The 71472-nt window shown below is 46.1% G+C and overlaps 2 protein-coding genes across 6 annotated transcripts in view; both read right to left on the reverse strand.

Moving 5' to 3' along the window:
- Positions 1–8937: 8937 nt before the first annotated feature.
- On the reverse strand, positions 8938–56216 carry TMEM44 (transmembrane protein 44). 5 transcript variants are annotated; one of them, XM_061166854.1, is made up of 13 exons: positions 55826–56216; positions 53248–53374; positions 51342–51435; positions 50081–50247; positions 49788–49874; positions 46211–46381; positions 43239–43379; positions 41510–41614; positions 30017–30175; positions 17813–17845; positions 15234–15296; positions 10646–10825; positions 8938–10495 (listed from the first exon to the last, which is right to left on the reverse strand). In XM_061166854.1, exons 1-12 carry the CDS (start codon positions 55978–55980, stop codon positions 10817–10819), a joined length of 1311 nt encoding a protein of 436 aa, XP_061022837.1. In that variant the 5' UTR covers positions 55981–56216; the 3' UTR covers positions 8938–10495; positions 10646–10816. The 5 variants fall into 5 exon arrangements, with proteins under 5 accessions (XP_061022837.1, XP_061022836.1, XP_061022835.1 ...); XM_061166853.1 differs by having other exon boundaries at positions 10704–10825; positions 14481–15296; XM_061166852.1 differs by having other exon boundaries at positions 14481–15296.
- Positions 56217–63645: 7429 nt separating this feature from the next.
- The window catches only part of LSG1 (large 60S subunit nuclear export GTPase 1), a 26188-nt gene continuing 18361 nt past the window's right edge, over positions 63646–71472 (reverse strand). The window contains exons 8-14 of the mRNA XM_061166856.1: positions 71407–71472; positions 70906–71007; positions 70620–70763; positions 70060–70183; positions 67743–67822; positions 65609–65782; positions 63646–64105 (exon numbers count right to left, since the gene is read on the reverse strand). The exon at positions 71407–71472 is cut by the window's right edge and continues 324 nt beyond it. Coding sequence (XP_061022839.1) covers positions 63926–64105; positions 65609–65782; positions 67743–67822; positions 70060–70183; positions 70620–70763; positions 70906–71007; positions 71407–71472 — 870 coding nt within the window. The 3' untranslated portion in view covers positions 63646–63925. The remainder of the gene's footprint in view (positions 64106–65608; positions 65783–67742; positions 67823–70059; positions 70184–70619; positions 70764–70905; positions 71008–71406) is intronic.

Raw genomic sequence — 71472 nt, forward strand, 5'->3', positions numbered from 1 at the left:
TGTAGTCCATGAGGTTGCAAAGAGTCAGACACTACTGAAGCGACTAAGTGTGCACGCACACACACACACACACACACACACACACACACACACACACCGGGTGTTAGTTGCAGCACTCGGGATCTTTGATCTTTTGTTGCAGCACATGGAATCTTAGCATGTGAGCTATTAGTTTTGGAATGTGGAATCTAGTTTCCTGTAGGCTCCCTACACTGGGAGCATGGGGTTTTAGACACTGGACCACCAGCAAGTTCTTGAGGTAGGTATTTTTATTCCCATTCTACACATGAAGAAACTGGAGACCAGATGATCACAAAATGGCAGGAACAATGACACCCCCATCTCCCAAGTCTTTGCTCTTATGGATTCCAGCATGGATGGAATTAGCTGCTCATAGGATGATACAATGGGAGAAAAGATAGAATGAAGACAAATCATGGAACATCTTGTTTGTGGATTCTGAGGTGTTTTATTTAACATAGAGATGGAGGGGCACAGAAGTTTTCAGGAAGGGGAGGAACATGACGAGAAATGTGCTTTGAGAGAGAGGACATATGTATATGTAGAACTGAATCACTTTGCTGTACATCTGAAACAAACACAACATTGTTAAGCAACTATCCTTCAATAAAAGTTAAAAAAAAAACAACAATAATGTGCATCAAGGTCACCCCTGTGGCCAGTGGGAGGGTGGACAGGAGATCACTTAGGAGGCGGCAACCATGACCCAGTCTTGGAAGGAGAATGACGGCTTGCCCCCAAGCTCTGCTGACCAGAAAGTGTGGCTCCAAGACCAGTAGCCTTCGCATCACCTAGAGCTTGTCAACAATGCAGACTCTTGAGTCCCACCCAGACCTAAGGAATTTGAATTTACATGTTAACTTGATATCCAGGTCATTCTTTTTTTTTTTTTTTTCCTTTATTTATTTATTTTTTCAGTGGGTTTTGTCATACATTGATATGAATCAGCCATAGATTTACACGTATTCCCCATCCCGATCCCCCCTCCCACCTCCCTCTCCACCCGATTCCTCTGGGTCTTCCCAGCGCACCAGGCCCGAGCACTTGTCTCATGCATCCCACCTGGGCTGGTGATCTGTTTCACCATAGATAATATACATGCTGTTCTTTTGAAACATCCCACCCTCACCTTCTCCCACAGAGTCCAAAAGTCTGTTCTGTACTTCTGTGTCTCTTTTTCTGTTTTGCATATAGGGTTGTCGTTACCATCTTTCTAAATTCCATATATATGTGTTAGTATGCTGTAATGTTCCTTACCTTTCTGGCTTACTTCACTCTGTATAATGGGCTCCAGTTTCATCCATCTCATTAGAACTGGTTCAAATGAATTCTTTTTAACGGCCGAGTAATATTCCATGGTGTATATGTACCACAGCTTCCTTATCCATTCATCTGCTGATGGGCATCTAGGTTGCTTCCATGTCCTGGCTATTATAAACAGTGCTGCGATGAACATTGGGGTATACTTGTCTCTTTCAGATCTGGTTTCCTCGGTGTGTATGCCCAGCAGTGGGATTGCTGGGTCATATGGCAGTTCTATTTCCAGTTTTTCAAGAAATCTCCACACTGTTTTCCATAGCGGCTGTACACAGTTTGCATTCCCACCAACAGTGTAAGAGGGTTCCCTTTTCTCCACACCCTCTCCAGCATTTATTGCTTGTAGACTTTTGGATATCCAGGTCATTCTAATGCTCATGGAAATTTGACCAGCACTGTCAAAGAACTGGAGTTCTGCCTGGGGGTGGAGTAGGAGAAGGGGGAATGCTCTGCCAAGAAGGATACGCCATTTTGGGACAGCAGATCCCTCTGAGAATCAGAGGAAGGTCAAGGGTCCTTGTCCCAGGAAAAAGCGCCCATGATGACCAATGTTCACCTGCAACTTTAGGGCTTTCACAGAGCCCTGAAGAGCCTGAAGACCACGGGCTGAGTCTGTAAGGAATTCCCAAGTCTTAATTCATGAATAATTTAGTGGAGGAAGAGTAGCAAGGGGTTTATAATTTTAAAAAATATCCAAGTCTGAAGCCATGGGCTGCCATTCTAGAGGCCTCTTCAGAGCCTGGACAAGGCTTTGGTCACGGTGGCCAGGGCCAGGTCTCAGTTTCCATCCCACCCACCCGCCTTGCATTGTTCTCCAAATTCCCTGGTGACCTAAGCAGACACCCTGGAGCAGGCAACAAGGAGCAGCTTCCTCGAGCTGAACCAGGCCTGCTTGCCTGTCTGCCTGCTTTTCTTTAGTCCCAGAAAAGCCAAAATTAGTCTCACTTTTGTTTCTTTTCTCAGGAGCCTCTACATTGTATCTCAGGAAAGGATTATTGTGCTCTGGGGACCCTATCTTATCGTGGGGGAGGTGATGAGTGAAAGGAAAATGGTCTTTGACAAATTGGTTGAATTCGGGCAATCACATGACTTTCCAGTAATTGCCCACCACTGCTTCAGTGAGGCTATTGTTTCAGCTCCCAAATATTTAGCCAAGTAGGAGGCTGGGGAGGGCTGGGGAGCCATCAGAGAGGTTTAAGAGCTTGATAATGTGGGGAAAGGACTTTTTGGGGGGAGATCCTCTGATATTTTGATGGAAATAGTGATACCCAGGAGACTCTGGCCCCCTGACTTCTTTATTACTGAGTTCTTTGGGGTTAAGCTGACACCTTAGGATCACTTAGAGAATTTGGAGAGAGAGGGAAAGATTCCTTTGGAGGGGTGGAATCCAGAGGCCATGAGCATGTGAGCCTTGTATGATTGGGCAATCACTTACCTCATGGCTGGACAGGCTGCCTCTCTGATGCCTCTGGAGCAATTTTACTTCTCACAATGAGCACTGCTCTGAAAAACAAAATCAGGCAGAGTGAGCCAGGGGGCAAAAGTGACTTGAACTGTCAGAGCTAAAGTTTTCACAGGAAAAATTCAAGGCACAATCAGGCATTTGCCCTCAGACAACTTTTCAAAAATTCCTGCATCTCTGGGGAGAGAGAGAGCTCCTGTTGACCTCAGCCAGGCTTGCTCAGCTTGACATCAAGGGACATTTGGGAGATGAGGCCAGTGGCGGCGGCAGCATGTGAGAATGTTGTGTTATCGACGGGGAACACTTTTCCCCTGGGCTCATGCGGTCATCTGTCTGATATGCTTGTGGGTGGAGGTGGGCAGAGGGGAAGGGTGTGTCCAGTCACCGGCGACAGAAAACAGCCATGAGGTCATCGGAGTCCAAGGCTTTCCTCACTGACCGGTGGCAGCAATTGTCTTCCCAGCTTGCGTTCCCAGGGGTTCACCTCCGCTCCCATGGAGGGTTCTGATACTGGGATTTCTGCTTTGGACATATATTTTCTTCTATCCGATAGCCAGATAGGGGTTATATTATTTGGCAAGAGATTTGAGTTTTAATGCTGAGAAGTGCACAGATGACAACTCCTTCCTGTCTCAGCCTTCCTGAGAAGCCCCCTTGCCTCGCATAAGCCCCTGCTTAGGCACCACTGTGTGGGCAGCCCTCTACCCTCTTTGCACACACCCTCCCCATGGGTCCCTTTCTTGGCATCTCATGAGGATTTGAGATTCCTCCCCTCTCTCCCACCCCCAGATCTCCTGAATTTTAAAACTTGAGGATCTGTGTGATGGGCAGGCCCTGGTGATTCTGCTGCATTGAGTTTGGGAATCATTCAGCCAGCTGATCTCGGGGACAGATTTAGCTCTGGCATTCTTGGATTGAAATGTTCTGCGGGATAGCAGGCTCCAGGGAGTAAGCCCCAGCCTCCCACTGGCACAGTTGAGTTCTAATAATCATTAGCTCTCTGTCTTCTTACTTTAGTGATTCTTAACCCTGGCAGCATATCAGAATCATGTGTGGAATTTAAAAAAAATTACATATGATTTCTAAGCAGAGGGTAGATGTGGGGCGGGGGGGGGGGGGGGGCAGTTCTCCTCTCTTCTCTAAAAAGCAGAAAAAAGGGCTTTATAAACCCCAGCAGTGGTTTCATCAGAAAGTTACCTGTTTGCACCTGCTAATCTCTTTGGGAATCTCCCTAATGAGGACCAGGCATTTGGGGCCACAGAGGACAGACAGCCTTCTGAGCAAAGAGGGGCATGGGAACCCCATGATTTGCCCAAATGACTTCTTTTCAAAGAGTAGCCTTCTTAGGGAAAGGGATGTGCTCAGATGCTTTAGGTTCCAAGAAGATCAAAGAAACCTCGGACCCTTGGGTAGATAGTTGCAGGGAAGGAGGTAGGAAAGGCAATTCTGGCTCTGCCAGCTGGTGGGGCTGGAACCGGGTCTGACTCAGCATTGTGGAGCCAGCTGGTGTCCTGGGAGGAGGCTGTGGAGGCGAACTGCTGTATTAGGAGACCACAGTTAGCAAAGGGGAAGGCAGTGGTTCCCTCTCCAAGGGCTAGGGCTGGGCCTGAAAAGCTGCTGGGAGCATCGGGGCACCAGTTGAGGCGGCGGCAGGACCAGCGTCCAATAGTGACACCATGAGGCAGCTAGCAGACACAGCACAAGTCGTGATATATGCTAATATTTCTTTGGTGTGGTTAAATCAGCACCGATCTAAGTGCCAAGCCCTTATTCATTCCTTTAATAACAGCTCTGTGAGGGAGTTATTATCACCCTTTTGTAAAGAAAAGGAAATTGAGGCACGGAGGTTATAAGAGAGTAGCCAGCAGGCTGTGAACTGGGCAGTCTGGCTCCAGAGCCCACATCCTTAACTGCCAGACAGGCCTCGCTGCCTCCATAACATTAGCCACTGTTTCCTGAGTGCTTACTACATGCTATTAGTTCTCTGTGCTCACCACTATCTTATGAGGTAGGAGCTGGTTTTCTTCCCATTTCACAGATAAGGAAAGTGAGGTTCACAGAAGATTTATTAGTGGACTGCTCATCATTATTCTCTCCCATTCTGGGAATGAAGGCCAGCCTAATCCCACCTAATCTCACCATGGTTCCTCTGTTTTTGGGAACTTCTAAGCCTTTAGGATTCTTAGAAAACTGCAGTTAAGTGAGACTCTCGACTAGGGGATCCTAGGTCTCTTGCAATAAAACAAGTGCGGTCTTTAAAGGGGAACTGGAAAAACAAAAGTGAGACAATATTTTTACCTCCAAGCAGATCACACCAATTTCAGGAGTCCTGCCCCAGATTTACTGAATGAGACTGCATGAAGGATGGGGCCAGGAAATGTGAGTTGAAAACAAAACCAAAAACAAACCACAGGTGATGCTGGTGCGCAGTCAGGGCTGAGAATTACTGCCTTTATTTCACAGTAGTATTTTACATCCTCAATGACCCAGCAGCAGTGGTTTCAGGAACTGTTTCTAGTTTCCAAATCCTCCTGCTTAGAAGGAAGCTGCGGGTGGGAGCTGACTAGAGGGAAGGAGCTGGCTAAAGACTGGGGGCAGAGAAGCCAAGCCCAGGAGGCCCAACACTCACAACCACGTGCTCTGTGTTCATGCCCTCTGCTGTCCTTCTGTACTTGGAAACCAGTCTGTTGAAAGACAGTCTCAAATGTCTTATCCTTGGTGAACACTTCTCCTGTCCAGCTGGCCCTCCTGGCCTTGCTGCCACGAAGGCTTGCACCCTGGGAGACCCAGCACAACACTCCTTCTGTGTTCTCCCCGCACCAGGCAAGACATGCTGGCAGGACTGGGTAATTTTTCACCTGCTCCCTGGCCCAGCAGGGTGTTTGAGACATAGTCCATTCTCAGAAGTGCTAGCTGACTGAGCAGAAGAGAAAGGAGGAAGGGAAGGGTGAAGACAGAGGGATGGGGAAGCCAGAAAGGGCCAAGTGCTGAGCAAGGATGGAGGATGGCCAGCGAAATTGTATTTAGGGCTGACCCCTTGAGCATTTGTGATCTCTGTTTGGACCCATGGCATACGCCAGTCTAGGCTATCTCCTGGCCACCCAGGAACTGTGGGCAGAGGACCGACAGAGTTAGGAAAAATTTTATGACTTCACCAAGAAGCATGACTTACTTGTGTGGATGCTTCTACTAACCCTAGGAGATAAGTAGGGTAGATGTTAATAACCTCATTTTATATCTGAGGAAATGAAGGATCAGGAAGCTAAAAAACAGGGATTTTCCTGGAGGTCCAGTGGTTAGGATTTTGCACTTTCACTGCAGGGGACCAGAGTTCAGTCCCTGGTTGGGGAACTGAGATCCTGCATGCTACATGCAAAAAAAAAAAAGGAAAAGAAAGTTAACTAATATGTTCAAGGTCACATGACCAATAAGCAGAGGATGGGATAATCCAAATTCCTTGCTAGTTCAAAAGTAGCTTAGATTCTTAAAATTGGAAGAGCCCTGGAATATCATCTGACCCATCTCTAGTCAGTAATGCCCCTTCCCCAAAACACTTCAGAGGAGGGGTGATGGAGCTGTGTGGGATAACTTTTAGTACCAGGGAACTCCTTGCCTCCACTGCAGCTGGGACAGAACCATAGGCAAGTTCTTTTTGCACCAGCTCAATCCTCTCCTCCTGAAGATCAGCCAAAGGCATGGCTCCCTTTCCACTCTGTCCACTCTGCTCTACTGCCCCTGAGATGCCAAGGCTGACATCCAGGACTGAGTGGGGGCCCTCCTGTGTGGCGCGCTGACAGAGGGCCACCCATGCTCACTCAGCCAGGACAGCGACTCAGCCGGAACAATGTGGATGAGTCACGACTTGCCTATGGGGATCTATTTCCCAGTTACAGTATATCAAAGAGGCAACATTCTCAGCCACTCTCTGCCTGTTCAGGAGAAGTTAGAGCATCTCAAAGCATCTCCATCCTGCCTCCTCAGAAGTTGGAAAGGTTTTACTCATACAACCTCATAATAAAAATGTACTCAAGGTGGGAGAGAGGCTCAGGAGGGAGGGGATATATGAATATGGCTGATTCACATTGTTGTATGGCGGAATCCAACACAACATTGTAAAGCAATCATCTTCTAATTAAACATAAAATTTTAAAAAATGTACTCAGGGTCTAAAAGACATCCAGGTGAGTTTGGCCTGAAGAGGAGGGAAAGCTACAAAAGAAATTGCTTCATGCTTAGGGAGTCATGATAATGACTGACAGTTCGATGGCCTTTGGGAGTTGAAAAACCCTTTCATGGTTTGTTTTTGGGTTTTGCAACCTATCAGTAAGGCAGATGGGAGAAAAGGAAATAATTTTGTGTCTGTGTGTGCAAACAAGAATAAGAGAATCGGTCCCTGAGCTGGCGAGTGGTGGTATCAGGACTTGCCCCCAGGCCTTCTGGGTCTGAGGTCACTGACTTTGGCCAGAGTAAGCCCTTGAGGGACCACCCAGGTGCTGACAGTACCAGGCTCACATGTGCTGCCGCTCAGGCTCAGCGCCAGCCACTCCCACTGGGACTGGTGGCAGCACTTCTGAGTCTGGCGCTTTATTGCATACTATCTTATCTCAATAGGAAAAGGCAATTCAGGGGAAGAATTTCCTTGTCACCGTGCTCCCAGCTTTCCATTGTTCAGCTTTCTCAGCCCTGGTTCATCCCCTGGATCTGACAATTACTCATATCCATGGAGGTGCCTTATCAGGGCTGTCTAAGATACAGGGCCTATTTTTCTCTCAGTACCAGATAAACTGGAATCTGTTCACCCTTTATGGCCTGATATCATCCCACAATCAGCCAGCTCAGAAGCCAGTTTGCACAGGGAAGCTGCTTGAACAGCAGTCTCTAGTAATCCAGTAGTTTCCTTCACAAAGCCCTAGAATTTCAGGGTCCTCTACAGGCCAGGGTGATGGAGAGCCACCTCTTGGTGAAGCTGACTGTGAGAGTCTTCACTCCTGTACTTCCGCCCTCAAATTTTACTCTGAAAAACTTCCAACCTACAGAAAAGTTGCAAGAATGACATGATGCACATGCTTATACTATTCACCTGGATTCATCAGTTGACCCCATCTCATCACGTTTGTTTTACCTTTCATATATAGCTGAACAATACATACTTTTTCTTGTCTGACCATTTCAAAGTGGCCAAATCATGATGCTTCTCTCCTAAATAGCTGGCATGTCTATCTGAAGAATAGGGGGTTCTTCTACACAACCATAATACTATTACCACTCTGAAGAAAATGAAATAATAATGTTAGCTAATATGCAGCACACGCTCCAATGTCCTCGATCTTGGTAATATGAACTTCATATCCTGGTTAAGGTGATATCCTCACATCGCCCCCACAGTAATATGCAGATTTCATCATTGTACAGGGATCCATTTCCATTTGTAATTAATAGAGTAATTAGCAGGGTGTGATGAAATAAAATCTCTTTTAAGACAGGACAAGAAAACTTAAACATAAAATCCTCTCTCTGCATCCAGTTGCAACTCCTCCCTCTCCTTAATGTGCAGTGAGTATCTGCAATACACATACACCAGAACTTCCCAATGATGGGAGTGCCTCTTAACTGTAAAGTTCACTTTTACCCTTGTTTCCAACACTAGTTATGTAAATTCCTTGAAGATCTGCATTTTTTGCCAAATTTCCCAAATTTCTGTAGTGGGTCGTGCTAACTTTAAGCCCACTTTGCACAAGTTTACCTGGACTACGTAAACTTGGTGAACTTTATGTAAAACATTAGTATGTCATTTTGATGTATTTACTGTCCTTTGTTTTAAGAATGACTTCTAACAGAAGAACAGCTCTCAGAGCTTTCTGAGAGTCTGTTTCCTGGGTTATAATCTTCAGTTTGGTTCAAATAAAATTCCCTTATTTTCTTCTTAGGTCGATTGTTAACTGAATTTTCATACACAAGAGGTACTTTGTAACCCTGTGAATATCTTCTCATGAGTTTTTAGCAATTATTGAGGTCCTTGCCTGTCAAATATTATTATGATGGATCACTTTGTTTTTAACCCCCCCAAAAATATTCATTATGAAAAAGGTATAAAATACTGAAAAGTATAATGAAAGTATAATTTCTACATCCACACAGAGAGCAAGATGAAAATACATGCACAACGCATAGTTACTTATAAGCTTCCTCTTCTAATATTTACTTCCTCTTCTAATATTTACATGAATGTTATTTGGGGGAGCATATAGGTATTTATAACTTTCTTCAGTTTATTTTGTATAATTATATGATAAACAATACTAATTTTAAAAGTTTATAATATTCTGTAACAACCTATGGGGAAAGAATCTGAAAAGGAATCTGAAAGTAAATCTGATTTACTTTATTGTACAACTGAAACTAACACAACATTGTAAATCAACTATACTCCGATAAAAAATTTTCTAAATGTTAATGAAGCACCAAAAAGTATTAAAAAGCATAACATTTACAAATATATCCATGACAGTTACTTATGTATATTAAAATATATATTTTTTCATATGCCTCTTTTCTTATTCATACTAAAGAAAGTGAAAGTGTTAGTCGCTCAGTCGTGTCTGACTCTTTGCAACCCCATATACTGTGGCCCACCAGGCTCCTCTGTCCATGGAATTCTCCAGGCAAGAATACTGGAGTGGGTTGCCATTTTCTTCTCCAGGGGATCTTCCTGACCCAGGGATCGAACCCACATCTCCTGCATTGTAGGTGGATTCTTTACCATCTGAGCCACCAGGGGGCTCAAACTACAGAACTCTCAAAAAAAAAAAAAAAAAAAAAAAAAATCTGTCCTTTTAGTCTTCCCGCCTTGCTTTTAAACAACAACTAGGCTTTCATATTTTCTCAGGGGCTCTCTCCTGTCTGTTTTCCCTGGTTTGAGAATCATTGCTATCTGGTCTCCCTTTATTGTTCTTTGGTCTTGAGGGATGTGATGATCAGCAACGAGCTGGAACTACAGCAGCTGCTTGAGCCAAGGGATTTCTCTTGAAACCAAAGGTTTATGCTGCAAACTTGAAAGGGAAGAGAATTTAGGGGGAAATATTTTTAAACTGGGGAATGTATTCAACTGCTTCTACAGTAAAGAAACCACTACTACAAGAATCCACATAGTCCCCTTACTATAGAAAGTCTCATAAAAAGACTCTTTTGATATTGTCAGTGAACAATGTTTTAAAAATAACTGCTAATAATGGCACACTCTCTTGGATTCTCCTTTTGTTGCCTGACATTGTCTTCTGCAGATTTTTCTTTTCATGTTAGAACTGGGAATTCAAGTTGTGAGAATGAGCAAGCCACTCAGGCACTGAACTAGGTGATTTCAAGGTAATTCAGATCTGTTCCTCTGTGGTCTTCTAGGTCTAATACCCAAATAGTGTTTGTTCATCAAAGTATAATGTTTAATCTTTCCAAACAAGTGGGGTTTTGAGGCTTTATCACTTTTGCGCCTGTTTTAAATACATTTATGAAAACATCTCACACAAATAGAAAGGCTTTAAAAGTAATTTCCTTAGGGCAATGTTCTCAAAGGATCACTTGAGGAGCTTGTTAAAGATTCCCAGACCCTGGGACTTCCCTGGTGGTCCAGTGGTTAAGACTCTGCACTTCCAAGCAGGGGGCTCCATGTCTGGTGGAACTAAGATCCTGCATAACTCAGTGCTGCAAAAAACAAACAAACAAAAACAAATGAACAAAAAACAAACCCCCAAAGATTCCCAGGCCCTGCCCAGATCTAGGAAATCACTGGGGTGGAGCCTAAGAGCCTATTATTTGAACAAATATCACACACCCCAGAGCTTTAGGACATACATATTCCACAGTGCACTTGCTGATCAGAAAGAAAGGCCTATGGGATAGCTCTTCTCACATGAGATCAGGCTGTCCTTGGGAAAGACAGTGGCAGCTGCAGTGCAGGAGAGCCCTTTTTCCGGTTGTGGGTTTAGAAAATCTCTGAGACTTGCATTGGAGATGCTCCAAGTACTAGGACACCTGCAGGAGAGATAAAAGGATGAGGGTCAAGGTCAAGTCCAGAGCCCAGGCAGGACTAGCTAGGCTGCTCTGAGAGCAGATGCGACCTGTTGCAGGCAGGACTTAGAAGCTGGAGGCTAGATCAAGAAAAACAGCAAGAGGAAAGGGCCCTGGCACAAAAGATTCCACAGTACAAGCAGGATGTAAAGACAGTTTTGACAAACAGTTGTCAACATCCCATGGTGTCTCATTAGCTTGTACTTAATGGAAGTTGGAGATAATCTAGCCAAGAAAAACAAAACAAAAACAGTATAACCTTGGACGCTTACAGCTGGAAAGCACATTTGAAATCAAACCCAAAGGAGAAAACTGCTAGAACAAACAAAGCAGTCTTTAAAAAAAAAAAAAAAAAGAGTGGGTGGGTGGACCATTGCGGGCAGAAGGGAGGAGCAGGGCACGATGTTTTCCTTTACAAGCTTTTTGTTACAATCTGATTCTCTTTTTAAAAACCGTGTACCTGTACTATTTAAAAAAAACACCGTATCTTAAATATATTTAAAAACAGAATCTGCTCTGCAGTACACCCTAAAGGATGCTGAACGACCTCAAATACTTTGAGAATGGTAATCTCGTGATTATCCCCTTACAAAACAAGCGGTGTGAAATGTACCCCAGGAGCCGTCCTCTGCAGTTCCCCCAAGGCCCGGGCGCGGCGGCGGAGAGGTAGGAAGCCGCATACAGCCGGGACTGCGGGGCCGGCACATGCAGGATTCGCGACTAGCGTCGGGCGGTGGCTGCACAGTGCGCACGCGCCGAGGCGCACAGGCCCTCTCTTCCCGGAAGTTGGCGGGCGGTGGTTTGAATGGATCGCAGGCTGCCGGGGTCTGGCAGAATCCCAGAGGGAAAGGTAGCAAGTAGGAGCTGGGATTCACTTCTCATGGTGCCACTAGGGGCCTCCCTCCCCGTCACAACTTGTGGAAGCCACTTACTGCCCCACTAAGGCAGTGTGGAGGGTGAGAAGGGGGCGAGCGCCCCTGACCCAGGATAGGGACTTAGCTCTGCTGCAATCACATAAGAAAAGCCTTTCTTTTTCTTAATGATTGATGAGTTCTTTTTCTGTCACTGTGGAAAATATTATTCATATATCATATTTAAGACTTTTCAGTACTGGAAGGAAACTGCAGACATTTTTAATGTCATATACTGTGATCTCTTGTTACAGCAAAACTTGGACTCTTCATAAAAGGGGGATTTTATCTTAAACGGATAGTAAAATCCAAACAGAAGTACATATGATATAATGAAACCTATTTTTAAAGTGTATCTAAAATTTCTCTTGATAGTGCCTCTTTCTTAAGAGTTTATGAACATGTCAGTCTTCTGTAGGAAAGAATTCACTGGCATATTCATAAAAGGGAAAAAAGGACAGAAATTTGTCCTTTCATTTTACAGATGAGGAAATTGTGACCAGAAAAGGAAATGACTTGACAAGGATCTCACTGAAGCAGACCTAGGAACTGGAGCCCAGCCATGCTTCTTGCCTCTCCTGGCTCTGAGGGAACTCATACCCCATTGTAACAATCACATGAGTGTGGCATCAGGAGATTGTTCATACATCTCTTCATCATACTGAAGTACTGGGGGAGATAAGGGGATTGGTTCTTCAGGGTCTAGACAGATTTTAAGAAAATTTTACTGATAACAGTTCCCCCTAAATCCCAAAGAAAGATTTCTTTTTTGGGGAGATTAAAATGGGTGAAAAAAAAATTTTTTTTTAAGTAGCTTAAGCAGGGGCCGGAAAACCACTCAATCACTTATTGGGGTTGTTGTCAGGCTCTTCACTCTTCTGAAGTTTCTTCCATCTGACGGTGTGATTCTTTGGTTACCAACTGGCTTTTCGGACATATGTAGCCAGGAATTATAGGGAGGAAGGAAACAAATCCTTCTTCAATGTCTACTTTGAGTCATGAGTGTTAGTAGTGTTATGCATTCCATACATATTACTTACTCTTCACAACATGCTTTCTAGATAGCTATTATTCTCAGTCTACCCCAAGAGTTCACCAAGTTTAAGTAACAAGCTCCAAGCCATGCAGATAAGAGGCAGCACAACTACTATTATACCATCTCTTGTGTTCAGATAAATGGGTAGGAGAGGAGGGTTACACAATTGGTTCCCACCTTCTCCCTAGTGTAGGTAACCTCTTTGCACTGCTCTGTGAGTCTTCAGGGCAATTAACTCCCATTATCATCCTGGTCTGACTGACAGTTAGGGATGGAGGTGCAACAGAGGCCCAGGGCAAGAATCCTCTTACTAGGAGGAAGGCATTTTGGCTGGCACTTCTTCGCAAAGGCTCCAGAGTTACAGAACTTCAAATAACAGGCAGGTTCTCATTAAACAATGAGGCCAAACTTTGCTTCCAAAATTCTCAGTTTAAAGGTTCACTCTGGATGAAGAGACTTGGGAGTCTGTTTTGAGACAAGCTCGGACAATGATAATAAAAAATGGTTTGTGAAGGAAGAGGCTGGGACAATGGGTTCTAAAGAGATGGTCAACATCTAGAGCTCAAGCAATTTGTGCTGGTCAAAGCCGGCAAGATCACTTGATGTTCTTGAATGAATGGACATTCCCATCAGGATCCAACCAATTTCTGGGAGCATAAGCCAGTCTCCCCTTGGGGGGAGGGGACTTGCTAAAGGCAAACTCCAAGGATGTCATCCTATTCCCATGCCTTTTACCTTTCCAAAGATAAAAGCTTTTTCTTCCCTGCTGTCACCAATCAGATTAAACACACTCCCCAAGTTCGTACTGTATCCATGACTGTACATTTCTGCTTCCTGAAAAGTTGTGGCTGTAGGGATGTAAAACTGACCAATCAGCTGTGGCTGATCTGAGGCATGCCAGCCAGCTTCCTACTCTATCTTCCAGTAGCTACCAGTCAGCTATAGAATTAAGTACCAACTCCCAGTTCCTCTCCAGCCTCTTCCCCTCTCTCTACTCCCATTCTGGCTACATCAGAGTCTTCTTTCCTTGGCTAGATTCCCCCCTTCCCTGCTTCCAATTCTCTGTGTGGTTTCATCTTCTGGAATGTTCTCCTAACTCCCTAACCCTGCCCCCAACTCAAAGTTTCATCTTCCATCAAAGTACAGCTTCAGTGATTAAGATCACAAAGCAAGACCAACTTTAGCAAACTCCGTTACAAGACAACCAGGAAGAAAGAAAAGAAAAAAAAAAAAGACAACCAGGGTCCAAAGCAACTGGATAAATAGGGTGGCTTTAGGTTCACTTCTAGTTCACAGGTCACCCAGGGAATTGATTAGAATCTATGCAGAGACCTGTAGAATCAAACTGCTTCCCTGAGGCACCCCCTCTTTCATGCTGGTGGGACTTGCACTACCCCTTTGGAGCAACTGGGCAGCTGCAGCTGAATCACACAGGCTGCCAGGGGCCAGCCGAGAGCAGAGCTGTGTTTCTTGGCATTTCTCCCAGATCCCCTCGTGGCCGACTTTGAAGGCTGTGCTGGGATTCAGATGTATCCCTGAGCTCCATGGTGAAATACTGTAGTTCTCTCAATCAGGATTTATTCATTCCAGTGTTCCTCCCACCTTAGCTCCAAAATAAACCTGCAAGAGGATTTTGGTGCTTGAATTTAACACTTCCGGCCATGCCTCTTACCCTTTGCGTGCTTTCAGCTACCTTCTAAGGCAGACAGTCCCATCACCTGCAGACCCTGCTCCAGCACACACTTTGCCAGATTGGAGCAAGTCCTCGCACCTAGAGCAATTCGCTTTGCTTGCCTTTGCAATACCAGTGATCTTGTAAACACTTGGCTGATCAAACAGTCCTCTCTCAACTTTCAGCAGGAAACTCTACTGGGTTACTGGAGGGCAGTAGCCAGGTCCCATCAGAACTTGTCATTGTGTCCTAGACACCCAGACTATGGGCCCACTGCTCGCTAGGCTTAGCCAGGTCTTGCAGAATGGGGCTTTACTGAGATCCAAACATATTAGCTGCTTGTTAGATGAACTCATTCACAGCAGATATTCAGAGTATGGCTGACTCCAAAGGGAAAGGGAAAAGAGGGCCCAAAGTCCTTTAGATTATATGTCAAAGCACGAGTGGTTTGTGACAAACTGCAGATCCTTAGAACAAACTTTGGGCATATTCAAGTCTGTCCAGTGGGCCCAAAGTCTTAGCTCCATTCTGAGCCATAGTGCAGACCATTCAAGCTCCATGACAGCTCCTGGTTCCTCACTTTCATGGGCAGCCTTGGCAGAAGCTTAATTCCTACCACGGCTGTCCCTGCAGGTTGATCCCTGCTCAGCTCCTGACAAATGCTTGACCTTGGTCTCTGGGTTGCTGAGTTGGCTCCAGAAAGTGTTATTCATCAGAGGGCAAGTCCACTGGCTTCACAGACCACCTGTGTACCTGTGATCTGAGTGTCTCCATGCTGTCTTTGTTCCCTCCAAGGTTTACATCTTCAGGATCCCACTGTGGAAAGAAGACACAAGAGGTACCTTGGTGGACTAGACCCTTCCTATCTCTTACGGTTCCCCCGACAGCTCCAGTCCTGGTTCTCAAGGCCCAGGCACAGATAAGAATAAACAGATAAGGACAGGTTAACCAGGCCTGTGATTCTAGGACCTAACAGGGCAAGTGTAACTTTAAATCAAGGAATTAACAGACAGCTACCCTGAATAGATCAGTCCTACTTCCCCTCCCATTCTCTATTCCCCCTGTCTTCACCAAGTCCTTCTCTAGTGAGCCTGAAGCATGTTCCCTTTATCCTAAGAATTTCCATCTCTATGCCAGACTTATTCCTAGAAAAGACCAGGAAAACTCAACCTATTCTTTATGGCCCAGGTAAGTTCCTTCTTTTCCAAGAAGCCTATCCTGATACCCACTGAGCTCTTACCCTCTTCTCTGTACTGCTTGTATCACTAGTTTGCGGCTGATCATGGGAAGTCCTACCCTTTGCCTGAGTGTCTACTTTGTCCTGAGGTAGATAACAGAGCCCCTTACGAGTAGGGCACTAGTCTACCCTTGTCCCCCACCCCCCATATGGTGCTTCTTCTGAACTTGAGGTCAGCCAACTCGTCAAAAACACTTAAAACCTAATCCAGAGTGGTGGTCACTGCCAGTGAATATTTCATCACTCTGACTCAGACAAGTATGGGAAACCGAAATTTGCAGGAGTAGGAGTAAAAGGTTAAAAAAAAAATAGGTGAGCACACAAGTACTGATGAAGCTATATGCAAAGTCTTCCTATTGTTCTAATAGGATGGATAAGAGAGAAAGCTCTGTATGGGGGCCAAGAGCAAGGGAATCCTTAGTGATTCCAGCCACAGAGGTATGTGGGGGTCAGGCTCAATTCTCTTCTGTGGGTCTTAATTTCTCCATGTGTGCTCTGGGAGTCTGAACCAGGAACTAGATAATATGAGCTCTCATTTCTGAGTTTCTATGACTGGTCATTCTGAGTCACAAGGTTGCATTTGAAGGTATCAAAAGACCCAGGAAACAACAAGCAAAGGCCACATAGGATGTGTCAGCCCAGGCCAGACAATCTATTTGGGCAAGAAAATAGAGCCAGGCATCGATATGCACTCAAGAAAAATGCTCCTCCAGCTGCTCAAACATGAATCAAATGATCCAGTCCTTAGAAGGTCAGGACAAGGTCCTCAAGGCTCCTTGACAGACAACGCCTGCAGCCTGCCAGTTATAAAACACAAATTGTAGCTCTGAACAGAAAGAGTCCAGTTTAATTCGTGATTTACTGATAATAACTGAATTGATTCTACTACTTGGTCAGGAGAAACAGCATCGCGTTAAAATGACCACCTCACCTTCCAGTCACCCTGCTGGTGAGGGCCCGAGCTGATCTGTGGGTGTCTGGGGCTGTGTCAGGCCCTGCCGGTTTCTCATCTACCTGTGGTTGCAGACTTGGGGGGATACCTCTAGGCAAATCCCTTCCAGATGTTATCAGAGATGCCAAGTAAAAGAGCTCCCTGGCCCCTCGGTCTCCAAGACCCAGTCGCCTAGCAGCGGAAGCAGGGGCCTGGTCCATTCTCTGAGAATGGACGGTGTGCTCCTGGGTGAATTCTATGTTCAAGCGGAGACCCACGTGCTAGATCTTGTTTTGGACCAGCCTTACCAGGAGGGCCCAGGGTGCTTATCAAAAAGGCTCCCTTGACCCCATCTGTAGTTTGGGATCTAAGACTTGGCACTTGAACAAGCTCCTAGGGTGATTCTTAGCCACCCTGATGTATCAGAACCACTGTTCCAGCTCCTAAAATGTCTTCTTAAGAGTTATCCTTGCTACTCCTGACCAGTTCAGCTGCCGGGAAACAGAAACTCTGATGAGGTGCACTCTTTAAACTGGAATGAAACCTTCAAAAACATTTTAAATCTCTTCCTTCTGAATTCCCAGAATAATGTGTTTTTAAATGTCTTTTTAAGTAATAAAAACATCACTGGAATCCAGGCATTCAGAGAATTGAGCAAAAGATAATCTACTCTCTTATCATAAAAACAAAAAACATCCTGGGAGGTGACAGGCACAGGTGGCTGTCATGAATCATGTGCTCATTTGTCACTTGGAGGCGAGGATGGAAGGGAGACAGGAGCCAGCTGCCCAAGGTCTCCAAGTGACAACAGAGGGGAATGTTGATCTCTGCTCTCGCAGCCACTCCCAGCACCATTACCGTTAGGGAGCTGCCGGGCTTCCTCCTGTTCAGAGACTTTTGTTCCAAGCACATTTCTTCCTTGGGTCATGCATCTTCTCTGAGTCCCCACTAGATGGTTCAGACAAAGCAGAAAGAACTCTGAACTGAAAGAGCCTGGAAAGAACCTCAGCTTTCAGACTCTCCTCTTATTTTCAGATATTTTTTTTTCCCCTAGAGGAATTTGGCATGGGCCCAGCCATCTAAGAGGGGCTCACAAAAACAGGAACTGAAATCAAGCCACAGGAAGTCCCTTCTGGAATAAAGAGAGAGCACAATTGTCCATACCTGCTCCGAGATTAGGGCTTCCCAATACTTCTGCTGCAGAATAAAAAGAGATAAAGAAAAAAAGTGTTGAATAGAGTTTGCCACCATCCCTGAGCAGAGCAGAGATCAGCGCCAGCCTGTCAGCTCCGTGAGCCAGGAGCCTGGCCTTCCACTGGGCTGGAGGCAAAGGAGCAGCTGACTTCAGCAAGCAAGAAGGCAGCAGCTACTAGCGGCTCCAATTTAGTTAAATGGTCACTAGGATAATTGTGATAATTATGAAGGGCTTGAAAAAGATTATCATCTATACAGATTTTTTAATTACTATTATTAGGACATTATTATTAGACATAACAATGAAAATTCCATTTATTAACCACATGGCTGAGATGAGTCAACTCGAAACCATAAAACTAAGAAAGAAAGATGTAAATAAAATCTTCACCTTGAAACTACGGGGTATTTGCTACCACCCAAGATTCATTTTTAATCAGCCTTTACTGTACAGTTGGTTCCACCCCAAGCCTCAAATATATCTGCTTCAGGTTCTTAAGAACCTGTCATCTGCTCTCATTCCTCCGGCACCTCCTGCAGTGCCCGGGACATGTGGTGTGTGTGTGTGTGTGTGTGTGTGTGTGTGTGTGTGTGTGTAGCTGTGTTATCTGAATTAAGTTTATAAAAACTTTATTGAACACCTCTATTTGTCTGCTGATAACTGCTAGCCCAGAGATGGGGCTCTGCCATATGTGTGTGTGTTGGGGGGGGGGGGGGGCGGGGAGGCGGGGTGGAGTTCCACTCCGGGCCAGGGCTGGAGGAAGGGGTGGAGCAGGCAGAGAGGTGTCCCAGGCTGTGCTGGCAGAGCTCTGCCCCAGGCTCACACCCAGGGCACCTGGAAGGCCCGGGGCAAAGGGCAGAGACCCCACCTTGACTCTGAGGAGGGCAGAGAAGGGGCACCAAGGCTGGGTTCTTGGTCAGTGCCCCCACACAGGCTCCCTACCCCTCACTGGGCAGGATGTGGTGGCCCCAGCAGGAGAGAGGGCAGCATATGCGGGGTGGGCGAGGCAGAAATGAAGCCTGACAGTCTTCTCCCCAGTTCTTCCCTCTTCCCCTGCCTTCCCTCCCCCCACCTCCCCACCCCGTGAAGTCCTTCCCCCTTTTTGCAGGAGGACAGAATGTACTTCAAAAACCTGAGTCACCACTGACTTCAGCTGTACCACACCTTTTTCTTTTGAACAGCTTTTAAATTATAAGGTTTTCAATCATACACAAAAGTAAAACAATAACACCCATGGACACATCCTCCTTCATTTGTTCTAGCTCCCCCAAGTTTTCATTTGCTGAAGTATTTTAAAGTAAATAATGTCATCTGTAAATACTTCAGTATGTATCTTATAGATCAGGACTTAAAAAAAAATCCTAAGCACAATGTCATTATTATACCTAACAAAATTGTTATAATTCTACAGCATTCTTTTTTAATGACATCCTGCTGGAGGGAACATAAACTGAAAAACAAAAGATTAATTGGAGAAGATACAAAATTACTAAAAATGATGGTTCCCCATACACTGCAAAAGACGGAATGTTGATGACAACATAGGGATTGAAAAAGTTACATAACTTCTGCAAATGTAATGGAAATAAAACAAGAGGTGAAAGAAAGAATGGTAACCTTCATCTTTCTTTAGAAAATACAGATGTTCATGTAAAATATAATTGGTGATGTGTGATTACCACAGTGAGTTTTGTTGTTTGTTTTAAAAAAATTACTAAATTCAGTGTGATATACTGGATTATATTCTGGAACAGAATAAGAATTTTAATGGAGAAGCTGGTGTAATTCAACTAAAGTCTGTACTTTAGTTAACAGTAATGTACTACCGGAATAATGTTAATTTCTCAGTTCTGACACATGCAGCATGGTGGTGCAATGTGTTGATCTTAGGGGGAATGGAGTGAAGGTAAACAAGAACTCTCTGCACTACCTTTGCAACTTTTCTGTAAATCTAAAATTATTCCCAAATAAAAAATGTATTTAAAGACAAGCAAACAAATAAAGAAGCTGGAGTCCTCCAACTAGGGTTGAAATGAAACCTTGAAACCTCCCTTCCAAAATCTTCAGCAACCTAAAATTTCAGAAGAGTGCCCTCTAGTGGAAGTAGTAGCCAGGATTTCTTTTTCAAGTTCCTTTCTAAACCAATGAGAATGTCCCTAAGGAGTACAATTAATCCAAATCTTTGTAACTGAGGTCTTTCTCCACCCCTTACGAAAAAAAGTGAAAATAACTAACATTTTTGTAGTCTTTTCCCTGTTTCAGGAGCAAAATTTGTTCATTTTTGTATAGAAACTTTTTAAGAAACCAAACTGAAGACTGCTCATAATTCTATCCCTGAAAGAGAGCCCTTATGATTTAACTCTCTGAAACACACACACACAAATTAAATTATGCAAATTGCTTTTCTCTCTTAACACAGAATAAGCATTTCTATATACCCTTAAATTGTCTCTAGGACCACAATTCCATCACTTTCACGAACCACAGCACACAGTATTTCAATTCAGCTCATTGCTAAAAGTATACATTTTTGTGTTCTGAAATCTGCCCCCAGGTCATCTGCTAACTTCTTTGTTCCTGAAGACTCTGAGGTGTATCTCAGCCACTGAGGAGAGTCACTTTCCAGATTGGCAGCTGAATGAGCCCCCAGAGACCATCTGTCCAACTCCCTCCTTATATTTAAGGAGAAGAGACTTCCCCAAGCCTGGGGTGGTGAAATGTTGCTGGACTCAGGACCTGTTATAAAGGGTTTTTTTTTGTTTTTTTCTGATCATAAAGTTTTGAGACTGGCCAGATACACACCAGCTACAGTTCGGTCTTAGATTTCATTAAGTAGATTTCCTTTTTTATTTTCCTCACACCTCTCAGGCTTTTAAACCTTCCACTGTACACTTCAATATTTCATCCTATTTCTTTAGTTAATTAAGCAGTTCTGTAGCACTTAACTTGGGATCAAACATGGCTTCACCTCTCATACATTCTTTCCACCTCTCTACCAGCTCTCTACCTCTCTACCTTATGATTATACAGTGGAAGTGACAAATAGATTCAAGGGATTAGATCTGATAAACAGAATGCCTGAAGAACTATGGTCAGAGGTTCATGACACTGTACAGAGATCAAGACCATCCCCAGAAAAAGAAATGCAAAAAAGCAAAATGGTTGTCTGAGGAGGCCTTACAAATAGCTGAGAAAAGTAGAGAAACTAAAGATAAAGGAGAAAAGGAAAGATATACCCATTTGAATGCAGAGTTCCAAAGAATAGCAAGGAGAGATAAGAAAGCCTTCCTCAGTGATCAATGCAAAGAAATACAGGAAAACAATAGAATGGGAAAAACTAGAGATCTCTTCAAGAAAATTAGCAATACCAAGGGAACATTTCATGCAAACATGGGCACAAAAAAGGACAGATGGACCTAACAGAAGCAGAAGATATTAAGAAGAGGTGGCAAGAATACACAGAACTATACAAAAAAACCTTCATGACCCACATAACCACAATGGTGTGACCACTCACCTAGAGCCAGACATCCTGGAATGCAACGCCAAGTGGGCCTTAGGAAGCATCACTATGAACAAAGCTGGTGGAGGTGATGGAATTCCAGTTGAGCTATTTCAAATCCTAAAACTTGATGCTGTGAAAGTGCTGCACTCAGCTTGCCAGCAAATTTGGAAAACTCAGCAGAGGCCACAGGACTGGGAAAGATCTGTTTTCATTTCAATCCCAAAGAAAGGCAACACCAAAGAATACTCAAACTACCACACAATTGCACTCATCTCACAAGCTAGCAAAGTAATGCTCAGAATTCTCCAAGCGAGGCTTCAACAGTACATGAACTGTGAACTTCCAGATGTTCAAGCTGGATTTAGAAAAGGCAGAGGAACCAGAGATCAAATTGACAACATCTGTTGGATCATTGAAAAAGCAAGAGAGTTCCAGAGAAACATCTACTTCTGTTTTCTTGACTATGCCAAAGACTTTGACTGTGTGGATCACAACAAACTGTGGAAAATTCTTCAAGAGATGGGAATACCAGACCACCTGACCTGCCTCCTGAGAAATCTGTATGCAGGTCAGGAAGCAACAGTTAGAACTGGACATGGAACAACAGATGGGTTCCAAATTGGGGAAGGAGTACGTCAAGACTGTGTATTGTCACCCTGCTTATTTAACTTATATGCAGAGTACATCATGAGAAACGCTGGGCTGGATGAAGCACAAGCTGGAATCAAGATTGCCAGGAGAAGTATCAATAACCTCAGATATGCAGATGACACCACCCTTATGGCAGAAAGAAAATAAGAACTAAAGAATCTCTTGATGAAAGTGAAAGAGGAGAGTGAAAAAGTTGGCTTAAAACTCAACATTCAGAAAACTAAGATTATGGCATCTGGTCCCATCACTTCATGGCAAATAGATGGGGAAACAATGGAAACAGTGACAGACTTTCTTTTCTTGGGCTCCCAAATCACTGCAGATGGTGAATGCAACCATGAAATTAAATGACATTTGCTCCTTGGAAGAAAAGTTATGACCAACCTAGACAGCATATTAAAAAGCAGAGACATTACTTTGCCAACAAAGATCCATCTAGTCAAAGCTATGGTTTTTCCAGTAGTCATGTATGGATGTGAGAGTTGGACTGTAAAGAAAGCTGAGCACCGAAAAATTGATGCTTTTGAACTGTGGTATTGGAAAAGACTCTTGAAAGTCTCTTGGAGAGCAAGGAGATCCAACCAGTCCATCCTAAAGGAAATCAGTCTTGAATATTCATTGGAAGGACTGATGCTGAAGCTGAAACTCCAATACTTTGGCCATCTGATGCAAAGAACTGACTCACTGGAAAAGACCCTGATGCTGGGAAAGATTGAAGGTGGGAGGAGAAGGGGACGGCAGAGGATCGGATGGTTGGACAGTATCACCGACTTGATGGTCATGAGTTTGAGCAAGCTCCGGGAGTTGGTGATGGGCAGGGAAGCCTGGCGCTGCAGTCCACGGAGTTGGAAAGAGTCGGACATGACTGAGCAACTGAACTGACCAGCTCAAACTTCCTACTCAGCTCTTCCTTCCTGGTCTGTAGCGAGTAAAATGGGATGTGAGATAGCAAAATGGGTCACAAGCCATGGAGTGCTATGTGCAAGGCCCCTGGTGACCTGGATCAGTGAGAGAGAAGTTCTGACCCATGGTGGGCCGGTTTCCTTGATAAAGATGACAGTTTCACTGCAGGGACATGCCAAGGTTGGCATGAAGGGTCGAGATGGGGAAGCCATGTGTATCACAACGGTGGGCAGCAGGGGTTGGGAAGAAGGCCCTTTTCGCTCCAGTCACAGGGATTCCTAGAGTTTGGTTCAGCCAAACTCTAGGACCAGCAGGCAACCTTGGTCCTGGCAACCTTGGTTCCTATTCCTGATTCTTTAAAAATCTTTTTTACCCTTTAAAATATGAGATATAGCTGACATATGACACTGTATATTTGTGGGGTTTTTTGGAAGAAATTTTACCATTCATGTGCTGCTCAGAACCAAAGAACTGATTCAGTGTGACTAACCTCCGCCTGCCTCCCCCAGCTGTACACCTTCACACGTAGAGTCACTTGCTAAGTGGGACCCGAAAAGACGACCTGGTCCACAGCTGAGCGTCTGTGGGAACAGTGCTTTGTCAGAGCCTCACCGGCTCCCCGAGCTCATCATCTTCACTTACAGAGCAAGTGAGAAAAAGGAACGGCACTGCCTGGCTCAGGGGCTCCAGGGCCAGCGTGGGGGTCCAGCCCACCTGCAGCCTTCTGTCCACCGCACTGCATCTAGATCCGTTGACAGGTTTGCAGAGCCCCAGCAGCACCCCCATTTGATCCTCACAATCTCTGTAATGTAGGCAGGGCAGGCCTCCTGATTCCTGTTTACAAAGGGAGAAACTCAAACCCAAGGAGTCCAGTGCAGAAGCATGGCCACCAGGCAGGTGAGAGCCTAACCAGCCCCACCCCTGCTCAGCGCCCTCTCTTCTGCTCAGCTCTAATGCCCTCCGGGCCCAGTGGAGAGTCTTTCCTCACCCCCGGGGGAACTGGCTGACTCTCCACACATTTCCAAACATACCATCTCTCCTGGCTATAGGGCACATAGGAGCACAGATCTGGGCAGGGCAGATACCACACCCTGAACTTGATTTCTAGCCTTTGGGGCCTATTGGCATGTTCTGGCCTCTTTCTTCATACTTACATGTATTTTCTTTTAAAACTGGGACTTTTAGAGTCAGTGTGTATGGGCGTGTTAGTCTCTCAGTCGTATTTCACTCTTTGCTCCTCTGTCCATGGGATTCTCCAGGCAAGAATACTGGAGTGGGTTGTCATGCCCTCCTCCAGGGGATCTTCCCAACCCAGGGATCGAACCCAGGTCTCCCACATAGCAGCCAGATTCTTTAATGTCTGAGCCACCAGGGATGATGTGTATGTTCTTTTTATTAACTAATTGTTTTTTCCTTAAAAGAATGATGTGGCTTTAAGAATGACAAACATCAGAGGCTTCTGTCCTGACCTGCGGGTGCTGGAAGCTGGGTCTGGAACAAGCAGTGCTTGTTGTCAAGGTTGTCAAGAGCCTCAGGCACAGAATTAGCAGGACACGGGGGCTGGGACTGGAGCCTCTTCAGCCAGCCATCTGATATCTGGTGTTTGGCTCTGTACACACACACACACACACACACACACACACACACACTCTGTGCCGGCTCCAGCCAGTCATTCTCAACATGCAGATTTTCTTTCATTGACAGAAACAGGCCCCCTGCAGAATTCCTACAAAGCTGCTTACAGCAGGTCGACAGCATCGCTCGGAAGCACAGAAGGAAAAAAAATGACTAAGTGCTCCTTCCTCACCAAGAGGCACTCAGTCTTTTCTTGCATCCCAGAGGCTAGCAGGGGGAAGCCTGTAAAGGCACGGAAGTACCTCAATGCGAGGGTGAGCCTGCACTCATGAAGCAGGGGCTGGCCACTGTCCTGGCGAGGGAGGAGGCTGGCTGGAAAGTCCTGCTCCCTGTGGGCCTGGCCCCCCACCCACAGACTGAGGCTGCTGACCCCTCCTCCACAGGTGCCCAGGATGCCCTCGGACGGCCATGCTAGGAGGGGGCTGCCTCGTGTGTAATGGCTGAGGGAGTGAGTGGGCACAGTCCCCGTGGAGCGTGTCCTCTCTGGTGGAGACATGCAGAAATCCGTGCAGCCCACTCAAATGACCTCTCTACTGAGTCACGGGTCACACTCAGGTTCTGTCGCCGTTCATCTGGTGCCCTGACCAGCCCAGCTGGTGCACACTTCGAGGATCAGTGAAAATAACCCAATTCTCCCTCCAGGCAAGTTTCCACATCTTATCTGTCTGGTCCGTCCCTTCTCTTGTGTGTTCTGCATCACTGGAATTCCTTGTAAAACCCAATGTTTTATCCTGCTGTTAGACAGGGCCTTGCCTGAGAACAAAGGCAGAGCACAAGAGAGTCCTATGGAGAGTTTTTAATCTGTAAAATGGGAACAACCGATAATAGACTCGGTCCTGCCTACTGCCCTGGGGAGTTCCTGCTGAGGCAGTGGGGTGTAGTGGGTATGGGTAACGACAGGGTTTCTGAGCCAGGACTTCTGAGCCAGGTTCAGATCCCCAGGTCTGCCAATTATAACTATGACGATGGTGATGATGTTTTCTTGGGCATGTTACTTAAACTCACTTAATCCCAGTTTTCTCTTCTGGGAAACAAATATGTAAAGGTCTTTGCCTCGGGCTATTAGAAGGATTATACCAAACAGTGTTTGTAAAGTATAGAACATATCATGTGTGGCTCATGACACAACCTCAGTCACTGTGAGCAATGGTCTTAAAATGCTTAGTGAGCTGAGTGATGTGGATACAGTGTATGCTGTATTGAGGGGCCATTCTTCTCTCCACCTCCCCCAGCATGGCAGGAAGTAGGTCTTCAAATCCCTCAGTATGTGCCCCAAAGCCACCAAGCCACCCTCTGAGAGTTAAGTCACAAAACTATAAAGGTCAAAGACCACACAGGAGGTAAACACATCACCTTAGCGACACAGAGTGGCTCCAGGGCCTCACAGTGGGAGTGCACAAACGTTCCCTTCTGTACCCGACGGTCAGGCAGAAGCCCAGCTGGTTGGCAACAGACACAGACAATGAGAGGAGGTCAAGGGCACGGATGCCTACTGTGGCCAAAGAGTGGGGACAGATGCCCCGGGTGCTGCAGCCCAGTGTTACAAAACATTTGAACTGTGCAACGCTGGGAGCAAGAGAGGCTGCAAACCATAGGAAGTGGCGACCTGGGGCCCAGCATCTGACCACAGGCCTCAGTTCCTTTGGTGTGTGGTCTGGAGGAGCAAGGTCATGATCAGGCTGTGGCCAATCTACCAAGGGCCTCCCAGCTGGTGAGGTGGGTCAGGCCAGCTCCCCTGTCCTCACAAGGTTTTCTTTCAAATCCCGCCCACCTCAGAATATGTTTGCTGAATGAGTGTGTGACGGAACAGGTGGGTGAATGCAGCATCCCACTCATCAAGTAAAATATGCTCTTGCTCCCCTTCAACCATCAAGGATCCAGAATCTTTAAGAAATACTGCTCTGGGGAAAAAAAAAAAAAAGAAATACTGCTCTGAAAAGCCAGGGAGACCACCCTGTCCCACCACCCTAAGCTGCTGCTGGTTGATTGACAGGCTTGCAGCTTAATTTTCATCATTACACCTTCCAAATTTGGAAAACTCAGCAGTGGCCACAGGACTGGAAAAGGTCAGTTTTCATTCCAATCCCAAAGAAAGGTAATGTCAAAGAATGCTCAAACTACCACACAATTGCACTCATCTCACACACTAGCAAAGTAATGCTCAAAATTCTCCAAGCCAGGCTTCAACAGTACATGATCTGTGAACTTCCAGATGTTCAAGCTGGATTTAGAAAAGGCAGAGGAACCAGAGATCAAATTGACAACATCTGTTGGATCATCAAAAAAGCAAGAGAGTTCCAGAAAAACATCTACTTCTGTCTTCTTGACTATGCCAAAGCCTTTGACTGTGTGGATCACAACAAATTGGAAAATTCTTCAGGAGATGGGAATACCAGACCACCTGACCTGTCTCCTGAGAAATCTGTATGCAGGTCAGGAAGCAACAGTTAGAACTGGACATGGAACAACAGACTGGTTCCAAATTGGGAAAGAGGTACGTCAAGACTGTGTATTGTCACCCTGCTTATTTAACTTATATGCAGAGTACATCATGAGAAATGCTGGACTGGATGAAGCACAAGCTGGAATCAAGATTTCTGGGAGAAATATCAATAACCTCAGATATGCAGATGACACCACCCTTATGGCAGAAAGAGAATAAGAACTAAAGAATCTCTTGATGAAAATGAAAGAGGAGAGTGAAAAAGTTGGCTTAAAACTCAACATTCAGAAAACTAAGATTATGGCATCTGGTCCCATCACTTCATGGCAAATAGATGGGGAAACAGTGGAAACCATGAGAGACTTTCTTTTCTTGGGCTCCCAAATCACTGCAGATGGTGACTGCAGCCATGACATTAAAAGACACTTGCTCCTTGGAAGAAAAGTTATGACCAACCTAGACAGCATATTAAAAAGCAGAAACATTACTTTGTCAGCAAAGGTCTGTCTAGTCAAGGCTATGGTTTTTCCAGTAGTCATGTATGGATGTGAGAGTTGGACTGTAAAGAAAGCTGAGCACCGAAGAACTGATGCTTTTGAACTGTGGTGTTGGAAAAGACTCTTGAGAGTCCCTTGCACTGCAAGCAGTTGTAACCAGTCCATCCTAAAGGAAATCAGTCCTGGGTATTCATTGGAAGGACTGATGTTGAGGCTGAAACTCCAATACTATGGCCACCTGATGTGAAGAACTGACTCATTGGAAAAGACCCTGATGCCAGGAAAGATTGAAGGTGGGAGGAGAAGGGGACGACAGAGGATGAGATGGTTGGATGGCATCACCGACTCGATGGACATGAGTTTGAGTAAATTCCAGGAGTTGGTGAAGGAGAGGGAAGCCTGGAGTGCTGCAGTCCATGGGGTCACAAAGAGTCAGACACGACTGAGTGCCTGAACTGAACATCTTCCAAAATTTCTACAATAAACACATCTTACTTTTAAGAAGAGAACATACGCATCACCAGAAGACCCGAAGAGTCACACATCTGACAAGCTACACTGTCCCCTGCTCACATATTCAACAGTCTGTACCGGGAGATTTATAATCCCCTTTGACCTGCAGTGTCTACGTCTAGTGAGTTTCTCAGTTATTCAGGACTCAGGGCTTTGCCGTGTGTCGTGTACGTGTGTTTCAGGGAATGAAACAGGAGGACTGTGCTGGGGGGAGGCAGGGGTTCTGGGCGGCGGGCAGCTGAGCTTCTAAAAATATATTCCTTATTTAACAAGGGCAAACGTACTCATTTCCACTTGCCTCACTTATGAGTGTGATCCCATCCCCTTGGAATTTACATAGTTAAGCAAATAAATGTCTAAAAAGAGAGAGAATAGAGGAGAGGAAGGAAAAGGGCTGCAAAACACAGAAATGGCCCAAAACAGTCATAGAGACAAATTTCCAAATTTTTCAAGGTCACGGTCCAATCCTGACCTCAGTTAGGGTTTCCAGAGTGAGAGTGAGTGTAGCTTCCCACCCTCCCCCTCCCGCCTCCCCCTCCCCATCTCACCAACCCCACTGTCCCTTGCCCTCACTGAACACACTCTGCGCTCAGGCTCCCTCTCTCCCTGGAGCCTTGGACTCAGCTTGGACTGCTGGCTCCCGGCCGCCAAGCCGTACACCTTGGGTGTCTGCCCATTCTGAGACCAAACCCAAGAAACAAACAGCATCGAATGCAGGACTTCGGCATACACAGACCCTGAATGGTCCCTGGTCTGAAATAGAATCTCTCCCTCAAAACCCAGCTCTCAGGGACCAGCTGTCTTTGTTCCAGGACTGAGAGATAGAGATGAGGGCAGCCCAGGCCTCCAGACCTAAAAGCTTGTGCACAACAGCCTGGCAGGGGAGGCAGGCCCCTGCAGCCCTCCAGGCCACACAACAGAAGGGGTGTAAGAGATGCATGGGCTGTGGGCACCCAAGAGAGGGAGGCTTTAATCCCTGGGGTGTGTGTGGGGGTGGGGGAGTAGGTGGTATCTGGGTATGATTCTGACATGTGGAAACTGGGCCAGAGAAAACCCAGGAAGAAAGGCCCAGAACCCTGGGGACGAGGGAGCAGTCCCTGGCCAAGCAGGGCATGTAGGTGAGGGCGAGGAAGGGGCACAAGGCCAGGGCAGGTGTGCATGTGGCCTGCACGCCACGGGATCTGGACTCTACCCCTGAAAATCACATGCTCTAAGTCTTTCAGATTTCAAGGTTCACTATGAGTCCAACAAGTATGGGAGACTGACTCGGGACCTGTGGCTCATTACTTTGCCAAATAAAGCCACTAGGACCAAAACCAAAACCTCAGCACCAACTAACCACTTCCTATTATCATCAAGTCATAAAAAGGTATTTAAACATCAAAAGAGTGGGAGAACCCAAACAACCCAGAACAAAGGTGTCCCCCGCTGACACCACCTGTCCATGATGCTGTCCTTGTTCTCACTGGCCGCAGACAAAGGGAAACTTCCTTCTGACCAGGGCTGGGAGCCACAGCTTGTGGGGCTGAGAGGGACAGGACCACAGACCTAAGAGTTATACCCATTTCTGTATCACAGAATGTGATGTGTCTTGTTCACAGATCCAAAAATTCACAATGAGACAAAGCTTATGAAAGTGCCAGGTAGGATGCCCACCAAGGGCCTCTGTATCACCCCAGTGGCATCACAGGGAGCAGCTGGTGCTCCTTGGAGGGGAAGAAAGGCTTCCCTGGTCAAATGGGTTTGGGAACCATGGAGACTCTTTAAAAAGTTTGTCTTTCAGCATTTATTTCTCTAAGACATGACTGTTTCCAGTAACTCAGTGGGCAGTGCTTCCCTGACTCATCTGACCACAGAAAGCCCTGCCCAGCGCAGATTGTGTAGGAAAGTCCTTGGAAGATGCTTATGCACTATTCAGCAGGCACGAGGTCAGCGTGGAGGAGTAGAGAGATGCAGGTACCGTGGAGGCATGGGCAAGCCCGGGTGAAGGAGGACGCGTGCACCCACCAGCAGACCCAGCACGTACCTCGAGGTCGGAGTTGATGGAAGAGACCTGGGAGGAGCTGCTGGAGGACACACGGGCCTGGATGACCTGAACTGGAGGGTAGGAGGGGGGCTCCTGCAGGGACGCGGCTCCTGTGTTTGTCTGTCCGTCGCCAGGCAGCCTGCTGGCACTGCAGCTCACCTGCAAGGTGTGTGGGGAAGGGCAGGCAGAGACTTGGTTTACATTTTTGTTTTTTGCACTGTCCTTCAGCAGGGCATTCATGTCCTTCAGCGTTCAAAAGATAGGAAAGGATGTAGCATGCAGCAGTCTCCACCCTCCTCCCGAAGCCACCGAACTCCCCGCACAGGCAGCCAGCACTCGTTTGTGTCCTTCCAAACTTTCTGTGCACACACGAGCAAATGCATGGACATATTCCCCCCATTCTACTAACATTAGTGCACTCCATAGTCCTTATGTATCTTCCTTTCTTTTCCACTTAACAACATGCCTGAGAAACAGTACTACCGCAGTCTATTTTTGTAGCATTGTATTGTTGTTCACAATCTGCTTAACCAGCCCCCTGCTGATGGACATTTTAGGGTATTCCCAAACTCTTGCTTTTACAGTCATTACTGAGTGTGGCAAATTATATTTTACATTCAAAATTTCAGGATATACAGGATAAATTCTTAGAAGTGGAATTGCTTAGTCAGAGGGTATGCACACTTGTCATTTGGATAGCTCTAGGCAAAAGTAGGGCTTCCCTTGTGGCTCAATGGTAAAGAATCCGCCTGCAGTGTGTGAGACCTGGGTTCGATCCATGGGTTGGGAAGATCCCCTGGAGAAGGGAAAGGCTACCACTCCGGTATTCTGGCATGGAGAATTCCATGGATTGTATAGTCGATGGGGTTGCAAAGAGTCAGAAATGACTGAGTGCCTTTCACTCTTACTTTCACTTGGCAAAAGTGCACTCCATCGAGGCTTAACCAACACACCTGCCGGCAGACTATGAGAGTGCCTTGGGAAGGGTTAAGCAGGGAAGGAACTTGTGAGATTATCTAACTATCATCTATCTGCACCTATCTATCTAGACTTCCCAGGTGGCCCCACCAATGCAGGAGACATGAGACGCAGGCTCGATCCCTGGTTTGGGAAGATGCCCTGGAGGAGGAAACAGCAACCTACTCCAGTATTCTTGCCTGAAGAATCCCATGGGCAGAGAAGCCGGGCAGGCTATAGTCCATAGATTCTCAGAGTTGAACATGACTGAAACAACTTAGCAAGCACCCATTTCTATCTATCTATCATCTATCCCTCTGTTCAACTCAGAAGAGAGCTTCCTCCCACAGGGCACACAGGTTTCCACAGGAATCCTCGAGGCTATGGGCTGGGGTTTCAGTTCAGTTCAGTCACTCAGTTGTGTCTGACTCTTTGCGACCCCGTGGACTGTAGCGCCGGGCTTCCCTGTCCATCACCAACTCCCGGAGTTTACTCAAACTCATGACTATTGAGTCAATGATGCCATCCAACCATCTCATACTCTGTCGTCCCCTTCTCCTCCCGCCTTCAATCCTTCCTGGCATCAGGGTCTCTTCAAATGAGTCAGTTCTTCACATCAGGTGGCCAAAGTATTGGAGTTTCAGCTTCAGCATCAGTCCTTCCAATGAACACCCAAGACTGATTTCCTTTAGGATGGACTGGTTGGATCTCCTTGCTCTCCAAGAGACTTTCAAGAGTCTTTTCCAACACCACAGTTCAAAAGCATCAATTTTTCGGTGCTCAGCTTTCTTTACAGCCCAACTCTCACATCCATACATGACTACTGGAAAAACCATAGCTTTGACTAGATGGATCTTTGTTGGCAAAGTAATGTCTCTGCTTTTTAATATGCTGTCTAGGTTGGTCATAACTTTTCTTCCAAGGAGCAAATGTCATTTAATTTCATGGTTGCATTCACCATCTGCAGTGATTTGGGAGCCCAAGAAAAGAAAGTCTGTCACTGTTTCCATTGTTTCCCCATCTATTTGCCATGAAGTGATGGGACCAGATGCCATGATCTTAGTTTTCTGAATGTTGAGTTTTAAGCCAACTTTTTCACTCTCCTCTTTCACTTTCATCAAGAGATTCTTTAGTTCTTATTTTCTTTCTGCCATAAGGGTGGTGTCATCTGCATATCTGAGGTTATTGATACTTCTCCTGGCAATCTTGATTCCAGCTTGTGCTTCATCCAGCCCAGCGTTTCTCATGATGTACTCTGCATATAAGTTAAATAAGCAGGGTGACAATATACAGCCTTGACATACTCCTTTTCCAATTTAGAACCAGTCTGTTGTTCCATGTCAAGTTCTAAATGTTGCTTCCTAACCTGCATACAGATTTCTCAGGAGGCAGGTCAGGTGTTCTGGTATTCCCATCTCTTGAAGAATTTTCCACAGTTTGTTGTGATCCACACAGTCAAAGTCTTTGGCATAGTCAAGAAAACAGAAATAGATGTTTTTCTGGAACTCTCTTGCTTTTTTGATGATCCAACAGATGTTGTCAATTTGATCTCTGGTTCCTCTGCCTTTTCTAAATCCAGCTTGAACATCTGGAAGTTCACAGTTCATGTACTGTTGAAGCCTGGCTTGGAGAATTTTGAGCCTTACTTTGCTAGTGTGTGAGACAAGTGCAATTGTGCGGTAGTTTGACTATTCTTTGGTGTTGCCTTTCTTTGGGATTGGAATGAAAACTGAACTTTTCCAGTCCTGTGGCCACTGCTGAGTCTTCCAAATTTGCTGGCATACTGAGTGCAGCACTTTCACAGCATCATTTTTTAGGATTTGAAATAGCTCAACTGGAATTCCATCACCTCCACCAGCTTTGTATTGATGCCTCCTAAGACCCACTTGACTTCACATTCCAGATGTCTGGCTCTAGGTGAGTGGTCACACCATCATGATTATCTGGGTCGTGAAGATCTTTTTTGTGTAGTTCTGTACATTCCTGCCACCTCATCTTAATATCTTCTGCTTCTGTTAGGTGCATACCATTTCTGTCCTTTACTGAGCCCATCTTTGCATGAAATGTTCCCTTGGTGTCTCTAATTTTCTTCAAGAGATCTCTAGTCTTTTCCATTCTGTTGTTTTCCTCTATTTCTTTGCATTGATCACCAAGGAAGGCTTTCTTTTCTCTCCTTGTTATTGTTTGGAACTCTGCATTCAAATCGGTATGTCCTTTTCTCCTTTGCCTTTAGCTTATCTTCACAGCTATTTGTAAGGCTTCCTCCTACAACCATTTTGCCTTTTTGCATTTCTGTTTCTTGGGGATGGTCTTGATCACTGTCTCCTGTACAATGTCACGAACCTCCATCCATAGTTCTTCAGGTACTGTCTATCAAATCTAATCCCTTGAATCTATTTGTCATTTACATTGTATAATCGTAAGGGATTTGATTTAGGTCACACATGAATGGTCTAGGGGTTTTCCCTACTGTCTTCAGTTTAAGTTTGAATTTGGCAAGAAGGAGTTCATGATCTGAGCCACAGTCAGTTCCTGGTCTTGTTTTTGCTGACTGTATAGAGCGTCTCCATCTTCAGCTGCAAAGAATATAATCAATCCGATTTCTGTATTGACCACCTGGTGATGTCCATGTGTAGAGTCTTCTCTTGTGTTGTTGGGAAAGGGTGTTTGCTATGACCTGTGCGTTCTTGGCAAAACCCTATTAGCCTTTGCCCTGCTTCATTCTATAGTCCAAGGCCAAGTTTGTCTGTTACTCCAGGTATTTTTTGATTTCCTACTTTTGCATTCCAGTCCCCTATGATGAAAAGGACATCATTTTTGGGTGTTAGTTCTAAAAGGTCTTGTAGGTCTTCATAGAACCGTTCAACTTCAGCTTCTTCAGCATTACTGGTTGGGGCATAGACTTGGATTACTGTGATACTGAATGGTTTGCTTTGGAAACGAACAGAGATCATTCTGTCATTTTTGAGATTGCAGCCAAGTATTGCACATCGGACTCTTTTGTTGACTATGATGTCTACTCCATTTCTTCTAAGGGATTCTTGCCCACAGTAGTAGATATAATGGTCATCTGAGTTAAATTCACCCATTCCAGTCGATTTTAGTTTGCTGATTCCTAAAATGTTGATGCCATCTCCTGTTTGACCACTTTCAATTTGCCTTGACTCATGGACCTAACATTCCAGGTTCCTATGCAATATTGCTCTTTACAGCATCGGACTTTACTTCCATCACCAGTCACATCCACAACTGGATGTTGTTGTTGCTTTGGGCTCAATCTCTTAATTCTTTCTGGAGTTATTTCTCCACTGATTTCCAGTAGCATATTGGGCACCTACCGACTTGGGGAGTTCATCTTTCAGTGTCCTATCTTTTTGCCTTTTCATACTGTTCATGGGGTTCTCAAGGCAAGAATACTGAAGTGGTTTGCCATTCCCTTCTCCCGTGGACCACATGACCCGTCTGTCTTGGGTGGCTCATAGTTTCATTGAGTTAGACAATGCTGTGGTCCATGTGATTAGATTAGTTAGTTCTCTGTGATTGGTTTTCAGTCTGTCTGCCCTCTGATGGAGAAGGATAAGAGGCTTATGGAAGCTTCCTGATGGGAGAGACTGACTGAGGGGGAAACTGGATCTTGTTCTGATGGGCAGGGGCACACTCAGTAAATCTTTAATCCAATTTTCTGTTGATGGGTGGAGCTGTGTTCCCTCCCTGTTATCTCAGTTCAGTTCACTTCAGTTGGTAAACTGCAGGTGGTTCTGCCTGCAATGCGGGACACCTGTGTTCGATTCCTGCATTGGGAAGATCCCCTGGAGAAGGGGAAGCCTACCCACTCCAGTATTCTGGCCTGGAGAATTCCATGGACTGTACAGTCCACTCGGTTGCAAAGAGTCAGACACAAGTGAGCAACCTTTCACTTTCAAACGGTGGAGGTAATGAAGATAACAGCGACCTCCTTCAAAATGTCCCATGCTTGCACTGCTACACTCAGTGCCCCCAACCCTGCAGCAGGCCACCACCGACCCACGCCTCTGCCAGAGACTCCTGGACACTCACGGCAAGTCTGGGTCAGTCTCTTGTGGGGTCACTGCTCCTTTCTCCTGGGTCCTGGTGCATACAAGGTTCTGTTTGTGCCCTCCAAGAGTCTGTTGCCCCAGTCCTGTCTAAGTTCTGGTGGCTCTATGGTGGGGTTAATGGTGACCTCCTCCAAGAGGGTTTATGCCACATCCATGTCTGCTGAGCCCAAAACCCCTGTCCCTGCAGCAGGCCACTGCTGATCTGTACCTCTGCAGGGGACACTCAAACACAGGTCTGTCTCAGTCTCCGTGGGGTCTCTGGGTCCTGGTGCACACAAGGTTTGTTTGAGCCCTCTGAGGGTCTCTGGTGGCTATGGGGTTTGATTCTAAACACGATTTCGCCCCTCCTGCTGTCTTGCTATCTCAAATCCTAAAAGATGGTGCTGTTAAAGTGCTGCACTCAGTATGCCAGCAAATTTGGAAGACTTAGCAGTAGCCACAGGACTGGAAAGGTCAGTTTTCATTCCAATCCCAAAGAAAGGTAATGTCAAAGAATGCTCAAACTAACACACAACTGCACTCATCTCACATGCTAGCAAACTAATGTTCAAAATTCGCCAAGCCAGGCTTCAACAGTACATGAACCGTGAACTTCCAGATGTTCAAGCTGGATTTAGAAAAGGCAGAGGAACCAGAGATCAAATTGACAACATCCGTTGGATCATCGAAAAAGCAAGAGTTCCAGAAAAACACCTACTTCTGTTTTCTTGACTATATCAAAGCCTTTGACTGTGTGGATCACAACAAACTGTGGAAAATTCTTCAAGAGTTGGGAATACCAGACCACCTGACCTGCCTCTTGAGAAATCTGTATGCAGGTTAGGAAGCAACATTTAGAACTTGACATGGAACAGCAGACTGGTTCCAAAGAGGAAAAGGAGTATGTCAAGGCTGTATATTGTCACCCTGCTTATGTAACTTATATGCAGAATACACCAAGCTCAAGCTGGAATCAAGATAGCTGGGAGAAATATCAATAATCTCAGCTATGTAGATGACACCACCCTTATGGCAGAAAGCAAAGAAGAACTAAAGAGCCTCTTGATGAAAGTGAAAGAGGAGAGTGAAAAAGTTGGCTTAAAACTCAACATTCGGAAAACTAAGATCATGGCATCTGGTCCCATCACTTCATGGCAAATAGATGGGGAAACTGGGGAAACCATGAGAGACTTTATTTTTTTTGGCTCCAAAATCACTGCAGATGGTGACTGCAGCCATGAAATTAAAAGACGCTTGCTCCTTGGAAAGAAAGTTATGACCAACCTAGGCAGCATATTAAAAAGCAAAGACATTACTTTACCAACAAATATCCGTCTAGTCAAGGCTTTGGTTTTTCTAGTAGTCATGTATGGATGTGAGAATTGGACTATAAAGAAAGCTCAGAGCAGAAGAATTGTTGCTTTTGAACTGTGGTGTTGGAGAAAACCCTTGAGAGTCCCTTGGACTGCAAGGAGATCCAATCAGTCCATCCTAAAGGAAATCAGTCCTGAATATTCATTGGAAGGACTGATGCTGAAGCTGAAACTCCAATACTTTGGCCATCTGATGCAAAGATTTGACTCATTGGACAAGACCCTGTTGCTGGGAAAGATTGAAGGTGGGAGGAGAAGGGGATGACAGAGGATGGGATGGTTGGATGGCATCACCGATTCAATGGACATGAGTTTGAGTAAACTCCGGGATTTGGTGATGGACAGGGAGGCCTGGTGTCCTGCAGTCTATGGAGTTGGAAAGAGTCGGACACGACTGAGTCACTGAACTGAACTGAACTGATCTCTCTGTCTGTCTCAGAAGACAGCTTCCCCTCACAGGGCACATGGTTTTCCACAGAGATCCTCGAGGCTGTGGGCTGGGGTTTCAGAGCACGCATATCTATCTATCTGTCATCATCAATCTATCTCTCTGTACATTTCAGGAGAGAGCACCCTTCTACAGGGCACACAGGTTTCCACAAGATCCTTGAGGCTGTGGGCTGGGGTTTCAGAGCCAGGCAGTCATCACACTGACGCAGCACAGGAGGAGCAACCTGCCTTCCAGACCATGTGTCCACCAGCTAACTGTGTGACCTTGGCAAAAAACCTCCTCCTCCTAAGCATCACTTTCCTAACATGTAGGTAGGGCTGGTAGCCCCTGCCTGTCCTCCTCTTAAGTGGTGTCACGAGGATAAGATTTAGTAAACGCCCTGGACACATGAGAAGAACAGTGCTTGTACTGGTCCCCAAATCACGCAGGGCTGCAACCCTAGACAGGTCAAGGGCACAGATCCCTGTGAGAGTCGGCTGGAAGGGAGGAAAATCCACAAAGGAGACACAGGCAGAGACACAGGGGTGTGGCAGAGGCCTCCCAGCCACAACAACGAAAGAATCTATAAAGTCCCCAGGGCTGACCACCTGAGTCACAGATAAAACGGAGTTTCAAATGCCGTGAGTTGTGGACTCCTAGGACCCCACGCCCTCAGCCCTTCAGGCCCAGTCTGGCCCCAGCTGTGCCTCTTGGGAAATCTCTCACAGGAGGGGATGTTGGGAAGAGTGGGCACCCCACTGGCTCGTTTGCCTGCTTCACAGGGTAGTCCAAACAGGATGTGTATTAAAGCACATGGCATCACAGTACCAAACCACAACATGCCCAGCAGGGCATTCTCATTTAAAAAAAAAATATGCTAACAAAGCAGGCATGAAATGGTGGCAGAAAAAGCATGTCCTTTCTATAAAAGCTCAGGGCACAGAATCAGACAGGCTTAGTCTGAAACCTATTTTTGAGATTTTCCAACTATGGGATCTTGGGCAAGTGAGTTAACCTCTCTGTGACTTGTTCTAAAATAATAACAAAGTATTAAATATAATAACATAATAATAATTCAATAATTTCTATAACAATAGAAATAACACTTGTATCTACTTCCAGTTGTTATAAGAATTTGTGCTGATGATAATTAAAAAAAACATTTATCAAGCCTTTACTGGGTGTCAGCCATTATGCCAAGTAAGAAGCTGCATAACTCTGTAAGGAAAGACACAGACTGGGTAGAGACAGGTATGAATCCTGGTTCCAACACCAGCAGATCGTGTGACCTTGAGCAAGCTTCTTAAGCTCAACCGGCCCCTTTTCCTTCTCTGTAAAATGAACACAGTAACCTCAAGGGTTAGGTGTTGGGATTAAATGATGTAATCTATGTAAAGCACTCAGACCAGTACTCTAAGCACTATGACCAGTACAGTTATCACCAGAAGGGTTGGTTGTTATCAGTTACTCAGAGCCTGACAGGCAGCTATTCCTCAGTAAACAGACCACCACGGGAATGACGACTCTTCTGCTCAGGCTAGAGGCAGGGCTCCAGGCTCCCAGCTGGGAGCTGTCATGAAGACAACGCTCGCCCTCTGGCGGACACAGAAGGAAGAGAACAAGACAACACAGTCCTCCCAGAGTCTGTTTCCCAGCAGGCATCCTCTCAAGACTCAGATACCGGGAGTGTTGCGATTAAGTGAACGCAACTTTCGCATTATTGTTTTCTATTTTGCGTCATTCTTTTTTATTTTGCATTATTATTTTTCAGAAATTCCATGATTTCAAAATTTCTAATGCAAAGCGTTGGCCAGATGCTGCCAGGGTTCCTTGTGCTTTCCCCAGGGCTTCCAGTCACCCACTTACCCACCCACCCTCCCGACGGAAGAAGAGCTTAATGGCCAAAGTAGGCTCTTAATTGTGAAAGCGTGCTCCGAATCTCCCTAAACTTCACTTACATCACATACAGATTATCTGCACCCACTTCCCAAGAAACAACAATAAGAATAAAAACCTCTCTATCAGGACCAAACTCTGAGCGTCAGCATGTCCCAAGGTCAGCTCACTGGGGCCCCAACCACTGAACTCTTCATTCCAACACACCTGTGCTGAGAGCTTGTGACTCGATGCACCAGGGTTGAGGCAGATGAGACAGAAGGAGACAAAGTTTATATCCCAGCAGGAAACAGAAAACAAACAAAAGTAAAAGATCATGAAATGTGCTTTGCAGAGCATTTTAACAAGTAATAAAGTAATACAGCAGAAGAGGTAATACACCCATTTGACTGGGTGGTGGAGGAAGAAGGGCCTTCGGAGAAAGTGATGTCTCTACTGAACAGAAAGACGAGAAATAAGCAGACATGTAAAAAAATCAGGAGGAAGAGCGTGTAGGCAGAGGAATGAAGAGATACTATGTGTGGCCAGAGAGGAGTGAAGCAGGGTAGAAGAGGAGGCAGTCAGGGATTGGGCGAGCACGGGGCTGGGAGGGTCTAACAGGTCTGTGTTAGATTAGATTTTACTCTGCATGAAATGGGAAGCCATAAGTGAAGTGAAGTGAAATTCACTCAGTCGTGTCCGACTCTTTGTGACTCCATGGACTATACAGTCCATGGAATTCTCTAGGCCAGAATACTGGAGTGGGTAGCCTTCCCCTTCTCTAGGGGATCTCCCCAACTCAGGGATCAAACCCAGGTCTCCTGCATTGCAAGCAGATTCTTTACCTGCCAAGGGAAGCCAGAGGAGTTCTTTAAATCAAAGAGTAACAAGATATAATCTACATTTTAAAGAGAACTTTCGGGTTGTAAATGGAGGGGGTAGGACAAAAATAGCAGAGAGGAGCAAACCAGTGACAAGGCTCCTAGATCGACTTGTTTTCCCACTTTTAAAATTGAAGTACAGTTGATTTACAATGTTATGTTAGCTTTAGGTGTACAGCAAAGTGATTTAGTTATACATATTTATGTGTATATGTCTATATTCTTTTTTTCAATTCTTTCTCATTATACCTGCCAAGCTCCTCTATCCATGGGATCTCCCAGGCAAGAATACTGGAGTGGGTTGCCATTTCCTTCTCCATAGGATATTCCCAATCCAGGGATCAAACCCAGGTCTCCCACATTGCAGGTGGATTCTTTACCATCTGAGCCACCAGGGAAGCCCTATAGTTTATTACAAGATATTGAATATAGTTCCTTGTACTATGTAGCAAAATCTTGTCATTTATCTATTTTATACATAGTTTTGTGCATGTTAATCCCATACTCCCAATTTATCCCTTCCCCTACCTTCCACTTTGGTAACCATGTTTGTTTTCTATATCTGTGAGTCTATTTCTGTTTTGTAAATAAGTTCATTTGTAGTACTTTTTAGATTCCACATATAAGTGATATCATATAACACTTGTCTTCCTTACTTCATTTATATGATCATCTCCAGGTTGGATCTACTTTATTTTTATTTATTCATTTTTTGGCTGTGCCCCATGCCAAGTGGGATCTCAGTTCCCCATCAGGGATCAATACCCATGTTCCCTGCTTTGGAAGTGCAGAGTCTTAACCACTGGACCGCCAGGGAAGCTCCTGGATCTACTTTAAATGAAGTATTTACAAGATTCGTCCACAGGTGAGACGGGCATAAGCCCATGGTGAGAAGAGGGGGATCTGGGTTTGCCCCGTTGCACTGACATGAGGAAGATAGGGAGAGGAGCAGGAGCCGGTCTGGGCATGGAAATCCAGAATTCCCTACTGGACACGGCATGTGTGAGATGCCATGTGATGACAATGAAGGGGTAGTGGGGCAGCCAAGAAAAAAGGATGGAGACACAGGCAGGGGAGATCACAAGAGCGGGCAGGTGGGGCTATGGGATCAGAGAAGGGAGCCCTCCTGAGGCGGAGTTGGGGTACTGCAACCTTGAAGTCAGGCTCGCCGGGAGGAGCCCGCAGGAGTGAGGGAGTCGGAAAAACAAGGACAAGGAGGGCCCCAGAAACTGGAAGAAATGGGTGGCTGCATGAGTTGAATCTCAACTAGGACAGAAATTATCCCAGGATTTAGCAACAGGGAGGTCACTGTAGCCTCGACAGGAACATCTCAGTGGGGTATGGGACATGAAGTGGATGTCTTACCACCATTTTCAGTCTTTTCTCCAGCCCTCCTCCTCCTGAGGGCCCCACGAACAGGCCAGAACCCCGGGAGTCACCCCATACCCTCACTGCTCTACCCACTGACTCCACTGAAGCTCTGCGTCTCCATCAGCTCTGACCTTGGTTCAGGCCGCACCAGCTCTTTCCTGGACTTGCAGCTTCCCTTACTGACCCCCTTATCTCTAGGTGCCTCGCTCCAATCTGCCCCCAACATGGTCTGAGTGATGGCTCTAAAATGCATGTCTGGCCCTGAGTCTCTAGTCCTGAAGTCTCCTGGACTCCCATTATCCTCAGAATCATGGTCAGCTTCCACACCGTGACCATCTCACCCTTGTCTCTTCGCCACCTTTTCATCTTCCCAGCTCCACTTCATCTGACCACCTCCTCCCTACCAAGGCCTTCAAAAGCTCTTTCCTCTTTTTTACATGCTTTCCTGATTCATTCTGCCCCTCCTGCAGCTAAAGAGTCACCTCTTCAAGAAGCCTCCCATGACTATCCCCCCACTTCTGAGCACCCAGGTGTGGCTCAAGGCCACTTACCTGCTGCACCGGTTCAATGGTCAGCTCCATGTAGCGACTGATGGCTGCCATCCTCTTGAGCGGCTTGCAGTGTGGGAGTGTGGTGAGCGGCACCCAATCTGAGTTCTTTCAAAAGGAGACAGGAAGACAAAAAGGAAGGAGACACTTTCTAAAAACAGTAAGCCATTTTCTTCAAAAGAATCCCTACAGTATTTTTTCTGTTTTTTTAAGGTGCATCTCATTTTCTACTTCCTATAAGATGTATCTTATCTCTTTGATGCCACAGAAGGTGGGTGGGTCCAAAACTTTGCTGCACAGTGGAACTACCTGGGCTTCTTAAAAAACAGCTAATGTTTAGCTTTTAACCCCAAACATTCTGATTTAACCAGTGTGGAAGTGACCTGGAGAGTTTAAAAGCTCCCCAGACAATTATAAAGTTTGGCAAAGCTGAGAGACCACTTAAGGGGGTGCTAAACAAATGCTTTTAGAAGAAGTGGTTCTCGAACTTTACTGTGCATCAGAAGCACCAAGAGGACTTATTAAAACACCTTGAGCTGTGTTTTGGTAGAGCTTGGTGGACCCTAGAACTTGCATTTCTAACAAGTTCTTGGGGGATGCTAGTCCAAGGACCACACTTTGAGAACCAGAGCTGTAAAGACTGCTGAAGAGATGGTGAAGGCTCTACTTACTCTCTTCAGAACACTAAACACATGAGGCTCTCTTGAAATATTTTAGCTCCCTTTTGGAATATAATTTCATAACAGATTCCAGAATGGAATGAAAATAACATCCATTAGAGCCTTCCTGGGAACTTGGATCTTTGGTCCAAGAACCTATATCACCCCTTTTAGCTTGGCCATACCTATACGCTATCTCCTATTTCATTAATTCAGTCAGATTATGCCATTAAACCTAGAACATTTGGAGGAGTGGACCTGGCTCACTCACAAGGAGTCTCATTTCCACTCTGAAAGAAATGAGAATAGTGAGGAGTCTACATAGGAGACTAGATTTTTTTTTTTTTTTCCTGAAAAAATTATCTTAGAAAAGAGGGAGCTGTTTATGTTCAAGTCTTAACAAACTCTCTTATGATCATGAGGTACTTGCTCAATTATTTGCAGCCAAGGACTTCTGACAAAGACAAACTCCCTCAGTTAGCATAGTTCTCCTTACTTACAGGAGTCACCTGATTAAATCAGTAAAGACAGAGACAGACACATTTACAGATATGACATAATTGTAAACGGTGGATCTTATTGTAAGCAACACCTTAAAAATCAGCTTTTTAGCAATATCATCTTTTTAAAAAGTTGTGTTATTGGTGGTGATGCTGTGCATGTCAAATGCATGCAAAAAGTAGGAACATAAGTTTTTACTAAATGAGGGCAAAAACCACATTACTTCTAAACTCAAGTATTAATTTATATATTAAGTGAACTTCAATATGTGTGTAAATTACCAAATAGCATAAGTGGACATTTGGCTGTTTTATCTACATTGCTAAAAAATGTTCAAGTTTATATAGCGATTAAAAAAAAAAAACTTTAAAAATATTTTGTATTTGGAAAAACAGAGGATCCTATTTTCTCAGGGCACTCAGCATTGGGCATAACAGTAGTTCTTTAAAGTGACTGGCGGGCCCACGCCGGAGGGACCCCCAGATTCCCAGGCTGGGCCCTGGCAAGGCTCTCCACCTCTGCCCACGCTGGGCGCAGACACCAGTTGGCCCCGTCCAGCTGGGAGACCTTGCCTCGGTCATTGCCTCCTGGTTTTCTTCCTCCTTCTCTGCACAGGTCAGAAGGGCTTGGGTGTCGGGGTTCTCTCCTGCTTCAGAGGCAAATCCGAAGACCTGCCTCATCTTGCTCTTCATCACGCAGGAAAGGAAAATGATCTGAGAAGTGGGAGTTAAGGTTCAAGGAAGCGGAGAACTTCAGTGGCCTGATGCTGCCTTCACCTTGGCACCCCGAGGGCTCCACCCTGGAGTGACGTCCTCACTCCCCAGAATCATCCTGCCAGGGTAGGCCCCAGAACAGACATGAGACCATCTGAGGACAGAGCCAGGTGCAATTCTCTCTGTTCCCCCAGGGCCCACCACCCAGCCAGGTGCTCTATTCACTTGGTGAATACTTATTAAACCAAAGGATTGTGAAAACCATCTTCCTCGGCTGAGGAAGGATGGTACACTGGGTTGAAGAGCGTCCTCTCCAGATTCATATCCACCCAGAACTTCAGAATGTGACTTTATTTGGAGACAGGGTCTTTGCTGATATCAAGAATTAGTTAAGATGAGGTTGGCAGTGGACTAGGGCGGCTAAGGTAAGTCCCACAACAGGAACTTTCGAGGAAAAGCAGAGATACACAAAAGGAAAAGGGCCACGTGAAGATAGAGGCAGAAATGGGAATTATGCTGCCAGGAACCAAGGCACCCCAGGAGCCCACCTGAAGCCGGAAAAGGCAGGGCAAGACTCTCTCTTTGAACCTTTGGAGAGAGTGTGGCCCCGTCTGGACTTGGGGCTTCTGGTTTCCAGAGCTGAGATAATAAATTCCTTTGGCTTAGGCCATCTAGTTTGTGGCGATGTGTTATGGCAACCCTGGGAGACTCAAACAGTAGGTGAGAAATCATTTTCGAAACTGTTTCTGCTAAATCCACAGGGTTTTTTCACACACTCCCTCGCCAGCAGAGGTGTTATCCACTGTCAGCATCTCCACCCGCCATTGTCTGAGCTTAGCGTGCCCTTGAGGCCTTCACACCAAGGTCACTGGGGTGTCAGCACATTGGGCAACATCTACCCCAGGCTCCAGCATCAAAGAGGACAGAAAATCAATGGAACAGAATAGAAAGCCCAGAGATAAATCCACGAACCTATGGACACCTTATCTTCGACAAAGGAGGCAAGAATATACAGGCAAGAATATACAATGGAAAAAAGACAACCTCTTTAACAAGTGGTGCTGGGAAAACTGGTCAACCACTTGTAAAAGAATGAAACTAGAACACTTTCTAACACCATACACAAAAATAAACTCAAAATGGATTAAAGATCTAAATGTAAGACCAGAAACTATAAAACTCCTAGAGGAGAACATAGGCAAAACACTCTCGGACATAAATCACAGCAGGATCCTCTATGACCCGCCTCCCAGAATATTGGAAATAAAAGCAAAAATAAACAAATGGGACCTAATGAAACTTAAAAGCTTTTGCACAACAAAGGAAACTATAAGCAAGGTGAAAAGAAAGCCCTCAGATTGGGAGAAAATAATAGCAAATGAAGCAACAGACAAAGGATTAATCTCAAAAACATACATGCAACTCCTGCAGCTCAATTCCATAAAAATAAATAATCCAATCAAAAAATGGGCCAAAGAACTAAACAGACATTTCTCCAAAGAAGACATGCAGATGGCTAACAAACACATGAAAAGATGCTCAACATCACTCATTATCAGAGAAATGCAAATCAAAACCACAATGAGGTACCATTACACGCCAGTCAGGATGGCTGCTATCCAAAAGTCTACAAGCAATAAATGCTGGAGAGGGTGTGGAGAAAAGGGAACCCTCTTACACTGTTGGTGGGAATGCAAACTAGTACAGCCGCTATGGAGAACGGTAAAAAACTGGAAATAGAACTGCCATATGACCCAGCAATCCCACTTCTGGGCATACACACCAAGGAAACCAGATCTGAAAGAGACACGTGCACCCCAATGTTCATCACAGCACTGTTTATAATAGCCAGGACATGGAAGCAACCTAGATGCCCATCAGCAGACGAATGGATAAGGAAGCTGTGGTACATATACACCATGGAATATTACTCAGCCATTAAAAAGAATTCATTTGAATCAGTTCTAATGAGATGGATGAAACTGGAGCCCATTATACAGAGTGAAGTAAGCCAGAAAAGTAAAGACCAATACAGTATACTAACGCATATATATGGAATTTAGAAAGATGGTAATGATAACCCTATATGCAAAACAGAAAAAGAGACACAGATGTACAGAACAGACTTTTGGACTCTGTGGGAGAAGGTGAGGGTGGAATGTTTTGAGAGAATAGCATCGAAACATGTATATTATCTATGGTGAAACAGATCACCAGCCCAGGCTGGATGCATGAGACAAGTGCTCGGGCCTGGTGCACTGGGAAGACCCAGAGGGATCGGGTGGAGAGGGAGGTGGGAGGGGGGATCGAGATGGGGAATACATGTAAATCCATGGCTGATTCATGTCGATGTATGACAAAAACCACTACAATATTGTAAAGTAATTAGCCTCCAACTAATAAAAATAAATGGGAAAAAAAAAGAGGACAGAAGGTGCAGGATCAGCTGTGCAGGCCAGGTTGGCTCGCAAAGCCCTCCCCAGCCCCTGAGAAAGACAAGGCGAAGGTAAGAAAACAGGTTCACAGAGGGTGGGGCTGACGCAGCGGGGAGCAGCATGGAGACAGGAGCCAGCTCTTCTCTGAGCCCAGGGCCAAGAAGTTCACATTCCCTCTGCGGTCTCACAGAGCTCCAGTCAAGAGATACTTCTTATTATTAAAAAAAAAAAGGAAAAAAATACAGAATTGCATGCTGCAATTGTGTCTGCCTGCCCTAGGCTTCAAACCACCACCCTGGCCACTGAGAAAGAATTCCTTCTACCAAGAGGGTAGGAGGGCGTGGTGGGGCAGAGGGGAGAGGAGACACAGGACACCCCGGGACCCGGGATGGATACAGATAGGTCCAGCGCCGCGCGGCCGAGCGAGGTCAGGAACCAGGGCGTGGCCCGCAGCAGGTACTCAGGCCGCCGGTCATGGGCCACGATGGCTGAGGCATAGAGGAGACCGGCCAGGGCTGACAGGAACCGGGTCCACAGGTGGATGGAGGGAAATGTCTTACCCCGGCACTGGGCAGAGAGAGGAAGGGGCTCGGCTGGGAGGAGCACTGCCACCTCGCCCAGCTCCCTTCAGTTGATTCTAAGACCCGAGGCCCTTGATGTGAGAGGTTGGAAGGCAAGCCCTCTGGCCAATGCCAGCCCCCAAAGGTGTTGTTTCCATTGGGCTTCAAGCTGCTTCCAGGAATTCCCTGGCAGTCTGGTGGACCACACGCTTTCACTGCAGGGGACACAGGTTCAATCCCTGGTCAAGGACCTAGGATTCCGCAAACCATGAGCCAAGGCCAAAAAAAAAAAGTTGCCCCCTTTGTCTGGTGAACTATTCATCTCTCAGAACCTGGCTTAAAATCAACTCTGGGAAATTATTCCTTGCCGCCTCCACCCTAAGGGGAGCAAGTAATGCCCTCTTCTGGGTCCCTCACACCTGATATATCCCTCTACTGGAGTGCCTTTCACCCTGATCATGACTTAGCTGCTTACACATCTGTCTGGTCAACAGAAAGAGAGCTCCTCAGAGCAGGGCTGAGGGCCTCACCATCTCGGTGCCCTGGCACCTGGCACTGGGCAGGGGCCTGTGAATTTCAGTGAGGCAAGCATGAGGAAGATAGAGTTATGGAGAGCCAAGCCCTGACCCTTCTCTTCCTGGGACCACCAACTCTGAACCAAATCTGTGCTGGGGGCTGGAAGTGGGCCATGCCTCGGCCGCTCCTGCAGCAGCAACGATTCCCCATGTTAGCACAGTGCTCTACTGATCGGAGCATGTTTCAAATCCCTTGTCCCATTCAAGGACTTGCCCCTGGAAAAATGGGATCTTCTCCCACCAAAGCTACCCAGCCAGACTGCTGCTCAGCGACCCCACCAGGGGTAAGTTAGAGGCAGCTTCTGGGGGATCCAGGGTCTGAGGCCATGCTGGCTCAGCTTCCCATTGCACCCCAATCCTGCTGGCTTTCTTCCTAATGAGGGAATCCTAGCTCTGGGCTTTTGTTCACTGGACCAGACACACCCAGGGCTGGCAGGCCCTCCAAGATTACCCAGCTCAGTCCCAATGCAATCTCCCTCTATCTTCCTGCCAAGGGGTCATCTGGCTTGAATGCCTCTAGTGATGAGGAGCTCACTACTTACTAAAGCGAGAATAACAATACCGATTGCCCTCAACATGCCAGCCACTGTGCAAAGTGTCTAACCCATGGAGTCTTCTTCTCACTGAATGGGAAGTGGCCCTCCCAGTAACCTGTTGATTATTGGTTCTGGTCTTGGTTCTGATCACTGAGACCGCAGAGAACAAGGCTACTCTTTCTGCCCCAAGACAGCCCGCCATTTCCTGTATCCATGAACTCCCTATTTTCTAGGCCAGATACAGTCGCTAAGTAAGAAGTGTCTGCTGGCATTACCCTGGGCAGACCCCAAACGTCCGGCACACAGCCAGAAGTAAAACAGAGAGGGCCACTGCTCTCACGGTGCCGACCCTCTGCTGGGGAACCAGGCAGCCACTCGGCAAATAGCTAAAGGAGCCAATTTCAGGCTGTGATAAATGCGATCAAGAAAATGAAGCAGAGGGAGGGACCCAGAGGTGGGGTTGGCCTGCGGTATTTTAGGGGGGCTGGTGTTATGGGTTGGATTGAGTTTCCCTAAAAAGACATTGGAGTCCAACTCCCAGAACTAGTAAATGTAGCCTTATTTAGAAGTAGGGTCTTTGTAGATGATCAAGTTAAGCTGAGGTTGTTAGTATGAGTCCTAATCCAAGATGACTACGTCCTTATGACAAGGTGAAAGTCAGATATAGGAATGTATGGAGAAAAGGCCACGTGAAGACTACACGCATTGGTGCGTGCATGTGCACGTGCACACGTGCGCACACACACACACATACACACACACAGAGAACACCACACAAATCCTGGAGTTGTGCTGCCACCAGTCAGGGAACTAGCAGAAGCTCGGAGAAGGGCCTGGAACAGATCCCTCTCTAGGGCCTTTAGAGGGAGCATGGCCCTGACACTGTGGGGTCGGGCCTCTGGCCCCTGAGACTTAAAGACAATACATTTCTGTTGTTCCCAGTTGTGACACTTTGTTACGGCAGGCGAAGGAAACTTTTATAATACAGGTGGCCAGGGCACCACAGCAGTTCCTTCAAAGGTTGTCATGTGACACAGCTTCCCAGCCCCCACACTACCCTGGAGACCCCTCCCAGGGGGGCTGAACTGAGCACAGTGCTCCCCATGCTCACCTCCATTGATCTGGAGATCACACCTTTGCTGAGGAGGCCGGGTGCCCTGGGAGGTTTCAGGCTGCAGCTCTTAGAGCGCTCAACTAAGACCCCGACATCCCCAAATCCTGTTCTCCTGTAACTGCTATTAAATCACAGCGCTGAGACTTCCCTGGCGGTCCAGTGGCTAAGACTCTGCACTCCCAGTGCAGCGGGCCCCAGTTCAATCCCTGGTCAGGGAACTAGAGCCCACATGCTGCAACTAACAGTTTGCATGTCACAACTAAAGATCCTACACGCTGTAAAAAAGATCGAAGATTCTGAGTGCTGCAGTTAAGACCCGGCCCAGCAGAATAAATAAATTAATATAAAAAAACCACAGTGCTCTTGGGCAAGTGACCGTTTTAAGACTAAAGGATGGGCTGACACATTTCTGGGGTTGCGTAGTATGTGGCTCTCTTGCAGGTGCCCTCTTGCCTTGGCGGCCTTCCCTGCGCTCTCCTCTGCCCCTAGTGCCTCCGCTCACCTCTGCTTCCTCAGGCCCCTCCCTGCCTTCCTGCCGACCCGGACACCCCCAGCACCCAGTGGTGTCAACAGTCTGCACCCTCATTCATTTGCACAACACAGAGGTTTCTCTCCCTCTTTTCCAAAACCCCAAACATTTGATTCTCTTTCTAAGAGCATTCGAACACCTTGTTTTCCATTTCTGTGTCTTCTTGAGACTGAGCTCGTCAAGGGCAAGCAGGGCATCTCAAGTCATGTCTGTTTCCCCCAGGGGAGTGGCCAACACAGGGCTTCCTCTACCCCAGACACAGGGAAAATATCTGCCAACAAGACACACTCGAATATAAAGAGCCCTGGAGCTGAACAATCCTATCTTCTAAAACCTCAAACCTTTTCGTTCCTTAATAGGATGCTTGTTCATCCAAACCCAGGGCTCCTTCCTGAGAGCCTGCTTCTCATTTGCCACAAGAAATGGAGTGAACACAGAGCTCTCCTGCTGTGAGCCTCAGGATCCCCGGAGCCTGGGGCCAGCTGTCCTCTGGCCTGCACACATATACACACACACATATCCCCCCCACCACATACATACAGACGCGGCTGTGCACACGGGGACACCACCTCTCCACCCCAGTGACCTGGAACTGGGACGATGGTCCCAGATGCCCTAAGACCTGCAGGGGTGACCCATGGCCCCAGCCCCAGGCTCACGATTCTGGAGAGTGGGGGGATCCGGGAAACCCAGGCGCCCAAGGCCGCGATGCCACCCAGCAGGAAGCCGAGGATTTCCGTGTTGTCCTGTGGGAACAGTGATGCACTCAGCACCCTGGGGAGACGCCCAGGCACCCTAGGCCCGCCTTGTCCTGCTTTAAGGTGGTTCTTCCCAGCAAAGCGTAAGCCTGACCCCCACCCCCCGGATACTAGTTGGGACTGTGTGGAGGGGAGGGACCCACACTCCCCGACATCATACCCACTTCCCCCAGCCCGAGCAGGCCTGGCCTCACCTGCACCAGGATGCCCAGCAGCCTCCGCTGTGGCCCTCGGTCACGGCCTGAAGCCCTCGGGACGGCGGCCCACAGAGCCCAGCCCGGGCCCAGGCTCAGTGGCAAGACCAGGGCAAACACGCTGGCCCGGAGCTGCCGCCTCCTCTTCCTCTCCCGGGAGCCCCGACCTGCGCCAGACACCAAGATCCTGCTCAGCTGCCAGGATCTGGAACCCGACAGACAGCCGTGTGGGAAGAACTGGTGTTGACCCCAGCCACGAGGCCAGGGCGGGCTCCCACATTGTTCCACAAGCCAGACTTTGCCCACTCTTGAAGGGCCTGTGGTCGTGCCCTCTCATTCCCCCCATCCCCCATGCCTGGTGCTCCTCCCCTTCCTCAGCCTTTCATGTCGTTTTATGTTTCAAAGTAGGTCAGCATTATCCTTTATCACATACATCTGCTGTTCATCCTAGACTGGAGCCCCCTAAGGGCAGGCACTGTGCCCAGGCAGCTCTAGAATCTGCGCAGAGCCTGGCACTGAGCGGAACCCGCACAAGCTTGGTGAATGCGCCATGAGGGGGCGGAGTGGTGCCAAGGCATCAAAACTGTGAGCAGGAGAAGCATCGTCTTCTATTCAAGTCTTCTTGAAATAGAAGGCATATCATCTGCTGAACAATTCCAAAAAGTGCATTCCTCCCCTGGGCAGCATTGAGCCCAAGGACATCTTACATTACGCCCTGGTGCAACCACTTCCTTTTAAGACAAGGGTCCGAGCGTGTTGCTGCCCCTTGTCAGGAATGTCTGGTCCTACGTACTCCCAGCCTACCCATCCCATCTCAGTCACCTCCAGCCCCTGCTCTGCCGGAGGCCGTCCAGGCCCATTCCTGGACTCCATTTCCAGAAGGGGTGGGGCTTCACCTGGAGCCCCTGGACGTGCACGCTGGGTATCACTGTCTGTCCCCTACGCCCTGCCCCCTCCTTCTTCCTGACTTCTTCCGAGGCTGCTCTTTCATCTGGAAAGCCCTTTCCTGCGGTCCCAGTTCCAGCGTCACCTTCTCCCGACACTGCAGACCCTCCCCTCCTCTGTGGCCTACTGTGCACACACACCCTCACTAGCAGCGCTAACTGCCTCTTAGCGCCCTGACTCCCTGCTCTGGCTGAGGCCAGGGAGCTCGCCCATTCATCTGTGCCTGGCAGGGGCCCAGCTAGGTCACGACAGGGAGAGGTGCTGATGAATGAGATGAGTGGACTATGAAGTCAGGAACAGGTAGCAGCACACTCACCCGAACTGGACTTGAATTTGGAACCACAGACTGGGAAGAGAACGGACACAAAGGTCACCAGGTCGGCAGCTGCCAGGTAGGCACCAGTAAAGACCTGCGAGCAAAGGAAAGGTCTTGGTGTTCAAACCTCTTTCAACAACTGTAGTACCTCTCGTTCCGGATCTCCTCCACCACATATGTTCCACCGAAATAGGGTTTCCAGGGATGCCTCCAACTCCATCAAGGTTGGTTATCACCTCCATTTGAGGAAATGGGGTTTTGCTTAAGTGACCAAAGCCATTATAAAAATGTTCATCATAGAGATAGGACAAGATCCCAGCCTGCCACACTTTCCATTGTACGGTGTAGTCTTGTTGTGCAACTTTGGCCCAGCCACTGACCTTCCCAGGGCCTCTGTTTCCTCATCTGTAAAGCAGGGATAATAACAGCACCTCTTTCAGTGTGAAGTAGATGATATGAGCTGACACATGGGAAGTTGCTTAGGCCAGTGACTGGAGGGGAGTAAGATGCACCTACCGAAACTTGCAGTAGCTACTGACAGTACAGTTGACACTTGAACAGCTCAGGGCTTGGGGCGCTGACTTCTTTGCAGTGGAAATTCTGAGTGTCACTTTACAGTAGACCCTCTGTATCTGGTGTTCTGCATCCATAGATTCAACGACCCGTGGATCATGGGGTGCCATAGTGTGTATTATTTGAAAAAAATCCATGTATAAGTGAATGCACACAGTTCAAATCCGTGTTGTTCAAGGGTCCACTGTATTTAGTGCTTAAGAGCATGTGTTCTGGGGTTTGAATCCTCACACTGTTACTTATAAGAGAATGACTTTAGCAGGGTTATTTAACCTCTCTAAACCTCTCCACACCTCTTTTACACCTCATGGGTAAAACAGGGATGATGTGAGCACCCATAATTTAAGGATTAAGTGAGTTAATATATGAAAAGCCCTTATTATTTAATAAACATCAGCTATTATTATCGGACTCGAGTTGAACTTCATTATCGTCTATTAGCTAGTGAGAATTGCCTCCAAAATGAAAGGTGATTTGTTTCTGATAGAATGCTGCTGACAGCAGGGTCTAGAACTCTCCAAATCTGTGTCCGACCACCAGGCTGCCCTCCTTCACATCTCCCTGGGTGGCAAAAGGCCAGGACCAGCCCCCTTAAGTGGGGCCCACAGGTCCTTCTTCCTTGGGATATGTGTTTCAAGACAGGCTTTCAAGACAGGCCCCTTTCTACAACAGATTTGTTTAAGGGCCCAGACTTTGGAAAAACTCAAAATGTTTCTCACTTGCTCCAAAGCCCACATCACCACCTGAGAAAGGACTCAGATACCCCTGAATGAGTGGGGACAGTGCCTGGGCTCTAAAAAACAGTAACAGCAAACATCCCTTTTTTTTTTTTTTTTAATTGGACATCTACTATGTGTCAGCTCCTGTTTTAAGTGCTGGATCGGAACTGAATAAAAGTTGTTGCCCTTATGAAGCTGACATTCTAGTAAGGGTTAACATGCAATAAAGAATCAGTTCAGTTCAGTTCAGTAGCTCAGTCGTGTCCAACTCATTGCGACCCCATGGATGGCAGCACGCCAGGCCTTCCTGTCCATCACCAATTCCTGGAGTAGACATAATGAATAAAGTAAAGCAGATGGTATACTAAGGGGGAAATGAGCAGGATGAGGGGTCTGGAGCAGATGTGGGAGAGGTAAGGCACAATTTTAAACAGATGGTCAGGAGGTCTTATTGAGAGGAGATTTTTGAGCAAAGACTTGAAGGAGGTGACCAGTGAGCTGCATGTTTATTGGAGGAGCAGAAAGACCAGCAGGGGCACAGGCCCTAGAGCAAAACTGCTTCGCGTGGGAAAGGAACAAATCAGAAGCCACTGTCACCTGTGGTCCCAACCTACCTGGATGGTGAGCTGTTTGGCCAGAATCGCCCCGATGGTGTCACACAAACTGGTCAGGAGGCAGCACGCAGCCCATAGCACTGACTGGTCCCGTCCAGATTTCCTCCCACATCTCAGATACAGAAGCCTGAGGGGACAGACAGGGGTGTGGACAGAATACAGAGATGTAAGGTTGGGCTCCCAGAGCAGGTGTCTGAAAAAGGCAGCTGTGACTTTGTGTCCTTACGAATCACTTTCTTCCCTGGATATTCAGCAGGTGTTTTTGACCTTAGTTTAGAGATGCAAAAAGTAAAGGATGGAAAGAACTCTAGCCTCTGACCAACAAGCCCACAGCAAGAGCCAGGCCTCACAAAAGGAGTTTTCTTTCCCCCTACCAATCTGGCAGCCTCAAATTTACGACCCACCTCTCAGCACTGACAAACGAGCTGTCAGCTTTTATTTTTTTGAAAGGAAACAGGAGAGTTATAAAAGTAATCCAATCATTGCAGTTTCACTGCAGAGCAGAGTTAATTGCCTAAATGAAAAAGGCAACTTGTTTCTTTGCAATTAACATGAAATCCTTCTAATCCATCTGTGCAGTGAGGTGGCTCAGTTTCTGCCAGCCGCATCTGAATTGATTTCATTTTGGGTGCACGTTCTTCACACACGGGGGGAAGATTCCTCAAAGATGCCGTGGCACTTTGGGTTGACCTCCCTCTAGGGTCCCCCACTGCTGGCTTCTCTCCCTTACTGTTCACTTTCTACCCCCACATTCGCCCAGGAATAAGTGCAGGAAGGCAGGACAAGCTGGAAGGGGCCAGATGTCTCTTTGTCAGCATCATTAGTCAGATCTTGGAAATACTTTGTATGAGCTGTTTCCCTGCCAACATTTTTACAGGTTTTACAGGGAAACTGAGGCACAGTTGCAGCTCTGGTTTCATTTCCTTTAATCATTGGGTAGGACTCACTCCACATCATTAGGACCGTTTGGCCAGTTCTGAGCATCAGCCCTTGGGACCATTCTATGAGGACAGAAGGCTACTGGGCTCCCAAACATTCCTGACCTACACGATGAAGCCCAAGCTCCCAGTGGGAATGTCAACTCTTAATTTTGAGTCCTGAAACTGTCTGAAGGCCCAAGAGTGAAGACTCTACATCAGAGACTCTCCGAGTTGGACACAGGTTAGAAATAATTCATTTCAACCCTCCCATTTGAGAGAAGAAAAAACTGAGGCCTATGGTGAAAGGTGAGTTAATGGCGGGCCTTCTACTTCACTTGTGGAGACCCTGTGTGTGCCCTGCTGCTCTTCAGCCACTTCTCCAGCTCTCAGGGGTCAGGGACCCCGGGGAGGCCCTGATCCAGCCCCTACACAGCTGAGGCAAGGTGAAAAGGCAGAGGCTCTGCTCTCAGGCCAGCCAGTGGGCATTCTCACAGAAGCTCCGTAAACCCTCCAAACTTAGCTCGTGGAGGGTAAGGTGTCTGATAACACCCATCTCAGAGGGTGGCGGTGAGGAACATGTGAAATGCAGGTAAACTGCCTCCTTAGTTCCCATCCTCTGATCTGGGTAGTCCCCTCACAAGCCTGCCCCTTCCAGTAGGTCCTGGGGTTTCGGTTCTCCCCATTCACTCAGGCAAGTTAGTTAACTTGTAAAACCTCAGGCTTCCTCATCTAAACAGAGTCAATGACAGTCCCTGCCTCTCAGGGTGGTGGCAGGGATTGGTGAGTTAATGATGGCAGGACTAGGCCCTCAGCAAATGTTACAAGTGTTTTCTTATTCATGGCCTGCAGACTCTCTTCAGCAACTTCAGACTTGTGAACACGATTGAGTGGTGAAGGTAAGCAGGTGTCAGCCTCCCTGGGGGCTGCCCCCCCCCCCCCCCCACCTAGGGAATACATGGGGGGGTACCATCCTCCAGAGCTTGGAACAGGGTGGCAGAAGACCTAGAGACCATCTTTAGTCAGACATCACCCTTAGAACCCAGGTTATGGTGATCACTCGGCCAGACCACTTCAGGTGTTGGACAGACCAGGGCAAAGTGTGTGGCTAGGGTTAGATAATTACCTCTCCCCTTCTCAGCTAGGAGGGCCGTGGGTAAACTGAAGCCAGAAACATTGAGAGACAGGCCCATGTCCTCTGCCAAGGGTGGATGGCAGTGCGGGAGCAATAATAATGCTGTTTAATGAGCACTTCAGAAGAGCTCTACCAGCACTAACTCATTGGATCCTCCCAGCCGGTCCTGTGTGCTAACATTCCCATTTATGTGAGGAAAAGTGAGCCCCAGGGACTTTACAGCTCGCCCAGCTCACAGTCAGTCAGTGGGGGAAAGGCTGACAAGAGAACCCAGGACTGGCGGCTTCCAGCCCGCGGTCCCGTCCACCATACCACCCAGCCTTCTGTGGGCTCCCAGCCCAGCCTCCTCGTTCGTGGAATCCGGAAAGAAGTATCTGATTGCAGTCTACAGCAAATGTTCCTTTCGACCCTGGGATTGTCCTGCCTCTTGCATCCTCCCTTTCTGCCCTCCTCCTTCTAGGTTCCCAAGAGCGAGTCAGCAGGGCCAGCGCCCCGTTCCCCCCGCGGCCGCCCGGGTCCCCATTACAGTGCGTGAACGGCGATCCAGCAGGAAGAGGCGCAGATCCACAGGCCGAAGGAGATGCAGACACGGTGGCGGGCGAAGCAGCGGTCCAGGTAGTCCCAGTCCCAGAGCGCGGGCGCCGGTGCGGGGCTGGGCGCCTCCCCCATGGCTGGCTCCATTCCTCCCAGTCCGGTGCCTGCGCCTCCGCGTGGCCAGGGACCCGCGTGCAGCCTCCCTTGCTGCCCGCGGCCCCGGCGCTGCCGCCCCGCACGCCCCCTTCTGTGTTCGGTCCCGCAGCACAGGGCCGGCCAGATCACACCGTCCGCTGGCCGGAGATGGGCGCGCCCAGCTCCGCGCTCCCGGGGGCGGGCGGCGGCGGTCAGGACTCCAGGGAAAAGTTTCCGGAACCGTGCTGCTCCCCACCACTCCTGCTATTGTCGGGGGTCTGCGGGCCGGAGGCCGCCCCCCAGCGGCGGGAGCCCGGAGCCGCCTCAGCACAAAGGCTGCGCTCCCTGCCCCCAAGACAGCGGCGGCGCGGCTCCGCGGACCCCTTCGCTGTCACCCATCCCCCCAAACCGGAGGCCAGAGCGGAATACAGTGACCTGCCCGCCCAGTGGGAGGCACCTTCATTACCCCACATTTCCTGAGCCAAACAACACATACTTGGCTCCTGGCGAGCCGCTCGGACTCTGGTGATCCCAAGAGGTGTGAGATCGTTAAAACGGCACGATACAAAGGGTGCGGTAGGAGGCCAGGAGAGAGAAATCGCACGCGCTCGCCGGCATCCTCTCTCACCCTCTTTTCTGAGGCTGTAGGTGCAGCCTGCGTCCCCACCATTTACCCAAGCGGGGCTCTAGACGTGAAGTCCTCCTGGGCGGCGACCCCCGCAGTCAGGGAGCCCCCTGATTTTTGCAGTCTGTCCCCTCCCATTCAGACACATGGCCACTCAACTCAAGTACATAGGACTATTTTTCTTGAAAATAAACTACAATAATTAAAAATTTTCCTTGTTGATTTTAATAACTTAAAGAAAGACTTGACTGTATCATTTCTTTTTTTAATTTTTAAAGATAGCTCTATGGAGATATATACCATAGGAAATTCATCCTTTTAAAGTGTACTAGTCAGTGGTTTTTAACATATCCACCGAGTTGCTGCAGCCACCATCATTATCTAATTTTAGCACATTTTCATTACCTGGCAAAAAACCTAGTACCCACTAGCAGTTAGTTACTCTCCATCCCCCTCAAGCACTCCCAGCTCTAGACAGCTTCTGTCTCTATGGATTTGTCTATGCTGGACATTCCTTATAAATGGAATCATCCAATAGATAACCTTCTTGTGACTGACTTCTTTCACTTAGCATCATGTTTTTAAGGTTCATCCACATTGTGGCATATATCACTGCGTCATTTCTTTGTTATTTATTTGACTGCACCAGGTCTTGGTTGTGGTTCTCAGGAGCTTCCATCTTCATTGAGGCATGCAGGGATTTAGTTCTCTGACAGGGATTGAAGTGGGGTCCCCTCCATTGGGAGTTCGGAGTCTTAGGGCCTGGACCACCAGAGAAGTCCCCATTTCTTTTCACGACTAAAAAATAATCCACTGTGTGGATGTACCACATTTTATTTATCTTTGCATCATTTGATGGACAATTGAGTTGTTTCCACTTTTTGGACATTATAAATAATGCTGTTATGAACATTTGTGTACAAGTTTTTGTGTGGCTATAGGTTTTCAGTCTCTTGGGCATATACCTGGGTGTGAAATTCCTGGGTCCCACGGTGACTCTGTGTTTCAAGTTTTGAGGAACTACTGGACTGTTTACCAAAGTGGCTGTGCTATTTCACTGGTTCATTCATCTTTAAAAGCTATGATCACTCACAGGAGAAACGAACACTGTCAGTCTTTGTGCTAAGAGCTGGGGACACACTGTTGAGAAAAACAGACATGCTTCCTACCTACCTTTACAGTTCAGTAGAAGAGAAAGATACTATAGGCAATTGAGCAAATAGAGATTAAATTAAAATATTAAACAAAAGGGGCCAAAATTCAAATAGTAAAATGATTAAGACGAAGTGATATAAAATTAATGCCAACTAAGACGGTTGGTTCAGTGGTAAAGAATTCACCTGTGAATGAAGGAGATGCAGGTTTGATCCCTGGGTGAGGAAGATTGCCCGGAGGAGGAAATGACAACCCACTCCAGTATTCTTGCCTGGAGAGTCCCATGGACAGAGGAGCCTGGCAGGCTACTGTCCATGAGGTTGCAAAGTTGAATATAACTGAGCACGCACACACGCAAGACAAGATTAGAGGGATAAATTAAAAGGGAAAATATATGTAACCCAAGTTTCTCATAGTCTATAAACAATAAATACCCATAGTCTAATCTCTGTCTTCTGGGTTTTTTTTTCTTCTTCTTCTTCTTTTTGTTTTTGTCTTCTGGGTTTTTGTGGGTTCTTCCAGTGTTTTCCTTTGTGCTTACAAATGGTCATCTTTGCCTTGATCTAATCACCCATGAGTGCTGACTGGTGGCCACCTAGATCCTGGGTTCCTATGGGGCCTACAGCTCCCAGAGGCAGTTCTATCCCAAAATAATCTACCCCACTAGTTGTCTTGCTAAGGTGAGGACTGTCCACGCAGTCTGGTGTCACCCTTTCACCAGGCCCAAGATCATCTTATACTATCAGTTTTGTTTAGACCTGATATTACCACTGTTTAACTTGATTCAGTCTTTATTATGGTTTCCTTTTCCCTCAGCCTCAGCATAAATCCTGGGGAGATGGACCTAATTTAAAAGTTGTTTCAGGGAATTCCCTGGCAGTCCAGTGGTTAGCACTTAAGGGTTTAAGTCCTACAGTTGCCCTGCCTGAGACGTTGAGGCAGTGTGGCCCACAGATTGTCAGTATCAGAGTCACTCTGGTTGCCCTTCAAAAAGCAGACCTACTAAACCCAGCTCCCTGGGTGTATGTCCTTGGAATCCACATGGATTAGTGTCCTAGGTCCGCTGAAACAAATCATCACAACTCTCGTGGTTTAAAGCAACAAAAATGCATTCCCACACAGTCCTGGAGGCCCAGAGTCTGCAATCAGTGTCACAGGACGAAAATCAAGGTGTTTCCTGGGCTGCCTGCTCTATTCCTTAATGGCATCTGGTATCTGGTGCCTGCCCTACTCCCCAGCACTTTAATGGAGAAGCTCTTTCTTGTCCCCCCTCTTCCAGTATCTGGTGGCTGCGAACACTCCCTGCCTTGCGGCTGCATCACTCTGATCAGTCTCTACCTCCTGTCTCCCTGTCTATATTGCCTTTTCCTCATCTATGTTTAATCTCCCTCTGCCTCTCTCTTATAAAGACATTCTGTTTGCAGCCTCCTCAAATAATCCACAATAATCTCCCTGTCTCAAGAGCCTTAACTAAATCACACCTGCAAAGACCCTTTCTTCATACAAGGTAACATTTACAGGCTCCAAGGATCAGGACTTGATATTTTGGGGGGCCATTATCCAGCTAACTGCACTGTTTTATGCAAGTTTCCTGGGAGATGCTTATGAGAAACTGGGTTATGAGATGGCCCTGGCTTGGGGTGGAGAGACTGTGGGGAGCTGTTTCCAGTCACTGGATATCTGGGGACATCGGACGATGCAGTAGAAAAGTGTGGGTTTTGGATAATACTGGACTGGAATTCACATTCTGCCTCCTTGCAGCTATGACTGGGTAAAGCGCTGATCCTTTCTGCATGGGAGTATTCTTACCTGTAAACTGATAACAAGAGTACCTACCATAGAGTTACTGTGGTTATTAGAGATCCTGCAGATAAAGCAGCTGGCACATGCCAACTGTGGCAATTATTACTGTTACTGTCTTTCCCAGGAAGAGCCTCAGATCTACTTAAAAACAAATGTGGTTTAGGGACTTCCCTGGTGATCCAGTGGCTGGAGCTCTATGTTCTGGTCTGGGAAATAGGTCCCACATGCCGCAACTAAAGATCCGTTGCGCCACAACTAAGACCCAACACAGCTAAATACATACACACACATATATTATATATAAATGTGGTTCAATGAAAATGTGAAAAGGAACGTCAGCTAATGGAGACACAGCTCAGTTCTTTTCTACCATGTGCCAGGAGCATCTGTCGTCTGCCCCTGGGTCTCCGGAATTATCCACAGCTCAGAACTCCCAAACTTCAGTCTCACATAGCAACTGCCTATGTGACATGTCTTGCATGTCTTAATTGAGCACATCTACAACGAAACTGGATGATTTTCCTTTCCAAACCTGCTCCACCAGGATGGTATTCCCTCACAGGTGATTGGGCGTCTTGGTCCTGAGGGGTCCAGTGCCTGCTCTACTCCTCTGTTAGGGACTTTCAAGCATGCTAAGTGTTGTCTTTCTACCAGGCTGTGAGCGCCCTGCCGTGGTTGAGTTCGTATCTGTCTCCGCAACTCAGTGCTTGGCACATAGTAAGGAAAATACATATGGAATGAAAATATTGATTTTTAAACAGGCCAGAGAGTGATATGTACTTAAGAACATACTGGAAATGCTCTAACAATACCTAGTATTGTGTGTGTGAGTACACTAGGGAAGGCTTTCAAGAAACACATGAGCTGAGCTTTGAGATCAGGTGCTCCTGCTGGCAGGAAGGGCTGGCCTGTTGGGCACAGGCGGCAGCAGAGATGCTGCAGCAGGTAGAGCCGGGTGAGAGGGGCAGTCAGTCCAGTCCCAAGAGAGCCAGGACTCCGTCCTGTAGGGGACACTTAGGATGATGAATTCTAACCAACTCCCTCCCTTCCAAATTCTTTCAGTACCTTCCATGGGGCTCTCCACCTGACCCACCCTCAGGAAGTGACTCAGTTCCTTCACATGGCTCCTCCCAGGCCATGTCTTCTGGCCATCGTCCAGTTTGACAAAAAGGAAAATTTAACAAGGGAGTCATAACACACGTCCTCCCCACACAGCTCGTAAGCACATCCTGTTGGCAGAGGCACTGCAGCCACTGGCACTGTCCTAAAGAAGGAAGGGCTGCAGCAGGCTGACCAGTCTTGGAGGAGCGGGCAGCCAATCGGGCCATAAATCCCAACTGCCTGTGAAGGGGTGTGGGGCTGGGGCGGGGGGAGGTGGCTGTGGGCAGGTGAGCAGTTCAACAGCTTTTCTTTTCTGAGGACACACTGTCTCCTGTCAATGTTCTCATAAAATGCATTATATAGAGAAAGAGCTTGTGGCTACTCCTCAAACAATAACATAAAAAAAGTTCATCAATTTACCTGCCATGTAGAAATTAATTCTACGATAATGCATTAAAAAAAATGTGTATTTATCTATCTACTTGGCTACCCCAGGTCTTAGTTGCAGCAAAGACCTTTGATCTTTGTTGCAGCATGCAGGGTCTTAGTTGAGGCATGTGGGATCTAGTTCCCTGATCAGGGATCTAACCTGGGCCTCCAGCATTGGGAGTGTGGAGTCTTAGCCACTGCATCACTCAGGAAATCCCTAAAGAATGCATTTTGAAATACTGGCCATTCCAAATCTTAAACAGTCCCACTGTGGACAAACTGGAGTCGAGATTGAAGCAAGTGATAGAATTGTTAGGGTCCTGAGTTCTATTTAGAACTTTGTCATCAACACATAATTGTACAATCTTGTTTTTAATAAAACATTTAAAAATTTTATTTAGGGACTACTGTGTGAGCACTTTATGCTAACATAACGCCTTTAAAAGAAAAAAAAGGAATAAACTATTTTGTTGTTATTGTTTTGGCCATGCCAAGCATTATGTGACATGTTGCCCCACAAAGGATAGAACTCACGGCCCCTGCAGTGGAATAGGAGTCTTAACCACAGAATCAGGTAAGTCTTTCATTTTAAATTGCTCAAAATGGCTGTTACTTTTTTCTAACTGGAGACTTTTTTGAAAGCACTTTGCTTCCTGTTGGGCCTCTCACCCTCAACTAGATTACAGTACATTGAACACACAGACAACAAATGGCTCTTAAGGGTGGAAATTTAAAACAATTTTCACTTCTCCACAAAGACTGAAGAGGGGAAAGGGCTAATACAATAAGGTGGCACTTGGATTTCTGGCCTGCTATCAAGTTTTTCCTGTTTACCCACAAAGAAAACATTGCTATTGGCTTGACAAAAACTTTACTTCCTTCTAATTTCCTGAAAGTAAATAGATGACAGATGTATAGCAGGTTCTGCTTTAAAAGAATGGTATGTCCCCTGTAATAAAATATTGGAAAAAATTAAGAACAATAAAGTGATAATGACTGCCCTTTGAAAATCTCAGAATACTAATCTCTACAAGGGTGGGCATACTATTTAAAAATTTCAAGTCAGCTTAGGAAGACATACTCCAGGCAGAAGCAAAAGTGAAAACAGAAATTCCCCTTCAGGATGTCCCAGTTTGGGTTCCTTAGACTCTAAGCAAAGACTTAGATTCAGTTAGTTTATTTGGGAGGCAAATCCATGAAGCAGAAGCGAGGAAGCGAAGTGAGACAGAATAGGGAGAAGAGCAAGGCGAGTTAACAAGATAGTTTAACCATGAGCAAATAGGGCTCAGTTCCACGAAGCATCTTGTGATAAACATAGAATGCTGCGTGACAGGAACCTGGGGTACTTACCAGCCAGCCCCCACTCCTTACTGGTTGCGGGTTACCCTGTGGGGCTTCAACTTCCTGCACTTCCAAGCTGCCCTTTGTGAGGGCTGAGCAAGCTTCTAGGGTGCAGGAGAAGTCCTCCTGTGGGAAAGCAGGGAACACAGGGCTTGTGGCAAGCTGTCAGCCTGTAGAGGAGCTGGGCTGCAGGCAGGTGGACGCCATGATGCCGAGGGATGTGGAGTGTGTGTGTTGGGGGGGGGGGGGGGGCACCTGCAGAGACATCCATCTCTTACAAGCTGTACTTGCTAGAAAACTGATTCCGATACTATTGACAGTTGTTATCCACTCACGAACGTTTGACTTCTCAAAGGTACATCTCTAGAAATGCCCTCACATTTATGCTTGATTTTCCACAAAGGTGCCCAAACAACTAAATGGGAGGGGGGCTTTTCAACAAATGGTGCTGGGTCTACTGGATATGCACATGTGAAAGAATTAAGATGACCCACTTCCTGACTCACACTACCTACAAAAGTTAACTCGGGTCCAGAGACCTGAATTTAAGAGCTAAAACCCTAAAACTCTTTAGAAAAAAAATATGAGTGTATCTTAGTAATCTTGCATTTGGCAATACTTCAATTCTAACACCAAAGCACAAGCAACCAAAGAAAAAAGATAAATTTAGACTTCATCAAAATAGAAAAGTTGGTCAATGAGTATTTGTTAAATTGGTGAATAAAAAATTTTAAATTCCCCAGATAGAACACATTTTCAAATATACCAAATATATTACAGTCAGTTAAAGGCAAGTCGTCTTAACTGTGAATTCATGAACTTTGGGGTCTATGAATCTCTGGATACATTTTGCAACTTTGTGTAGGTGGTAATGCACATTTTTCTGGAGAAAGTGTCCATAACTTCCATTAAATTTCCAAAACCATCTATGACACAAAAAAACACATGCTCCCCTCTGGGGTGGAGACTCACGTAGACAGTAATCTTCAGTAGGTCATGCTCTCCACAGGGTTTAAAACTCACCCATGCCAACCCCCGTTCCAAGATCTGATATGCCTTCTGCCATATCAGGGGTGTAAGTTGGGTATGTGTTTGAGGTTGAGTATCACAAATTTAATCACGTAGTAAAAAATCCAGCCATGTTTTAGCAAATTAAAATCATTTAAAGAATGTGAAATGTCCAAATAGCAATAAATCTATGAGTCAATAAAAAACCCACGAAGTAGCAAATGAACTTTAATATCTTTCCCCAAAATTCCCAATTTATAAATTACTATGCATTTGTGTATATATTTACACACATATACATCATAAATTCCCTCATCTTAAACTCAGCCTTCCACAGGAGCAGGGTTCTGGGAACCTAAGACAACTGCTCGTCTTGAGTTGGCGCTCTGAGGAAGCCCTTGGTCTGGATAGCAGCCGCTGTGTGTCCCTCACAAGGGTCCGCTCTACAGCACCACAGATGCACAGCAAAGGTGCCAGTTCTGCTGCAGTCCAAGTTCATGGATCCAGGTGCTTATAGAGTCTGCGGCTTTTCTCTTTTTTATTTCTGTTGCCATGTTTTTTCCAGGGCTTCCCAGCCCCGCTCTCAGAGCTCACAGCAGCTGCTGTCACCAAGCCACTCCCAGGCTTGTAGCCCATCACAGCCTGGACTCCTTTGGTCAGAGCTCTCACATTTTCCTAGGAAATAAGGGAAGATATTAATGGCAGTGTCAGCAATCTCCTTCAGAGGATACACACAGAATTGCTTGTGGAGAACTCCAGGATAGTGGACTTCCATCTCCAACTGCTCTTCTTTCTCTCCCCATTCCCGAAATAAGTTTCTCAGAGTTTTGTCTTCAATTCATCCTGCCTTCAACTTTTGTTTAGTCCCATGGCTTCAAACACCTATAACAATACTCATAATACCAGCTATTTTCTGGAAATCTCTCTTGATATCAAAATTCTACTTGTGCAACTCAGTTAGTTAGAAGCTGACTCTACATTCTTTATTTCGGCCAGTGGTATAAGAACCTGCTCAGCCGCCAAGATGACACACTCTCTTCTCATCTGTCACAACAGTTAGGCACTGAGTTCTGTGGACTCCAGTCTCTAGAACTTCGTACATCTTCCCCTCTTATCCATCCCCACTGCTTTAACCCAGGGGTTCATTGGCTTTTACTGGACCACTGCAAGACTCCTTGAATCCAGAGTCCACACTTCTATCAGAGTTCTCTAATCTGTATCTCTCTAAGTCCTGTTCTCACAGATCTCTGAAGGTCCCATGTAGACTGGGGAATCAAGTCCATATTCCCTCCAATGGCACACAGGGTCACCTGCAACATGGGTTCTGTGCCTATAAAGGCCACACTCCCATATCTTTTTGCCTCTGTTCACCAACTCCTTCAGCCTGGAAATTTCATCACTTCTTCTTCCCACTAACACATTTTCTTTTGTTTCTCAAAGTCTAGCTTAAATATCATTACCTTCTGTAGTTTGGCAAGGATGTGGAGAAATCAGAACCCTCATACATTGCTGGTGGGAATATACAGTGGTATAGCCACTCTGGAAAAAAGCCTGGCAGCTACTCAGAAGGTTAACTATATAGCAATTCCAATGACTCAGCAATCCTACTCCAAAGTATACAGCCAAGAGAAATGAAATACATGTCCACAGAAAAACCTGCACATGAATGTTCACAGCAGCTGTATATACAAAAAGTGGAAACAACCCAAATATCCATCAACTGACAAATGAATAAACAAAATGTGGTATATTCTATTTAATGGAATATTACTTGGCAATAATAAGCAAAATATGTACAGATACATGAATGAACCCTGAAGCTATTAGGCTTAGCTAAAGAAGCCAGCCACAAAGGATCATACAGTGTATGATTCCATTTATATGAAATGTCCAGAACAGACAATCTATTTACAGAGAAAGTAGATGACTGGTTGGAAGGGGCTAGATGAAGTAAGGAATGGGAAGTGAATGCTAATAGGTACAAGGTTTCTTTTTGGAGTGATAAAATGTTCTAAAATTACATGGTGGTGATGGTTAACACAACTCTGTGAATATACCATAAACTATTAAATCATATATTTTAAAAGGGTGAATTCAATGACACGCAAATGACATTCCAATAAAGCTGTTATACAAAGTGTATTGGATCAGAAGTTAAAGAAAAACTTTAAAACTTACCTGATGGAAGAAAGTTTTATCCACTACATTTTCAATCTGATGTGCCTTTTTATTTCTAACCACCTGCATTTTTATTTCCCCACCATTCACTTTTTTCTCCAGGAGTCGCTGGTGTTGGTACTGAAAGGTCACAGGATCTCTGCCAGGAGGAGGATGACAGTACAGGAGTTTACCCTGCAGAGACAACACATGTGGTAACAGCGCATCCTCAGAGCATCTGTGTGAAGTTCACAGAAGTAGCCTCTCCCCAGGGCACACTGATGGAACTTTCTTCCTTTTGACAGCCGAGCTGAGTTCTGGTCACTGCGACTAGAGAAGTCCTGACACCTAGACGACGATCCTTAGTGTTCTAGAGGCCTCACCCTTCCATAGTCCTAATTTAGAATGAAATCTTTCTCTGTGCCCCTAGAGTCTTGTTTAACGTACTCTTCAGTCCAAGTATGTGATTACATTGGGTTAGCCAAAAAGTTGTTTGGGGTTTTTCTGTAACATCTTATGTAAAACCTGAACAAGCTTTTTGGCCAATCCAAAACTTAATGTGGTAGATGGTGGTTCAGTCACTCAGTCGTGTCCAACTCTGCAACCCCATGGGCTGCAGCCCACAGGCTCCTCTGTCCATGGGATTCTCCAGGCAAGAATACTGGAGTGGGTCACCATTTCCTTCTCCAGGGGATCTTCTGACCAAGGGATTGAACCGGGTCTCCTACATTGCAGGCAGTCTCCTGCATTGTACGTGGATTCTTCACTGACTGAGTCACCAGGGAAGCCCTATACTTAATGTGAGTATTTTCCAAAACAAAAGCCAGGATGCAGTTGGATAGTGTGGCTGCACTAATAGGGACACCGGGCCTAATGCCATTGTTCACTGGGTGCCAAGTTTCCTCTCTTTACCATATATACATATAAAGACTTTTTAACTCATTTTCCCCATCCTCCGCCTAGACAGCGTATTAAAAAGCAGAGACATCACTTTGCCGACAAAGGTCCGTCTAGTCAAAGCTATGGTTTTTCTAGTAGTCATGTATGGATGTGAGAGCGGGACCATAAAGAAGGCTGAGCCCCAAAGAACTGATGCTTTCGAACTGTGGTGTTAGAGAAGACTTTTAAAGAGCCCCTTGGACAGCAAGGAGATCAAATCAGTGAATTGTTAAAGGAAACCAACCCTGAATATTCATTGGAAGGACTGCTGCTGGAGTTGAAGCTCCAATACTTTGGTCACCTGATGCAAAGAACTAACTCACTGGAAAAGATCCTGATGCTGGGAAAGGGGGTGAAAGAGGATGAGATGGATCAGAGACTCAATGGACATGAGTTTGAGCAAACTCCAGGAGATGATGGAGGACAGGGAAACCTGGCGTGCTGCAGTCCATGGGGTCGCAGAGTCGGACACAACTGAGCGACTGAACAACCACCACCACCACCACCACCCCATCCTTCATAGATTTACAAATGGCAAAGAATAATTAATTAGTAATTCATCCCTATAAGTATTCTATTAACTATTTTCTTCCTAAATTTAAAAAAAAAACCATGGCTGCCCTCTTTTATTTCTGTGCCCCCAAAGCCCCACTGATGACATACTAAGAGGAGGGAATAAAGTGACATCCTCACAGCCAATTATTATACTCCCAGTAATACTTTTTGGGGAAAGAAATAGCTTACTACTACTCCTACTAAAAACTACCGGGCTGATTTTACACTAGGCACTGAGCTAAGTGGTGTTTGTGTATACGGGGGTGTCTGTCTCCAACTCATATACACCACGCTCATTTATTTCCCATAGTAATCTCATGAGATAGGTACTATGAACTCCTATTTTGCTGATGAGAAAAACCCAAAACTCACCATGTCCTCACTGTAACAGGAAAATAATAGCTCACAGACTTACATACTTTATCACCTTTACTGGTAACAGATATTCAGAGATGTTCGTCTATTTCATATCACGTCAGTCCTTTCTATGTTTTATATGATGCTGGCTCCCCCGGATCAAGAGTACAATTTCAGTTATAAAACAGTATCAAAGAGAAAATATCTCCTTGATAACCCAGCTGGTTGCCATTACCCTAACCACATGCAATGGAAAAAGACCTACTTACTTATTCGAGAGGAACAAGAGGCAGGGTTCACTTACATTGACATAATCCTTCAGGATGTAGCGCGCAGATCGAGGCTGGTCTGGCTGTCCATGTGCTGTCATGAATCCTCGCATACCTATGAGGAGAAATGAATTTTATAAAACCTAAGTTAGAAGACATTGTAACAAGGAAACTTGAGGTAATGGAAATCTAGCCTTTTCTGTTACTACACTGCATTCTTATTCTACCTTAAAAAAAAAAATCAATTAACAATGTAGAAAATACTTTGGTTAGCATTACAAATATAGCTGATAATCCAGGACCAACTATACTGGTACACCTGCTCTTTTGCCAAACACCGAGCAGAATGTGACAGACACGTTCAGTCTCTCTCTACTCTAGTTATTTCTTCAATCTCTTCCATTTTAAACACTGATTCAGGGAGGCTACTTGTAAAATGATGTTGTCATTATCAGCAAAACCAAAAGCAATAGATCAAGTTTTCTTATTTAATGATATACCTACACTTTTTTCAGTTTCCCAAACATACAACAAAGATCCCCTTAATACTAATTCAATTAGAAGGGAACACCAGAGCACAGCTGGTAACAACACAGGCTTTAGCTGACAGGTTAAAAACCCATCTCCTCATCCTAGCTCTATGTTGGGTCCTTTAGCTTAGAAGAAAGTAGTTACAACTATACACAAAAAATACATTCAGGAGGAGGATGAAAATCTAAAAATTAAAAAAAAAAATTATAGGAAAACAGTTTTTCCCAAGTAAAACACCAAACCCAACAAAACTAAAAAGGAAAAAAACTATTGAAATCATTGACTTCCATAGGGCTAAAGAAAATGTACATCAGGAAAAACATTTGAAACATAGGTAGCAAAGAATTGCTATAAATCATTAAGACACAAACAAATGATGCATAGAAAAAAGTGATTCTTAGAAGATAAAATGGTTAACAAATATATGGACAGATGATGAATTGTACTAGTATTTTAAGAATGTTTAGGCATGTGTTTTTACAAACTGGCTTTGTCCTTACTTTTTGATTTATCAGAGAGAATTAGATGAAAATTTTGAAAAGACTCATACTACTTTCAGTTTTGCTTGGATATCAAACCAGATGGAAAGTCTGATACAAAGTCTACTTTTCCCCATCTTTCAGGCCAGCACAAGGGAGAGATGGATTAGGAAAGAAACCTGGGTTCTCACTGAGGCTATGCCACTGACCAGACACCACCCTGGGCAAGTCATTTCATGCTCGGAGTTCAGATTATTTGTCATAAGGAAAGGGAGATAAAAGATGGGGAGATCTTTAAGACCCCTTCTTGTCCTATGATTTTGTGACTATATCAGTCTTACCACAAGTGCTTAATATCCATCCTCTTTAAAATATCTCAACTAAAAAAAAAACAAAAAAAACAACTCAACTAAGGCAAAAATTCAAGGTCTAATTTAACTGTGGTTTATATCAAATCACCTTTCTCTGCCAGTAAACACTCAAATAACCTGAACTCTTGATCCTGGCTGAGGGCAATTTCTTGAAAGGCAAGATACATACACATGGAAATTTTTTTTAACACAGCTATTTCTTTAGGTAGATACAGGTCTTTCCAGATTAAAGTTTGTGTTTAAGATAAATACATCACAGTCAATTGGAGAAATGACAAAGATAACTCACATGTGTGTGTACGCTAACTAGCTTCAGTCCTGTCTGACTCTGTGCAACCCTATGGACTACAACCTGCTAGGCTCCTCTGTCCATGGGCTTCTCCAGGCAAGAATACTGGAGGGAGTTGCCATGCCCTCCCCCAGGGCATCTTCCCAACCCAGGGACTGAATCCTCATCACTCATGTCTCTTGCACTGGCAGGCAGGTTCTTTGCCACTACCACCACCTGGGAAGTTTCTACATGGAACTCCCATGAAGAAAAGCCAACAGAGCCTCAGCTCAGAACCCCAACATCTACACTTGGGTACAAGGCCTCCTACAGGAAAGGGCCTGAGACCACGAAAGCCTGGGAGGACACGTCTCCCAGGCACTGATTTCTATGGTGAAAACCTGGGGAAGAGGCGAGGAATATAACACACCTCCTTCTCTAACTAAAAAGCACCTAACATGAAGTAAAATACCACTCAGGCAGCAGTCGGCTCCCCCTCCTTTACTGCCGGACCCTGAAACCACTACCAAGTCAGCTACCTGGAGGCTCCTCTGCAGGCAAGACCAATAGGACCACAAAAATATCAACCCTGAAAGATGACAAATGCTAAGGGAATATTCTGAATTTGTATCTTTGCAGGGTACTTCTGTCAGTAATTACATTGTTACTTTTTGTTCACATTTTAAAATAAATCACGGCTCACATCCATAAGCCGTCAGCAGTTCTTCTGATGTTGGAGGTCGCTGGGGATCTTCATCTTCTCTAGGCTTTATGATGTCAATGCCATAAGTAGCTTCTAAAACATGTCTTGGTATATTCTGGCAAACATAAGCTTGTCAAGGAATCTACTTCTCTGAACTGACCCCCCTCTCCCTCCCCATGGCATCTTCTAAGAACACTGTATTTTGGCACTATGGTGACAAAAAACTTTCCACCTCTCCAAAGAAATATGATTATTCTTAATTTTAAAAGACTTTCAGTCCCTCTTTTAAAAAAAGCCTTATGCACCAATGACTACCTCCAAATGTATCCTTTAAAAATATTATCTCTGAAACAGACTTCAAGATGACACATTTTTACCTAAATACATTACAGATTTGTGAGATGATCCTAATTCAGAGACAAATCACACAATCTTTGTTTCTAATCCTTACAATTATGTAAGGAAGGATTATTTTTTCCTCCCCTATTTAATTACTCAGATTTTTCTGAAGCTCCAATGTACACAGAACAACCACAATTTTGGCACAGCACCAAGGATATTAGTGATACAGGTGGGACATGATCTCTCATCTGGTCAATTGGGAGGATTCCACTGCAAATCATCTCAGCTTTGGTAGAGACAAAGGATGGCATCACCAGGCCTGGGCAGTCACACAAGCAGAGGCCAGGTTCTACATAGAGAGTCTGAAGGACAAGTAAGGGGGTTATGCTGGGCACACAGCATGGGAAGGGAAAGAAGAGCAGCACATGGGTGGCAAAGAACTTCAGAAAATACTCAGAGGGAGGACTGTCTGAGTAAATACAGAGGCTGATGCTGTAGAAATACCTGAAAATGCTTGGTGTGACCAGGCGTAGCAGACACAGATACCTTCTTGTTGCCTAGGATGGTGTTGATTGTTGAACTCTTACCAACGTTTGGATAGCCCACCTAGAAGGGAGTCAGACAGAATGTCTACAGTAAAAGTTGGCAATCATCACAGGATGCCAAAAGCCTACCCTATCTAAAGGAAAGAACACTGGACCAGAGGGCAGAAGACAACCTTAAAAGTTTTCATTCTGGTATCTCTTGTAAGTCACGAGACATGTAGGGATTAACTGGGAGACTGTAGAAGGTAATACGAACAGGGGTGTAACCAGTTTAAGCCTTGAGAAAGTTCATTCTTTGAGCTGGGCTGTCTGTCACACATGGCCTGCTCCCACGACGCCCATGGGCAACAAGAAGTCTTCAGTCTTCCCTATGACACCAGGGCCTCACTGGTCTCTGGGGTTCCAGTGCAGTGGGAATACAGACCCTCACGAATCAATTTTATGACATATCTCATCTTACCAGTCCAACAGTAAGTTGTCCATCCTTCATCTTCTTTCCAGAGTGCAGCTGCTTAAAGACCTCGAG

Source organism: Dama dama, chromosome 19 (assembly GCF_033118175.1).
Source record: "Dama dama isolate Ldn47 chromosome 19, ASM3311817v1, whole genome shotgun sequence".
NCBI classification, from domain to species: Eukaryota; Metazoa; Chordata; class Mammalia; order Artiodactyla; family Cervidae; genus Dama; species Dama dama.

What these genes read in the sequence shown, in the direction of transcription:
- TMEM44 (XM_061166853.1), bottom strand. Translation starts at nt 55,980, where the DNA reads ATGGAGCCAGCCATGGGGGAGGCGCCCAGCCCCGCACCGGCGCCCGCG. An exon ending in TGCTGGGCATCCTGGTGCAG is followed by an intron (nt 49,875 to 50,080) that starts GTGAGGCCAGGC and finishes CTGTTCCCACAG; the next exon opens with GACAACACGGAAATCCTCGG. An exon ending in GCGCGGCGCTGGACCTATCT is followed by an intron (nt 43,380 to 46,210) that starts GTATCCATCCCG and finishes CCCACTTCTCAG; the next exon opens with ATCATTTTCCTTTCCTGCGT.